The sequence below is a fragment of the Hermetia illucens genome, chromosome 3 (genome assembly GCF_905115235.1).
Source record: "Hermetia illucens chromosome 3, iHerIll2.2.curated.20191125, whole genome shotgun sequence".
NCBI classification, from domain to species: domain Eukaryota; kingdom Metazoa; phylum Arthropoda; class Insecta; order Diptera; family Stratiomyidae; genus Hermetia; species Hermetia illucens.
The window spans coordinates 94308275-94380363 of record NC_051851.1 but is presented as its reverse complement, the minus strand read 5'-3'; the positions used below and the strand labels follow the sequence as shown (position 1 = coordinate 94380363).

At 40.9% G+C, this 72089-nt stretch overlaps 2 protein-coding genes across 4 annotated transcripts; one reads left to right on the top strand and one right to left on the bottom strand.

Moving 5' to 3' along the window:
* Positions 1-13941: 13941 nt before the first annotated feature.
* LOC119651597 lies at positions 13942-51442 on the bottom strand. Of its 3 annotated transcripts, none has more exons than XM_038055246.1 (5): positions 50791-51442; positions 50412-50527; positions 50251-50347; positions 50036-50172; positions 13942-14223 (listed from the first exon to the last, which is right to left on the bottom strand). In XM_038055246.1, exons 1-5 carry the CDS (start codon positions 51286-51288, stop codon positions 14070-14072), a joined length of 1002 nt encoding a protein of 333 aa, XP_037911174.1. In that variant the 5' UTR covers positions 51289-51442; the 3' UTR covers positions 13942-14069. The 3 variants fall into 3 exon arrangements, with proteins under 3 accessions (XP_037911174.1, XP_037911173.1, XP_037911175.1); XM_038055245.1 differs by having other exon boundaries at positions 50251-50358; positions 50420-50527; XM_038055247.1 differs by lacking the exon at positions 50412-50527 and having other exon boundaries at positions 50251-50358.
* Positions 51443-51473: 31 nt separating this feature from the next.
* On the top strand, positions 51474-67100 carry LOC119651596. Its single transcript, XM_038055244.1, has 5 exons — positions 51474-51760; positions 51822-51984; positions 65056-65129; positions 66368-66671; positions 66731-67100. The coding sequence occupies exons 1-5, from the start codon at positions 51581-51583 to the stop codon at positions 67042-67044; spliced, it is 1035 nt and encodes a 344-aa protein (XP_037911172.1). The 5' UTR covers positions 51474-51580; the 3' UTR covers positions 67045-67100.
* Positions 67101-72089: the final 4989 nt, after the last annotated feature.

The window sequence follows — 72089 nt, the reverse complement described above, 5'->3', positions numbered from 1 at the left end:
GAAGAGCTCATATCCATACATGTATGAGACGATACGATAAAAAAAACCAAAACATTCATTAACAAGGTTAAGTTCAAATTTCAGCAATGAAGTCGCGTCCCATAACTGGTGTCCTTTGTGATCGACGTATCGACGAACGTGTCAAATCTAAGATTCACCGCAATGTTGTCCGCCCGGTCGCCTTCTATGGTGTTGGCGTGACACGCTTTGATCACATTCCCAAAGAGGATATCCGCGATCCTGGAAAAATTATAAGAGGCCTCTTCGATGGTATGATCACGTAATTCCCACTAACGAGAATTCACTAACCAAGTTTGGTGTGAACATCGAAATCGATAATAAGCGACCAAACCAAACCAAATGGCGAAACCGGTCACGACGAACCGACCCCCTTTATGGACGGGACAAAGGCTGAGGAAAAAGAAGTAGTTCAAAATTCATCAATCACCCCATGCGTACGAGTTTGCTTCAGCATCTGATTTCCGTTGCTTAATATATAGTGAAATCACGCCAAATTGATAAGTTTGAACTGCCATAAATTTGATACTGGTGGCCAAATTTTCACCAAAGTTTGTAGTATGATGCGCGACATTATCCCCTGTTGTACTCCTGAGATGAACCTAAGGAGTTTTTTCATCAATTTCAAAAAGAATATACGATTACTTGGTTAATAGCATTGACCCGAGATATTTAAAGATCTCAGTTCTGGGCAGGTTACTGCCATTGGCAGAACTGAGCGATTTAAATATCTCCAGTCAATGCCATCAGTCAATGGAGAACTGCGTTATGCTCCTCACATAGGGAAACACAAAACCTTTTATACCCGAAGCTTCCGGTTTCCCGACTTGTATTATAATTTATATTGATGCCATTGAACTTCTAGGATGAACCTACGGGGGATTTTCGCTTGAATTTCTATAATCTGGTAATATGGTATTATTATCTTTATTTGCGCCGATATTGACATGGGATGTATTTTAAGGTTTAGATTTCATATAGACCTGTTTCACTTTTTTTGAGGCGCACTTTTTAATTGCTCGTTTCCCTGTGATTGACTCAGTATCGGAAATAATTGAATCCTTTCATTTGATACCCCACAGACCATATTCTGTGTAAAAAAATTACCCTTCCGTCGGATATATGGGTTGGCCCACTTAATCCCATTCCAAAATTATACCACTCGTTTCCGAGGGAAAGGCCAAAGGCCAAGAGGGCTGGAGAGAAGTAGCTTCTTCATATATGGGACTTTAATATTTCACTCGAATGTCAATTATCCTGGCTAATGATGACGTCAGCATCTTGTTTGCATGGCTGAAGATGCAATAAATTCGCGCGAAATTGATTCTCACGAAGTATTGGATGCGCGATATTGTCCTGTATACTTCTACAGAATTTAGTAAACCTGGGACCAACTTAAGGGTTTACTCACCTTTAGGTATGAAAGGTTCTGTTGACTTTTTATGTAAGAATATTTGCGTACACGATGGTTCTATTTATATATAGCTCTTAGTGATATCTATATGTATGTACGCTGAGTATACCTGCTATTTAATTCGCCGTGGTACTGACATTTTATCTCGTGGAGAGTAGTATTATAATTTGATGCGAAAGGGGTAGCTTTGACCTACTACAACTTTGTTAATAATGGGAACTTAAAGAATTTGCAGTAAATTTTCAAAATATAACAAAATGCTATTATTAAGTTTATTTGAGCAGATATCTTAACGGGAGTATTTCCAGGTCTAGATACCATGCGCGCGGATCACCATGACTTTTTCAGATTTTTAGGTTGGGTGGTTTCTGCGATGATTTTGGTTTCGCATTCCTCCCCTTTGCAACTAATGTCAAAACTAATATCTGTTTCAAACAGTCCAAATCGAAACCTTTCATTCGATAAACCTCTTGACTATATTTGGTAAAAAAAATTACACGCCCCTTAAATTCAAAGTTGAATGATGTTACTCACTGAATAAAATGGCATTCACAGCTCCCATTTTCCCATCAAATTTCGTATCAACAGGAGAAACCGTTTCTGTGGAAATTGGTGTGAAAGACAGACGGACGGATAGACAGACGGTAAATTGATTTTAATTAGGTTTTGCTTTCAACAAAATCTTAATTATGAGAGAAAGTCGATGATCTCTGAAAAGACCAAAAGAAAAGTGGTAAAGTGTAAACGATCCACAACTATGAAATGCGAATCTGTTTTCAAAAGGTCTTCATTTTCGAAAGATTCTAAAAGAAGGTTCATTATTAGTTACACATTTGCTCCATCGTTCGCAAAATTTGTGGATACCACAATAGGGAGAACCCTCCCCTTCGCTTCGAACCATTCACATTTAGTCAACCAAAGCGCTGTTCAACGAGTGCGACCCATCGATGCATTCAAGTGTTAATCGGAAGGAGCCAAGGCTTGCCAGTAAGTGGCAAGGGGTGGAACTTCTCTGCTGGATGTTTCCAACTTGTCATGAACCGGCTTTGCCGCATTTGATGGATTATTGTCATGAACGAAAATGACCTTACGCTGCCTCTTTTGGTACAGTGGTCATTTTTCAAAAAGTGAACACGTTGAATCACGTTGAATTGTTTTTGGTAGCGTTTAGTATTAACCGTTGCACTGAGCTTTAACAGACCACGATCTGTCAGTGTTCTTTGGTTATGTAAAATGCAGTTTAGTTGATGTCTTTGAAATGGATTCTTCATTGAATTGAAGATGAACATTTTCATTATTATGAAAATACTGCTCATTATAAACGGTGCAATAACAGGCCTGCAGGTCTAGGCCTGCCTTAATAAGGAACTCCAGACACCCCGGTTTTGCGCCGAGGTCCACCAATTCGATATGAAAATACTTCTGGAGTACAGAAAGTGGAGATAATGCTTGACCATATACAGTTTTATATTTTCAGTTTCTGGAGATTTTTCGGGTTCATTATCGCCCTCAGTTATTTCGATCTTGTATTCCATCACTTCTACCACAATTTCCTCATGTGTAACCTCTCCATAACACAGAGAATCGACAAACCCTGCCTTTTTGAAACAGTTTTGTATTGTCGGGGAAGCAATTAATCACCCAGTTTTGCAGCTCCTAGGATGGAAACAGTTTTTGCAAAATTTTCCAACAATTTTTCGCTCTCCAACGCTGAAAGCTGATTTCGTACAAAATGTGACTGAAACACTTCATTATTCCTTGATGGATCAAGCTGCATCAAGCTGGTTGCATTTGGAGGTAAAAAAAATATTCTAATTGATAAATGTTTCGCCTATTTTGTGGCAGTTTCGTTGTCCAGTATAAGCAGTTGAATTATAATATGGTACTGGGACTGCCGATCATAGAAATATGCTTATTATTAGACCCATCGGAATCGCGCATAAGAACCAACGTTAGTCTCGGCATACATATTTTTATCCAAAACATTTGCCGTCACGATACGCTATTGTACCTCCAGGAAGTGCTTCATAGTATAGGACTGTTTGATTCGCGTTATAATTGCACTTTCGTATCTTTTAAACTCAAATACGAACCAACCAATTATTCAGCTTGACGATCAACATTAGCTACTACACCGCCCCACTTATGAAATGAAACATTCACAGATTTGATAACTATGAAGCCACCCAGAAGTGGCCTTTCTTTGTTTTTTAAATATGGGGCCATTAAAAATACTAATCACACTATCTAAACACATGCCCTTTATCTCGTTCACAATTGGGGTCCGCTGATCGTGATCCGTTGCGCCATTTTGTTTTACCAAAAGCCTGATCTGGATGCAATCGTGAAGCTTTTAGATCCCCATCCAAGGTATCAAGCCACCGTTGTTTCGCGTGCCTATTGGTCGCTTACCATAGATTTCGTTGCTTAGAGCAATCCTGGCGGTGGTGAATTCTCGTTATTGCGAATTATGTGATCATACCATCGAAGACGCTTCCTCCATAATGTTCTCAGGATAGATGCAAGCCTATATTGATCGCAGATATTCTCATTTGGGATGTGATCAAAGCGTGTCACGCCACTAGTCCAACGTAACAACGTAAGACAGCGTTCATTCTCTTTTATAGTCGGAATCATAGAGGGCGACAGGGCGAACGACATTGCGGTAACTCTGTACCGCCTCTTCATCCAGGTTGCACTAGAGCAATTTCATAACGCTGTTCTCCATTGATTGATAGCATTGACGAGTGAGATATTTAAATCGTTTAGTTCTTGACAGGTCACTACCACTGACAGTAATAGTGTCTGTTTCATTGGGATCGGTAATCAAAAATTCAGCTTTACTTAGATTCGATATGAGACCGTCTTGCATGAACTGATCATTCCATTTCGAACAATTTGCTCGAAATCAGCTTTGCTATGAGGGCGATGCTTCTCACGGTGTTTCTCCACGAGTAACCGCACAGCATGTGTTGCGTTTGTAGTTCTGCAATTGTTGACAAATCCGGTTTGATTCACGATTATTTCAACGATTTCACGAATACGGTTGTAAAGAATGCGTTTAAAATTAAATTGTATGGGAAAATAACCAGGTAATCTAAACATTCTGCTGGACTACTTACCTTTTTCCATATTCTGTTTTCTCCAATTTCATTCGTTTAATTGCTTCCTCGACTTCACTTGTGTTGACATGTGGAATTGTTCCGACAATGCTTGTGGAAGTCGAGGATGAACAAATTCTTCAGTTGAAATTTGCTCGAAATACTTGTCATTAACGCAACAGAACTCTTCGATATTTAGTGTGCAAACCTCTCAGATTTTGGCAAGTCGATCTTTTTTGACTTGATTTATCGTTATGCACATTCCCTCGACACTTTGTGTGATTTCACACGCAGTTGTTGTTTGTAATTCAAGCGAATTGCGATGGGTCATGGAGAACCACTGACCCGAACGGAAAAAGTTAAAATTGCGACCCCTTAAAACTACATGAACATATCAAACCGAATTGCAAAGGAAATTAATCGGAGTGAAAAAGTTGTTCGAAATTTTCTGGAAAATCCTGAAAATTACGGCAAAAATTACGTGACAAGCCGGCCATCGACGATATCTACAACACAAAAACGGCATTTGATACGATCTGTAACCAACAGCAACAAGTCTGCTCGTGATATCAAGTTGAAAATAATTTACCCATCGGTGTTCGATGTACATAAAGGATTTTAAGTGATTGCAGCTACTTGAAATACAAAAAAAAAATGATGCCCAAGCCTATGTTAACTTCAAACAATATTCAAGGCCGTAAGAAGTTCGCCCTGGATCACATTCATTGGACAAAAGAATGGAAGAATATTATTTTTTCAGATGAAAAAAAGTTGAATTTGGATGGCCCAGATGGTTTTGCCTATTATTGGCACGATTTACGTATTGAAGAAAAAAATTTCAGTAAGCGTCAATCCGGCGGTGGCTCAGTAATGGTGTGGGGTGCCAAAACACGCCTGTCATTCATTTCGACCAGAATGAACGCTGCGCATTATCAGCAGATGATTTGCCTTCATTTCCCAGCGTATGGCTTCGAATGTGCTGCTCTGAACTGGCAATTTCAGCAAGACAATGCACCAATACATGTGGCCAGATCAACTTTGGCTTATTTTGAGCAACGTGGCATACGGCGTTTTAACAATTGGCCGTCACCAGATATGAACATTATCGAGAACGTATGGTCTATTTTGGCACGAAAAGTTTATGAAAATGGCCGGCAATACAGCAATAAAGATAAACTCAAAGAAGCTATCAGAGTGGCCTGGGCAAACATCCCTTATGACAAATTCCGATCACTGTGTGACAATTTTCCGCGCCGAATCATCGCTTTACATGATGCCAGAGGCAAATGGACCAAGTATTGATTGAAAACCAATACGAAAATTAATTTTTTTCATCCGAAACAGTAAGTGCGGCTAACCTTAGTTCGCACTTGTAGTATGTAAAAAATCGAAAAACTTGCAAAAAATCAACGCCTAGAATTTTGTTTAACAAATCTTTTTGTAATATGAATTCAAATAGTCTCTAAGAAAAATAATAAAAAGGGAAAACATAAAAATCTTTTGTTTTTTGCTCAAAATCTTGGAAAATGTAAGTGCGGCTAACCTTAGTTCGTGCACTGTACAAACTTGTATTCCCGCCCAATCACGCAATTTGTGCTAACGAGAATTCACTTGCCAAGATTGGTCTGAACCACAGTTAGATACTAGACAGCTACCTCACTCCCCCTTGCCCCTCAAGGGGGGGAAATCAGTGCGAGTACACACGATTTCAAATTGTTTTGCCCTTGAGCATGAGCGAGATGTACCGAAAACCCGATCAGCTGTGTTTGACATACCGCCCGGACTTGCCAATGTATTGGTGAGATTGGCAAGTTTTTGCTTATGTATAAGTGAATACGTGAAACAACTTTTTGCTAGATGGGTGAGCACGCCGTAGTACCAGAATAGCAAAAGCTCACCAATCTCTCTCTTACCAATACGATTTGACGAAGATTATGCCTTTTCCTTGTTTAGCGTCTCTGATGTGTACAGATAAGCTTCTGCAAGCACATTTGCAAGTGGGGTCATTTTTGTAAGGGTACTGCCTATAGTAGATCTACTGTGGTCTGAACATCGAAGTCGATGGCAAACGACTAAAAGGCAGACCTAAACAACGGTGGCTTGATACGCTGGATGGGGATTTGAAAGCCTCGAGCACAGTAGATCTACTATAGGCAGTACCCTTACAAAAATGACCCCACTTGCAAATGTGCTTGCAGAAGCTTATCTGTACACATCAGAGACGCTAAACAAGGAAAATGCATAATCTTCGTCAAATCGTATTGGTAAGAGAGATCGAGATCGAGAGATCGGTGAGCTTTTGCTATTCTGGTACTATGACGTGCTCACGCATATAGCAAAAAGCTGTTTCACGTATTCACTTATACATAAGCAAAAACTTGCCAATCTCACCAATACATTGGCAAGTCCGGGCGGTATGTCAAACACAGCTGATCGGGTTTTCGGTACATCTCGCTCATGCTCAAGGGCAAAACAATTTCAAATCGTATGTACTCGCACTGATTTCCCCCTTGAGGGGCAAGGGGGAGTGAGGTAGCTATCTAGTATCTAACTGTGGCCTCGAGATTGCAGATCTGTCATTCGATGGAGCCAAATGGCGAAACCGATCACGACGAGCCGACTCCGCTTGTAAACGGGACAAAGGCTGAAGAAAAAGAAGAAGAAAAAGAAGATTCTTTTATACCATAATCTCCATATTTGCTCCATATCGTCCGCAAAGGGTGGAAGTTTTGGAGTTTTTCTAGTCTGGCTATGTCGATTATGAAGCTCGCTTGATCCTCCTTGAGAAATAGAACTAGATTGGGCCTACTGTGATAAACTCTGTGGTCGTTGACAATACAGTGCTGCAGTAGTTTAACCGGATCGGTTTCCAAGATTTTCTGTTAACTATATTTACAATGGTGGATGGTAGTTTGACACTGAGTCATACTTCAAAGTCAAATCTTGATGGAGAATCTTGCATGAGAATTTAAGGTGATTGGTGTACTTTATACTGCTGACAGCATAACTTACAACTGAAGTTGGTAATCGAGGAGTTACGAAAAAATAGCAAAGCGCCCTCAATGCTCTTGTTTCTTAAAAGAATGCACCACTGGTCAACCAATTGTTGGAAAGTTCGATGTTAAAATTGGTAACAAGGGATTTTTGTTATTTTTTCTGTGAATGGGTTTCTTTTTTATATGTCGATCTTCAACTGTTCAATGGAGACAACTATCTGCTATGACATTAGCCTGGTGTAATTGGTTAGAGGTTTGTTTTTCATTGAAAAATTGACAAATGTATTTGATTGTAGTGGGCTATTTCCCAAATAAGCATTCTCTTCCTTCTTCATTCCTTATAGTCCTCTAGTATACCATCGCAATTAGGACAATTCGGAAAATCACCCAACCCAAAGTGGTGCAGGGAATGCCTGTAGCAGCCAACATGCTTTATGGATATGTTATTTGGCCCCTTTGGTCAATTGATCTAGTTCTGCTTCTTAAGGAAGAATAAGTATGGTTCATACTCGGTGTAATTTTGCCGTTTGACCCAAACACAAAAATTAGAACCATTACCCTTGGCAAATGATTTTGATGGAAGCTTTAAATTCGATTTGTTTTGCCTAATTTTACATTAATCGTCTGCTTTTATGAGAAAATTAGGCTTCTCGAAAAAAAGTTTTTCTATTCTGCACACCTGTCGAAATATGCGGAACCTGAAATATGCAAATATTTTTTAAAGCACTAAAATGGGGAATTTGCGAAAAAAAAATTCCAAAATCGTTGCATTTTTGTTAAAATTGTTTAAAAAAATATTGATTTTTAGAAAATTAAATATTTCGAGGATGAAGATCGTAGGGGTATGTAGAATAAGGGATTCCCATTTCAATTAAATTGGCTAAGCCGTTTTTTGTGAGTGCTCTCTCCGAAACTTTGAAACCGTAACAAAACGTGCTAACGAGATGTTCCAAAATTATTTTTCGTATACTACTTTGATTGCTTATTTTCTAATAGTATATATTTTTACAAAATGCTTAGGCCTTAGTCAGCTGAGTATAACAATATAGGATCGGGGATATTTTGGGGAAATGACGATTGGAGTAGTGTTGTCGGCTAATTTCTGCTTCCATATCCATTGTGGTCCGCTACTTTTTTAAGGTTTTGTGTAAAACAAAACCTTATTAAAATCGATTCAATGTCTGTCTGTCTGTCTGTCTGTCAAACGCACTTTTCTCCAAAACGGCTGAACCGATCCGCACGAAATTTGGTGGACAGATGGGAGCTATGAAGTCTCACGCATACAGCGAGTGGCATAAATTTAGGTGGAGTTTAAAGGGGGGCTCCCCATACATGCAAAGGGGGGATTCAACATTTTTTTCACCGGATATAGTTTTGTAGGGTATCAAATGAAAGGTCTCGATTTGTACTTTCCGAAACTGACATTAGTTTTGGCATAAATTGCAAAGTGCGTGAGTAAAGAGTCAAAATGTACGCACTTGAAGTGAGACAGGACTCATTTTCGGAAACTACCTAACCTAAAAATCCGAAAAAAAACAGGGTGGTGCGTCTAGATGAAATAGAGGACAATATTTCGTATATATGTGCTAAATTTCATGGGAATCTGGCAATTAACGCCAAAGTTATAGCAGTTCAAACTGAGCAATTTCGTGCGAATTTACTGCTTCCAAAGCCATGCAAATCAGATGCTGACGTCATAATTACCCGGAATAATTGACATTCGCGCGAAATATCAAAGTCGCATTTATGAAGAATCTATTTATCTGCAGCCGTTTTTAAGATTTTGTGTAAACACTTATGTGAAATCTAATCTTCGAGAGATGTCCCATTCCGGTACCTGCTCAAATAAATTTACTAATAGTATATTATCAACTTTTAGAAATTGACTAAAAAACTCTTAAGTTCATCCTAGGTGAACTAAATTTTGCACCGGCATAGAGGACAGTCTCGTTCATACACATGCCAAGTTCCATGAAAATCCAGCTATTAGTGTCAAACTTATCAATTTCGTGCTAATTAACAGCATCCTAAGCCATACTAAGCCTAAGCCATTTTATAATTCCATTCAAAAAGAATCTAATTCTCCCTAGCCCTTTTTAAGGTTTTGTGTGAAACAAAACCTTATTAGAATCGAGACGGTGTCTGTCTGTCCGTCTGTCTGTCTGTCTGTCTGTCTGTCTGTCTGTCACACCCGATTTATTCGGAAACGGCTAGACCGATTGTCACGAAAATTGGTGAGAGTATGTAATCTGGTGATCCCTTTACATGCAGTAAATGGCGCCATCTTGCGTTAAGTTTAAGGGGGGGCTCCCCGTACATGTGAATGGAGGGTGCAAATTTTTTTTTCACAGAATGTAGCCAAGTAGGGTATCAAATGAAAGGTCTCAATTAGTACTTTTAGAATCTGGTTCAATATTTGATATTAGATGAAACATAGGGGAGTAAGGGTTGAAAATATGACCCACAAAAAGTGTAACAAGTCTCGTTCTCAGAACCTATCCAACCGAAAAATCTGAAAAAAATCACAGTAGTGCATCTCTACGAAATCTAGGCCTCAAAATATATCCGGTTCCGATATCTGCACAAATAAAGTTAATAATAGTATATTTCCATATTTTAGAAATTTACCCGGCACCCCCCTTATGTTCATCCCAGAAGTACAAAATTTGCCATGCCATGTAATGAAGAACATAATGTACAGTTTAGTCAAGTTTGAACAAAATCCACCTATTATTAACAAAGTTATAGGGGGTGAAACTTCACAATTTTTTGTGAATTTCGTGCACTCTATAACCTGCATGACGTCATCATCACATATCAATTCGTCAATACCACAACGAAATGAGTTCTTATGAATTGGGTCGCAGAGAATTATTTTGTTTTAGTTTTTTATAATAGTTATCTGTCAACCAGACATGTGTGTATGTAGGTATATAATATATGCGTGCTAATGAACTTTGCGGGTAGTGCCTAATTCAGATAGATATAAGAAGTAAATCGGAAATATGGGTACGATAAATTTATACACTTGCATATATGTGTAGTGTTCGGAAATAGGCAGTTTGTTTGTTTAGGGTGAGTGTAATATCTATGGTTGTAATATGTACGTATGTCTCGTAGTTTGGAAAAATATGAAGGATTATGTTGGATTTGTAGCTATATACGGATAGAAAAATGTGCCTTGAAATTTCTTACATAAGATGAACACAAAACCTTTATACCCGAAGCGCGAGCTTCCGGTATTCCGACTTGTTTATATTTGATGTTGGTTAAATTGTTGGCATTTGCTAATAATATTAAACTCAGGGTGTGAGGCGTATGAGGTTGACCATTATCAACACAGGGCTTTCCATCAAATGATTTATTTAAATCGCTTTCTAGAAAATAGAGGGCAATGGAATTTTTAGCTATATTACACGGAGCTGTCGTGCACTCGTCGCTCCTCACATCTTTTTCTTTTTGTTCAGCCATCAGTTCACAAGCGGGGTCGGCTCTTGGTGATCGGGTTCGTCATTTTATTTTATCAACTGCCCGATCAGGATATAATCTTGAGACCTTTAAATCCCCATCCAACATATCAAGCCACCATTGTTTTGGCCGGCTTTTTGGTTGGTTACCATTGCTTTCGATGTTCTGACCAATACTGGATGTTGAATTCTCGTTAGTGTGAATTACGTGACCACACCATCGAAAACGCCTCTCTTGCAGTTTTTCCACGATCGGTGCAAACCCGTTCGATCGCGGCATTTCAGACGTAATCAAAACGTGTCACGCCACCAGTGCATTACCGCAAGACGCCGTTCATTGACCTTTATAGTCGACCAATACTCAGAACTATAGAGAGCGGCAGACGGACGACATTCTAGTAAATTTTAGATTTGCTACGTCGATCACAAAGAAAACCAGTTGGGAAATGCCATTTCATCCAGGTTGTGTTAATGTGTGAAATAATTTCATTACGCAGTTCTCCATTGGCAGATAGCATTGACTCGACATATTTAAATCGCTGAGTTTTGGCAATGTCGGTAACCTGCCCTTCGAGATATTTAAATCGCTCAGTTCTGGCAATGGCAGTAACCTGCCCAGAACTGAGCGATTTCAATATCTCGGGTCAATGCTATAAGTCAATACGACATGCTCTTCACATAGAAAACACAAAATCTTTTATACCTGAAGCGTCAAGCTTCCGGTTTCCCGACTTGTTTGAAGTATTTTGAATTTCAATCTGAGATTTTGTCTGTACATACTTACGAAATATATAAAGGGAGAAAATCGGTTTCTAATTATCGTTACAAAGTACTACTACTTTAAAGCAATATCGTTTCATATTCGGATTATAAAGTCTTGCTTGGTGCAAAGAGGGGATCAAACGAATTTTGATGGTTACATGCATTGGTGGAGCTAGTGGCGAGAGGGATCTCAATGATGGAAATTCACCAATCTTGCACAAAGGATAGCTCACCCTCCCAAGTTTTCAACAGTCACCACGGATGATCTTATTACCTCCCCCCTCCCTCCCCATATCAACCTTTGCATTCTCTGATGTCATTGTAGAGATTGCAGACGTCGAAATTCATGGCATTTATTTACTTTTGGTCGTTTCTAGACTTCATTGAAAAGTCGCAGCTCTTGCGCAAATGAGCTGCATCATATACATACGATATCAGCGGAATTGATGAAGAAAGATTAAAAATGAACCATTCTACTATGTTTCCTGTCGTTGTAATTACATTATTGAGAGGAAATATTCTAGCCCGTTGTAGCAGGAACTTCGAAAGTTATAGGATTTGTGTTCTGTTCTATGTTACGTGGCTAAAAAGCGCCGCTTTTGGGATGCTGAATTTACTAACAAGAAATGTCTGCCTGTGTTGTATTCTTTCATTTTTGCCGCCATTTGCGCCAAGGGATTTTTCTGTGTGGAATATTCCTTAGATTTACATTATTAGCAAATCAGGAACTACCATAAGTGCTAAGAGGGTATACTATGAAATACATATCCTTTTTCCAATATGCTAGAGGAATTCCTCCTTCTTAAGATAAGACGCTAGTAATCCCCGAATTGCCTTGGGTTAAATTTGTACAGACAGGAAAGATTCGCTAAGCATCCATTCTGGGGCTTGCATCGTTCGTAGCGTAATCCTCCGCTTTTTGCTCTTCTGAATCTGGGGCGCACTGTGGCCGCTTCTTGCCATATTTGCTCCGCTATCTCACCCATCTACGAATCGGAAAAGTATTTCAAGTATGCCGTTCCCACATGGTATACATAGTCGCCTCAAAGTCCATTCATAGTTTTGCGTTGCCACAGAGATGACTCACGCGTTTGTTTATCTTCAACCATTGATTAGATACATCACATCGGGAAGTTTTAATTTAATTTGCATAAGAGCGTGCTCGGCAACTTCAAACAAAGGTCGCGTAAGAACGTCCGAACATTAAGACTCGGTAATTCACATGTAATTATCGAGGGGTCTGAACCAAACGTCGGACAGATGGATATGAGTTTCCGCGTGATGATCTATTTGAAGCGACCACTGCGCAGTTTGAGTGTCGGGAAGGCGGGAAGGAGGATGACGCTAGCTTGGGCGGATTCATGTGGGCCTTGGAAGTTGTGACAAACACTTGACGAATTGAATTTGCTTCCGGTAACCCCAGACCCTTCCGCTGGAGATGTTTAGTTTTTGAATCATTCACGGGGTCGGATATTGTAAATCTTATTTTCCAGCCATGTGCACACATGGATGGTACGTCAGGCGGAATTTTTGGGAAGGTCGGCCGGTACACATATGGTTAGGATTGGTTGCTCTGATTGCGTAGTACTTGTTAGTATTTATTGACAAATATGGGCTTTCTGCTGTTTCATCTCTTTTCCAATAAAAAGCTTAAGATTACCTGAAAGAATTTAAATACCAACGCCAGTGCAAGGAGAGATCGGAAAACCTAAATGGTTCATACTTTCTTTGTTATCTGAAGACGTCTGCAAGGCTATATGGAATTAGCACTCATTTGGGCTACACATGTTCCCAAAACCTATCTCAGGATTCATTTCGATACTATGGCGTTTTGTGCCACTAGACAATCGAATTATTCAACTTGAAAGTACGCCGTTTTGCCCCTCAGAATTCAAACAGTCCTAATTTGAATTTAACACGAATAAGGATGACTTTATTCGATGTAATGTGTAAGTGTGAATAACAGCGCGACTCATCATTCTTCTTAGATGGTTACGCACGCATTGTTAATCGGAATTATAGTTTACGCATCACACCGCTGGTATAATCATCTCTAAGTAGCTCATGATTGCATTCCTGCTAAATATAAATATGGATCAATTTAACAGTTCAATTTCTCCTGACTAAAATCCAGTTTTTAAGGAGAAGCTTTCTTGTTTCAATTGATTACTAAATTATTATAGGGATAAATATATTTAGGACGCCGAATTCTAAACAAAATAATTTTTCCCAATACTTGGATAAATAATACAGAAGGCCAAAAAATACACTAAACAATCCGAAATGCTAATTGTACATAGTTGTTTGTTCACTACTGACGATCCTCTGAAGGGTGGTCGGACGTGGGAAGACTGTCATGGCTGCCACTTGCTTCGAATTCAGGCTGTTCGCGTGACGCTTCTTCTATGGAAAGATATTTGTCAACGATGCGATCCACCCAGCCATGTTCTTGCTCCGTTAGGTCACTGAAAATGATCGATATTTTTATGAGTAACAAAGTATTACTAATACCAATTAGAATGTAGTTATCACTTTCTGAGTTGGTGACTCAACGATAATTTCAAAATACAGGAAAGCCTTTGGTTTAGCATGCCTATTTTCGGTGGCAGTAATTAAAGAAAGATGGGAAGCGGGGCATGGTAAAAACTTCTCTTGGTGAATTCCCAACGCCCTTCCTTTCATTTCAGTGTTCTTCAGCAAAAATACCAGCTGTAAAAGAGTTCTACTATATGTAAAAGGGTCAATCTGGTTGGTTGGTTTCATTGGTCATAGTAAGAATATAATAACCACCCCAACTTGATGTATTAATTCTCAACTGTCAATTGGGCCTTCCTATTAATTCGAGCCTATGGGCAACATAATTTTTTATTTCATTTCCAGGCAAAATACTTCTTCATCCGTTCATAGTCAAGAGTTCGCAACAATTTAAAGCACGCGAATGACAATTATGGCCTTTTTTCAGTATACTTGCCTTTTCAAACTTTAGACAGGATGCTAAAGATGACTCAGAGACAACATTATTTGGGTCGTAAGTTGTTCATGCCCTTGACAATGAAATTTAGAACGACATTAGTCTTGTGGGTTCTTGTCTTCAGTACTACCACCCTGCTTGTCACCTTTCCATATAGGGAGAAATACAGCAAAGATAGATAGCTCGAAATCGAGGTGGTTGGAAGTTTGACATCGCGAATAAATTTCTGCATTATCTTGTACTGAATTTGACATAATAATGAAGAAAACTACTTTTTATTACGAATATTTCTTCTTTATTAGACTTTTAGATTTAATTAACAAGAATGAATCTTTTTTAGGTTGAATAAGTTACGTTGCATAAGAAACTTCTTCAACCCTTTCAATTTAACAATGCCCATGTCATCAACAAAATTGCAGTTCCACAGCTTCTTAAGGATTGGTAATATTTTGTTATGGGCTACGAGCTTGGAGCGACTATACGAAGCAGCTTTGCTCTCTATTCTAATACGTATAGATCTTCGACATTAAATTGGAAGCCAGTGCGTTGACGATATTAAAATCACGTTGGCATTAATGTCCTCCAGAAACACAATCGGGAGGAATTACTCAAAACTATATGAATTTTCAAGAAGCACTTGTAGATTCGATATAACACTGCAAAGCAGAACCAGAAATACTTCACTGGAAATGGAAACGTCATCACTTAAGCATTGGACTTAAAAGAGGAAGCTTCTACAGAATTATCTTGAATATAACTTACATGCTGAGTTTGCAGAAAAAAACTTTTGGAGTTGAGGAGACGATTAGGATGCACAAAGGGTTGAATTGGTGGAAACCTACAATCATGAAAATCAGATGGAGTTAGACGGATTAAGGTCCCATAGTTCGATGATACTTATTCAGCCTGGATTTAATTCAGGGACCTTTTCAAGTTTCTTGCCTGCAGTATCTTGGTACATCCGTAAAGGAAAAGGCTGTTCAACAAAGTAGGTATCTTAACATTGCGAATGCTTACCACTACCCAGCTTGAGGTCTCTTGTTGAAGAGATATGTTAACAAGCGCATCATTGCTCTCTTACTTTTGGCCTAGTTTTGGAATACGGAAAACGATATGGTGGAGTTCATTACAAACTCATAAGACCTGAATGTCAAGTCATTCTGCAGAGTAAATTCAATTCGGATTTGAGAGCAGCATGAACACGAAAATTGGTGCCATGGTGGTTTTCGTTCAGGGTCACCACCACGCAATATTTGCTTTTACTGCTCCTTCTGCGGATTGCATCTTCGGTCAAGCCAGCTCTACTATTTTTTCACCAAGCTGTATGAAGAGTAGTTCCTCTGGATCAGGGGTCTGCCCTCCATAAGTTCTAATCGGATTACTTTCAAATAGGCCTTCACACTTGGCATTCATTTGCCTTCCCTTCGTTCCATCTTTTATGATGTTTAGGATTGGCGGAGAAGTTGACGAACTTCTTTTGAATGGGTTCTTTTCCTGGGCCTGGAGTACCTCCTGCTTTCGCTCCTCTTGAATATGTGCGGTCGGGATTGTTGCCTTTTTTGTCGTCCAGTGAAAAATATTGCAAAAATAAAAGCTGGGCAGCACAACACCTTACAAACGCCTAAAACACCTAAGTGTACCTAAGTGGGTGGGTGAAGATTGCATATTTTAGCAGGTTAGAATTTCCATATATGTCACTAAGACCTTAATTTTATGGTTTAAAAAATACCAAATACCAGTTTTATAGTTGCCAGTGCGCAATCCGGATGTGAATTTCATGGAATGAGCGGATTTACGTGCAAGGCAAAATTACCTTTTGCATACTTTAACCCGACTGAGACTGAACATTATGGAAATATAGGATCCAACAGCTTTCAGTTTTCTCCAACCTTTAGCGACATCTGTATCAGAGCAAATGTTTGAAGTTATCTGAAACAAGTCGGGAAACCGGAAGCTGGACGCTTCAGGTACGAAAGGTTTTGTGTATTTGTTAGCACGTAGCACATAATATATCCATATATTATGTGAGAGTATCCACTTTCGGGTGCTATTGACATTCATAGTCTTTGATTTTCAAAGAAGCAACAATTTTGACGTATTATAACTTTGTTAGTAATAGTGCGATTTCCACCAAACTTGGTAAGATCATGCTCCACATTATAGCCTACATCAGAGAAATTTCGTGTTGCTAGGATGAATTTAAGGGCGGGGGTTTACATCCAATTACAAAAAATTATAGTAATATACTATTATTAACTTTATTTGAACAGATATCGATATGGAAGATATTTCGGAGTCCAGGTACCATATAGCGGCAGCCTCCTAATTTTTTTTAGATTTGTCGGTTAGGTAGTTTCTGAGAATGGCCCCTTTAAAAAAATTATCACTTTCAACGCCTCGCACTCCCAACCTTTCTAACAAATGTCAAAACTAAGCTTCGAAAAGTACTAAACAAAACCTTTAATTTGGTACCCCACATGACTATATTTGATGAAACAATATTTTACAACCCCGTTTTGTATGTATGGGGACCGCCTAAGATACGAGTCGTTCTCAATTCAGCAAAGATCACATCAGGAAAATCCTTGAATGACTTGTTGATGATCTGACCAACAATGAATGGTTCGATTATCGAGCTTCCCTTGCGATCGTTCCCCATTGTATTTCGTCATGCTGAAATATCGACAAGACCAGGGGCAGACTTCCAACGAATTGTATGGCGACCAAAAGAAGCGGATGTAATTCGTCATTACCGGTTGAAGATAATTACTTTTGGGACACTAAATGCTCTTTTAAAACTTTTGTGTAAAACAAAACCCTATTAAAATCGTCCGTTTGTCTGTCTTCTCGTCACACCTTTTATCTCTGAAACGGTTACTCCTATTGAAATAAAATTCGAAATTTGGTAGAAAGGTGGGAACTAAGAATCCCATTGTATGTAGTGAGTAACATAGTCCCACATTGAGTTTGAGGGGGGTCCCCATATATGCAAAAGAGGGGTGTAAATTTTTTTCACCAAGTAGTAGTGTGCGGTATCAAATGAAAGGTCTTGGTTGGTAGTTTCCGAAACCTTTTTGTCCTTGGTCGCAAAGGGGCGAATGGTTAGTTACTTCAAGGATCCGTTTTCAGGAACTACTATCTTTGCTTGAAGGTCCCCTATCGATACCTGTTTAAATAAAGTTAATAAAAGTATATGCGGTAACATTTATTATAAGCATATTTTCTAGAAATTGACTGAGAATCAAACCCATGCATCGCCCAATTACGTCCATTCGTTGACTCCTACAGTATACTACGCTGACGATCTCAACAAGCATCCCGTAAGTCGTTCTATACAGTAAATGTAATGTTCCTGAGATCATTGTGGAGCATATTTATCAACATGGAACTTCACAGCTGATGTTATCGATTCTACAGCAAGAATACTGGATTTTGAACGCGCAACAAATGGGGTTGGACTTTGCAGAGCCAATAGGGATTAATTGGTCAAACGGTGGAGGAGAGAAGATTACCAAACGGTACAAAGACTATATACCTGAGGTTAGTTTGCGATTGACATCAGCAGTATGCATTGCAGCAGTAAAGAGATTTTGATGTTGAAGGGGAAAATGAAAAACCATTTACAGCGATTACGGAATAAACTTCATAAGAGGTAGAGGAAAAATCCAAAGGATTTTCACAACAATGGCGAACGAATCACAACTATGGATGGTCAATAGCCACATCATGTGACATCATATTCCACCAAGTAGTCCCCATTCCCGTGGACTATGGGAAGTCGGGAGTCAAATCGGTAAAACGGCACCTCGTGGAAACCTTCGGAGAATCCCTACATCGCCTTTACTTAAATCGAATCATACTTAAACAGCAGGCCACAGGCTACTAGCATACTTAAGCAGCAGGTTACTAACCCCATTAAGTAACAAGTGAACGACAGAGATGCGCGCACTTCCATATGTCAGAGAATTATGTAGATGGCAACGGATACAGAAACTGTCCAAAGGATTCTGGAACTTACGGCATCAGGAAAGCCCGAAATGGTCAAAACTACTCTCGAATCTACAACCGGCATGATATTGGTAAAAGTGAGAACACTATCCCAAAAATTAGCTACTGGCACGGATAATTGATGTACCCAAGAACAGGACAGATTGTAAAGAGTCGACGGGGAGTGATCAACCATTCTATTACGCTCGCATGCATACCGCTTTACACCTCTAATGTAACGGCAATTGTGAGCGTTGAGTTGGGATTTTTGTTTAGAGAAATTAAGAAATGCGATAATAAATAGGGGAACATTCCAATTTAACATCCTTGAAGTGACATTGAAATAGACAATCTCAAGGAATTGATCCAAAATATGACGAGGTTGTATGAATATATTAGACAGATGAGCGGTGACATAAGTTGCAGGGTACTTAAACCCCACTTAGACCTGCTCAATTTCTGAGATCACACTAAGGGAAAGAGATCCTGGGAAAACTACGCCATCATCGGAGTCAACGATGAAGTCTACCTGGAGATACAATGAGTTCGAAATCCGGACACCGTTGTAAGAAATACAAAGGTGTTTAGAAAGTTGACCTCCAGTTATATGTATTTAGTTTTCTTTTTGCAAGAGCGTAACATACAGCCTGGATGGATACAATGCAAAGAAAATTAACGAAAAAACATTAAAATAAATCCCTTACTGCGAGCGAATTACAAAAAAAACAGTATTTTCGTAGGCAAAGTTGATGCCTGGATCGTTATGACGTCAAAACCTTCAAAAATGATTAATTAATACTTTCTATGAAGATCTTTAGCTTCATATACAGTTTCCATTTTTCGTGGCATATATTCGATCAGACGCAACATTGCAACATGGGGATTACGGAAGGGTTTCATTCGGATAATTGAACAATAACTAAATGCGTGTTTTCCACGAATGAATTGAATGCATTGAAAAACGTGCACAAAAAGGTCCCCACATCAAATGAATACAAAAACATTACACCCGTCTTATCCAGCTTCCGGCATCCGGACTAGCTTGTATAATGAAATTCCTCCGTGGTCTCACCGCTGGCAGTACGCATTGTTAAATAAGAAAAGAACACAGAATCCGTAATGACTGACCAGGTCTATGTGCGCCGGTGTAAATGCCATCAACAAAAAAATCAGAACCAAACTTCAGTATTTCAACATTCACGTTCCTAATATCAGACTTTATGCGGGCAATTACCGTCGTATGTCGAATGCACTGGGAGTTGAATTGCCTATATACACATAGTCTTCTTGGAGTGGTATGATGCCCTGGAGAAGAATAATATCCATTTCTTGGACACATTGCAGGCAGCAGGTGCCCGAAATACAGGGGAACTTTCAACGCAAATAGCACAAGAGGCCGTTGTAAATCAATAGAATTGTAGAGGAAAATATAAGCTATGCAATTGCAAAAATGCAGACTGGTGGAAGCAAGGAGGAGGAGACTTCAAAAGTTGGGAAGCACGAGTGTCTAAAGGCAAACCAACCGCACGAAGTAATACGTAAATGGTGGTCCTCCAGAGTTTTTTTTATAGTAAAGTAGGTGAATGAGTTACGCACTAGGTGTTGGACTCCCGCAACAATACGCTGTCGGACTACCAACTAAATACCTCTTTGTCATCAGAGAAATAGCCTGGAACCGTTTGACACATTACTTCGGGCTAGCCCTCCCGCTTTCCCGGCTTTGCGAGCCATCTAGTCAGGGTGTCCTTTTCACCGCCGGAAGGGCGGAGGAAGGGGGTTGTTAGTTCAGGGAATCCCTTGCCATCCGGTCCCTCCACTCGGTAAGTGTGCGTTAACGTTCTTCACGGGCAACCACCTCTCTTAAATTTTCGATCTCACGGCGGTAAGTAGCTTTATGCTCCTTGGCAAGGATGGCAACGGGGATCACCCCTGCGATCACCATCTCGGCCAGTTCTAAGACATTGCGGTAAACAGACGCCACTCGCAAAGCTACCCGCCTCTACACTTGAGCAAGGCGCTTACGATGCACCTTCTGGTCAAGGGCATCAGCCCATACCTCCGTGGCATAGAGCAGAACAGACTGCGTTGCTCTCATAAGAAGGCGTCTCCTAGTAGATATAGAGCCCCCAAAATTCGTCATTAGCTGACTTGGAGCCGAGACTCCAGCTGCTGCTTTGAGTTGCTCGAAGAAGCTCATGTTTGAGTCAAGTATTAACCGCTGGTTTTGACTCTATTGTCAAACAACAACTTCTGGAATACATCGGATTTTTCCAGCGCAAGGCATGAGCAGTCATCCATCCGTTTACCCGTCATATCAATATGCCAAGTCCGCTTTGCGCCTGTTCAAAATTGCGTTCGGTAACAAGTGCGCAAAGTTTTCTGTATAACCGACCAGGCGCGACTCTTCGGGCATATCTCGATGATATTTAGCAGACTATCGTAGGAAGCATTCCAGAGCTCCGGCCCTAGGATGGATCCATGTGCTACTCCCGACGTGATGTGGCCCTCTAGCGTCTCATAGAGCAGGGCGCGGTCTTTCAGATAATCCTCCGCAAGAGATAGCTTAGCACGTGGAATGAGTTTTTCAATGTGCCTATTATATCTATCTGTCTTATAGAATTGATGGCATTCCTGACATCAAGTGTTATGAGGAGCACTATCAGTCGAGATTGGCGGCTGTGTGCCTCGGCTCGATGAACCGCATCCACGACCTCCATAACAGCATCCACTGTGGATTTCCCTGTCCTGAATCCGAACTGCCTTGGAGATAAGTCCCCGGCAACGCGGATCGCTTCAGCGACTCTACTCCTGATGACCTTCTCAAGCACCTTCTCGGCCATTTCAAGCATACACAACGGTCTATATGCAGAAGGGAGCTCTGGGTCTCCGTTTCCCTTGTTGATTAGCGCGAGTCTGGCCACCTTCCAGCGACAAGCAAAAATGCCCTCCTTCAAGCAAACGTTGAACGCCCCAAACAGCAAGTTTGGCCGTTGTCGGAACACGATTATACATCAGGAACTGACACCTTCTTGTTTTTCATGGTGAGAACCGCTTTATCGAGCTCTCTCATTGTGGAAAGGGGGCAATCCTCAAAGCTTTCCGCGCGGCTCTGGTTGCTGCAAGAGCTTCAATGAACTTTCCGATGCTCACGCTCGCAACATACCACCGCGGCCATTTCCAGAATCCGTTTCCCTCTGGAGTCTGGCTGGAGAATGTACCATTCAACCTAACTAGCAGGATTTACCCCTCTGTGCCCGAAACGGCGTCCTCCGGAGGACCAAACCGGCGCCGAAAGTCCGGCATCGTCTCATTCGGCGTCAAGTAAACGCTAAACAAGTCAGAATACCGGAAGCTATGTGCTTCGGGTATAAAGACTATGTGTTCATGTTATGTAACAAACTTCAAGGCACGTTTTTCTATCCGTATATAGCTACAAATCCAACATATTCCTTCATTATTCATTCATTAATTCATTCATTCTTTTCCAAACAACATAGATATTAGCCTGCCTACTATGCACGTATATAAATTGATCGTACCCATATTTCCGATTTACTTCGTGCAGAAAAGCATACATGTATGTACATATATAGTATGCGTATTAAATACGGCTGGTTTAATGTACAAATATATCTGAATTAGACACTACCCGCAAATTTCATTGGCGCGCATATACTATATTCCTGTCTGTTTGGAGTAATTGATATTCATAAACAAATGTCTAAAAAACTAAAACAAAATAATTCTTTCCGAGGTCCCAGATGACGCAGCGTGGAAGAAATGAGGAACCTAGAGGAAACTCTAGGTGAAGTGCTATCATCGGAAAATTTTGTCAGGAGAATGGTAGCTTGCCAGGAAGACTGGGATGCGATAAATTCCATGATCGCAGTAATCCAGGATAAACTGCGAAAAGCAGGAGGGGGGGCACGGTGGGGATGGATTTGGGGTGGTTTTAGTGGGTAAAAATCCTACATTCTGGTGTGCCCCGGCTAGAGTTTTTTGAAGATTTTCACCTTCTTAAAAAAAGGACAGGCAGACAGACAGGCATCGACTCGATTCTAATAAGGTTTTGTTTCACACACTTCCTGAACATCGAATCCAGGCAAACCCATTTCTTCGGCCTTGGGTAGGAACACGAAGTCGAACATCGTTCCGAACCCAGATGGCAGCGGTACCCGATAAGTTGAGATGCCATGAAGCCGGGTCCCTGGGTTGGTATTGCTCGCTGATTAGCACTAGATCAGCCTTTATCTCCGAATTGGTGAGCGGTTGCACTCCGGTGCATGTTAATTTGTAAAATGTGGATCATGTCATTCGCGCTATAGCCCTTTCCAGTTCTGCCCTAAAAGTTGCATACCGTCCCGAGCCCGCAAAATGTGTGACACTCTCACCAGACGCACCACGATCCCAGGCAGTTGAGACTTCGAATTTCTCGAGAGCGCATGGGCTCTAGGCTAGAAACAAGAGCCTTTTTCCTCCGCAGAATGTACTCTTGCTAGTCGTCTTCGGGCCCATTTCGACGAGGATTCCGCCACCTTTCGTCTTTCGTATGGAAGACACCTCTGCTCCGTTGTCTTTAGGTTTCAGATTAATAAGTAGAGCCGACGGTCTAGTCCTTCTTCGTTTCCTTGTCTTTTCTGCTACTGGCTTTAGGTTTACAACCTCCCTGTCTTTGGATAGACGGGTCTCTGGCGGCGCAGTCGGTTGTTTCCTTTTATCCTTTTTCGTCTTTCTTTTTTCCGCTTTTTATCCAGTTCGCTTTGCAGTGAGCTATCTGCGATCCGTTTGGTGCTAGCAATCCCCGCTGAGTGCGACTCTTTCTGCTTTCCAATCATCTTCCGTTGTTCTCTCCGTTCACCTGTAGGAGGAGATGCGGTCCAATAGTTCTTCCAGTTCAATGAGCTGGTTTTTGACGACTTTGCTGACGTTCCTCTAGAAGAACGTTGCCGACCGCATACGCTTCACTACTACCGCGCAATTCCGGATGAGCCTTTCTTCTTCGGATCTAGCTAGGACAGTCGACTGAGCTTCTACTCGGTTCGTGTTTGAATCCACCTGTTCATGACCAGAGATTGTGACTGGGCTTTTTTCGGAACAGGGGCACACTATAGGGTATTGGAGTTGCCATCCCTGCACCGTTAGCCGCACCACTTGCTAAGGCTTCCTCTTTATGTGGGCCTCCCGGCGCAAGAACGCGTATGTCAGCCTCGCTGCCTCTTTCCCTGATCGCTGCGGCGAACGACACATTTTGTGCTGCGCCCAAATGCACTCAGCTCTTCCTACTTCCCATCTATTTCGTCGATTATTTTGTTGGTTTAGATTTATTCTCCATGGAAAATTTACCAGCGGATTGTGTGCAAGAGAGCGGGTCGCAATAATCAGGAACGGGTACCCTGGGGAACACAATCCCTACCCCAGATTCCTGAGGCATGACCTACGCCTAGCTGATCCTGTAATTTACGGACAGCTCAGTGCTCGCTCCATCGCTCCATCCAAAAGGGAACTCCCAGTTTTTCTCGTTGTGTAACGGCTAACAGGCTTTCTCAAGGCTACTACCTAGGACGCAGGTATACTGTCAAGGGGGGGGGGGGAGGGGTCAGAAATCAGACACTTCGAGGACGTCACACCCTGTATCGTAAGCGACTAGTTTAAGGTCGCTGAAGACCCCCGAGGAGATCCCGCAGGTCTGGGGCGGTGATTTTTAGTGGATGAGAATTCCACGCATCCGCTCTAGCTCAGACGCTTGGCGCAAAAGGCCGGGCGCAAGACGTAGTATGACGCGGAGTGCGCAGGGCGACGCAGGAAAACAACGAGCAGGTAGAGCGAAAGTTCAGGCGTAGCTTTATCGCCGTTGTCTCAAATAATGTACGGGATGGCTGCTTACATACAGTTCGTGATTGCTCTTAAGGTTTTGTGTCAAACAAAGCCTTATTAGAATCGATTCGATGTCTGTCATACCCGATTAAGTCGGAAACGGCTAGACCGATTGTCACGAAAATTGGTGAGAGCGTGTGGTCTGTTATTCCCTTTACATGTAGCAAGTGGCGCCATTTTGTGTTGAGGTCCCCATACAGGTGAACGGAAGGTGCAACATTTTTTTCGCAGTATGTGGCCATATGGGGTATTAAATGAAAGGGCTTAATAAACACTTTCCGAAACTGGTCCCACATTTGATATCGGGTGAAACATCGGGGAGCGAGAGCTCAAAATACCATCAAAAAGTGTAATATGCCTTGTTCTTAGAACCTATTCAACCGAAAAATAAAAAAAAAATCATAGTGGTGTAGGAAATCTAGACCTCAAAATACCTCCCGTTCCGATATCTGCACAGATATCCATTCCAGAAGGATGGAATGGGTGTAAGGGATAGCATAATACGCAATTTGGTCAAGTTTGAAGAAAGTCCAGCTATTACTAACAAAGTTATAGGGGGTGAAGTTTTGTCATTTTTTGTGAATTTCGTGCATTCTACAACGTCTATGACGTCATCATCACATATCAATTCGTCAATACCACAATGAAGTGAGTTCATATGAATGGAGTCGCAAAGAATTATTTTGTTTTAGTGTTTTAGTCATTTGTATATGAATATCAATTATTCCAAACAGACATGTGTGTATATAGATAAAAAAGACGGAATATCGGAAATCGGACGCTTTGGGTATGAAGGGTTTATGTTCATCTTCTGGGAGAAATGTCCTATGCATTCCATTCCTACATAGCTAAAAATTCTAAATATCCTTGGATATCAATGATCATGACCTTATACACGTCTTAGATTGTGATAAATTCACGTGAAATGCAGAATTTGACCTTTCCTAACTTTGTTTGATTTTTTTTCAAACTTACAAAATTGTGTATTATATTATTACCCATGATGCTACCAAACTTTGTACTTCTAGGATGAACTTGAAGGGGTTTCAGGTAAATTTGTAAAATATGGTAATATGTCATTATTAACTTCATTGGAGTAGGATATCGGAATGGGTTGTTCTATGTTATTTTGTTTGCAAAACAAAACCTTATTAAAATCGGTCCAATGTCTGTCTGACTGTCTGTCACGAGCACTTTTCCCAGAAACGGCTATACCGATTTATACGAAATTTGGTGAGAAGGTGGGACCTGTGGACCCCCAGACATGCAGTGAGTGATATCCTTCTTCTAGGTTGAATTTAGGGTGGGTTTCCAATACATGTAAAAGGGGGTGTAAACATTTTTTTCACTGAATGTAGTCATTTGGGGTAGCAAATGTCTCGATTATTACTTTTCAAAGCCGGTCTTAATTTTGGAATTTGTTAAAAAAGCGGGTAGTGGGAGGGGTGGAAATTGATGATTTCTTTAACGGACCCATTCTCAGAAACTACCCAACCGAAAAATCTGAAAAAATTCACAAAGCTGTCTCTATATAGTGCCCAGGCCTCAAAATACTCCCCATATTTATATCTATTCAAATTCAGTTAATAATAGTATATTACCATGCTTTTTGGGGAAATTGAGTAAAACCCCCCTTAAGTTTATCGCAGAATTATAAAACTTGGTAGTAGTATAAAATATAATATGAAGCATATTATCTCCAAGTTTGATCAAAATCATACTATTACTGACAAAGTTACAGTAGCTCAAAATTGACTCTCCCCTGTAAATTTACTGTAACTAAATATCAATATCACATTGAAGTGGGCAGTCAGACATGCTATATGCAAATACATAACGGGCTACGTATAAATACAATAGTTCTACACTGAAATATACTCACAGAAGAAGCAAACAAAACATTTCATACCTGAAGCGCCCAGCTTCCGGTTTCCCGACTTGTTTTTGGTTGGATTCGTTCTGACAACGAGACCTGTTACACTTTTCGGTGCATATATTTTGAGCTCTCACTTCCTATTTTTCACCCTAATCGAGGGCTTTCATTTGATTCCAGACCTGACCATATTTTGCAAAAAAAATTTTCACATCCCCCTTTCACATGTATGGGGAGACCAACTTGAACTAACCAGAAAATGGCACCACTTTTTGTATCTAAACGGATTCACTGACCATATGTTCTCACCAAATTTCCTGATAATAGCCTTAGCCATTTCGGAATGAATCGGATGTGGCAGACAGCCAAATAGATAGAATATGAATGGATTTTAATAAGGTTGTGTTTTAGAAGAGGGAGCCTAATATGTACACCCCGATCCTTATGCTACCGGGGGAAAGAGAGAAATATGATTCCCGACCGTATGCACATATTGGATTCGTGGGTTGAATATTTGGATGAATTGCTCAACAACTGATGCTTAAGGTATGAAACAACTAATGAGTGACTTTAAAGCCGCCTATGATAGTATGCCCAGGGTAAAACTATACACGGCCATGATAGAATTCGGTATCCCGACGAAATTGATAAGACTGACTAGGCTGACCCTGACCAATGTGCGAGGCCAGATAAAAGCAGCAGGATCACTCTCAAGACCATTCGACATCAACAACGGTCTACGACAAGGGGATGCGCTATCACGCGTCCTCTTTAACCTGGCCGCTCGAGAAAGTGATCCGTGATGCTGAGGTGAATGCAAGAGGTACGATCCTCTTCAAGTCTACCCAACTACTGGCCTATGCTGACGATATCGACATCATGGGAGGAACCACCCGAGACGTACAAATTGCCTTCATTCAGATCAAGCAGGCGGCGCGAGATCTCGGGCTGCACATCAATGAAGGCAAGACAAAATATATGGTGGCAACGTCAGCACCGAAGACGAATCAACCAACAACATCAAACCGCACTGGTCAAACGCGAAGAAGAATAAAGATAGGAGAATACAATTTTGAGACCGTTGACAATTTCTCTTATCTAGGGTCGAAAATCACAACCGATAACAACTACGATGATGAAATCTGCGTACGGTTGTTGGCAGCCAACAGAGCAGAACCTATTTCAGCCAATACACAATGACGAAATCTATGAGCAATACCATGACCGTCCGGTTGTGGATAAAATCCGGCTCAACAGGTTACGGTGGGCGGGTCACTTAATCCGTATGGATGAGGATGATCCCACCCGGAAAGTCTATAAGGGCAATATCTATGGTAGAAAAAGAAGACGAGGCAGACCCTGCTTAAGATGGAGCCTTGGCGTAGGCCAGGACGTCAAACAGTTTTTAGGGATATGGAATTGGTGGACCTCGGCGCAAAACCGGGATGTCTGGAGTTGCTTATTAAGAAAGGCCTAGACCGGATACCGGTTGTTGCGCCGTTGATGATGATGAATGAGTGATGATGCCAAGAGACATAATCTGTCCCATACATAAAAAGGCAGAAAACCCAAAAAAAAAAACTAAATTGTCCTTTAAATGCCGAATAAGAATTTTTATTTCTAATGTACCAGTATTTCGAGGACCAGTTGTTCCCTTCCTCAGTGAGTTCTAGTTTAAGACTAAACAAGTCTAAGAAAAAACAAACAGTCACTCCTAAAAATCTGGTGAAACACTGAAAACGAAGGCTTTTTGAACTAACATCCTCCTACATAACTCAGTAGGTTGTGATATCGTCCCGTCAAACAAAAAGTTCCCTAGTTGCATTAGTTTCTAGGAGCTAAGGGGTTGACAAAATATATCCAAAGATCAGTGCGAAATTAAGAAGCGTTAGATTTGCGTAATGGCATACTTTATTATGCTTTTTACTAAAAAACGAAGATTCAGACATGATTGGATTGTAACATTTACACCCCAGAAATACGGCTTCGTGTTTACTGAAACCATGCATTATTTCGAAGTATTACACTTACTGATAATCAGTGTGTGCGTCTTGAAATCATAAAGGTGTCAATCATTCTTTATCAATATCGCTATAGGTGGTAAATCCAATGCAACAAATTAAAGACGCGAGCAAGATAATAAATGGGCTTATAAATTTCGCAAACCATAATGTGATTCGTTTACTTATCGCTGACGATTTTTGATAAGATACTTACTTTTGATGTTCATTTGGATGAAATTGTCTCTAAATTAACTTGTTTTATTTGCTATTGAATAAAAGGGTAGTGTTGGCTACCATGGTGTATAATTTAAATAACTTCATACAATTTTGAATGTAATGCCTCTCAACGAAGCCAAACAAAATGCAATTTTTCCCTATTTTCGGTTTCATTTGTGTGGTACTTAAAAGATCAGGTTTCGGTCTTCTTTTCGAAAGAGAAGACTTGGCTCTTTCTCGGGTACAATTTTAATACTAAATCAGATACAAATTTCTTCTTAGGTTTACACTTACGTTTCTAATACACATTTTTATCTTTTGTGGGATTTTCCCCATCCCATCTTTACCTTAACCCTAATTACCTACGGATTTCGTATTTCAACGTATTTATTATCTTACACCCTAATTTCCTATGGATTTTGCATGTGTTAATGACCGTCGTGTATTTTTCCGACGAACACCCTAATTATGTTTTACAACCCATTTGCTAGGTATTGATGACGCATTATGATATTGTGGTGCGTCATTGAGTTGTATTGATGACGTAACTTGGTATTATAGGGAAATTTGTTTTTCTTCAAAGGTGAATTTTTTGTTAGCAGGCACACTTGCGATGATAACTGAAAAGGGGCATGGTTATTATTATCCATCGTTTATCCCTGTAAGATCGTGATTAAGAAGCACATCATCAATATATCATTGCTTGTAGTCTGTGGGTTCCAAAAGCTACGTATAATGCAAATTTTTTGTCTACAAAAGCTTTCTTGGAAAAAACTTGTGTGAGAGAAAATAACTAAATGCATTACATGCTAATGTTAAAAACCGTTTGATAGTTTCGGAGGCTGGTTTCTCATCTGCGACTACCACCGCCCCTGGTCGCCTAGTCCTTTCACACTTTCGTTAAGTTCGACGGTTCTTCTGCGCAATCATTGTTTGACCTATTTTGCAATTCCTATCCCTCCGCATATAACTCCGCTTCTTCTTCTCTGTCTCCTCTGAATAGAGTTTAACTTGTATGTGCTACTGCACCCCTTTCCTTGCCTCCTTCTGAAGGTTTTGTATAGAACAAAACCTTACTAAAATCGGATTACTATATGTCTGTCTGTTTGTTTGTGACACGCACTTTTCACAGAAATAATTGCATCGATTGACACGAACTGTGGTGGAAGGACGGGAAATTTGAACGCCCACGCATGCAGTGTATTACAGTGTTCTATGTGGTACTTCAGGAGGGGGGGGGGGGGGGGGTCTCCATGCATGTAAAAGGCGGGGGTACAATTTTTTTCACCAGGGTGTGAGGTGAGGTTTCAAATGAAAGGTCTCGATTAGTACTGTTAGCTGGGAGAGCGGAGACTGAAACTGGTCATTTATTTTACTAACCCATTCTTAGAACCCAACCGAAAAATCTGAAAAAAATCACGAAGCCTAGGCGCCGAAACACCCTCCATACTGATATCTGCTCAAATAAAGTTAAGATAGTGTATTACTATTATTTTTATTAATTGGCTGCAAAACCCCCTCTTCCGGTTTATCCTAAAATGATGAAATTGCAATGATGTAGATTATAATAAAAAACATAATGTCACCAAATTTGGTGGAAATCGCCCTATTACTAACAAAGTTATAATAGGTCAAAGTTGTCGCTTCAGTGCAAATTCTAAGACTTTCATGTAGAACGCGAAAGTGAATATTCTGACATAATATGCGCATATACATATATTTCTTTCTAAGTACTAATGGGACACATGCCCAGTTCAATGTTTTTATGTAGGAAACATAGAAAGCCTTCCGTAGCTTTCATCCAGCTTCTGGCTTCCCGACTTGTTTTGAAAACTACTTCATTTAGTCTTGATTCCTACATTGCCCCGGTTCCCGAAAACCAAGAATTAGTCGATACATTTATCTAGCTCTCTGCATAATTTTTAACAAGAGCGCTCCTGATGTTGTTTTTTTGCTTGCCTGTCGAAAGATATGTCATCGACTGGCTGACGTCTTGCTTTGGCTACCTCATAGCTAACGACCAAAATTACTCTGGGAAACGTCGGTGCACTGTTACAATTCTGTTACACTTTACGTTATGTATACTCATTTCTCTATGGCCTTCCGCTCACACGTTAACTCTGACTCTATCTAGGTTTTTTGTGGTTGTATATTACTTTTCTTGTTCCCTTCCTGTGGTGTACCACAACAATTTATTCCTACCATTTTTAATGTTCAACAACGATTTTCAGTGGCTTCTCACTTGCTAATTAAGAACCTTTGATTATATTATATAAAGAGGGCCTGTATATATCCAAACAGGGGTGTATATTTTTTCTTAGTGAATATAGACGTGTAGGATATTGAATCGTTAGTATTTTCCGAACGACTTTCTATCCTGGCGAGTAGATGTGAGGGTAATGGGTAAGCGAATGCAAACGCCCATCAAGTGATGATTTTGATCGAGGCCAATGTGAGCGCATCCCTTTTTGCGCATATCCAGAGCACGGTCCCTAATTCTACTACTGATAGTGAAGTCGTCGATCTGACATTATGGCAGGCGTTGACTCGAACAATATGTAGCTAATCACGAGGCGGTGGAAACTGCTGAAACCTACGAACCTCACACTATTGTGTTTACGGTCTCTAAAATTGTGTTTTTCCATCACATCGTCTAAGAAGATAAAGTCTACTTTGGCAATGAGATCCATCACGATTACAAAGCCATCTTTAAGAGCTTCTTCTGGACCGCATTGACTCCCTTCTCCTCAGTAGGCTTTTTCTCCTATGTATCTGAAACCCTCGTTGGTGCAAGCGCTGTACTATTTGTATATTCCTCATTCTGCACTGAAATCTGGCAGTTAATATTTTACCTGATTGTGGAGTGGAATGCTTTCCAACCATTTTATCTCGTTTAGCACCAGAATATACAGTGAGATTTTGCCTGAATTTGGGGAGCAAACGAGCAACAATGTCGTTAAGAAACTTTCGTACACTTCAGAATGCAATCATAAGCCGGCAAAGAAAGTAAATAGCCGTAGTCGAACAATTAGCCCCCCTTCAACACATTGTAACAGTCTCCGGTGCACGAATCAGATTTATGATTTGTAGATTACTAGCCCACAAATTAAATCAAATCGAATCAAATCAAAAAGGCAAATAAAAGCAGGGAATACTTCGAGCGAATTCGCGCCGCTCACATCTCATACCACTTCAGCGGTGCATTAACTGTGGAAAACCCTCAAAATCTATGGTTCGAACAAGACGGAGGCACAGCATCAAGAGAGCCTATGGATCTGTTTTTGCAAGGTCAAGTACGCTTATCGTCAACACCCTCATGCTTTCGAAGAGGCATTTTTTACCACAAGTTACATGGGATGTAGCATCATCAGCTTTACTAAATCAGCGTAAGATAGAAAACACATTTGGTCCTTGTTCTCTGTCGACCTTGTTCGAATCATACAAGGAGTGCTTGAACCATCAGCGATTTGGCGAGACTCAATAAGATTCTGGCCAAAAAACCTTTGTGGATAAAAGTTATTTCCTCCACCAGCACAAGGGCTATTAAAATGACGCGTTCCACTTTTGATATAATATATGTATATTCTCTATATTCTACAAAAGGAGCTTTCTAATAAGTTGATGTTCGGAGCGGTTCTCAGTGCCCATCGTGTGTCCGTTCGCTTAGTTCATGGGAGAAGTCGTTCTCGACGACCGTCCCAGTTTATTAATCGTCCAAGAACTCCTTCTCGATGGCCGTCCTCGTTCATTGTTCGTTCAAGAAGAAGGACGGAAGGAAGTGTGGGCCACATTAAGTCAAAGGACGCGTCGAGGGTTGTCCGGTGGTGGTGAAAGTATGAAGAGTGAAAAGTGTGGCGCGAAATCCAGTTGTGCTATCAGATGGCGCAGATATGCCCCAAACCTTATGAGCTCAGCAGCTAATTAGGATATACTTTCGCACCAACGAGGAGAACTGCGGGTTAGAACCCTGCCTAGAAGCTATCTAGCCCTAGTTGTTTGAGAATATCGAATTGACTCGCAATCATCGAGGATAAAATTACCTGGGCTGTAAACGGCTTCTTTATATATGAATCTCCAGGCCCAGACGCCTGATGCTGGTGAGGTTTCAGAAAGAGAAAAAAAATTATCGGATTTGTACTTCATTTCACAGTTACAATTCTGCCTTCTCCACCTGGTCAGAATCCGTGAGTCCGAACATAGGGCAGCGAAATCCCACATCAGCAGCATCCTAGACGAAGAAACACGGGAACTCTGGGCATTCACAACGCCACACGCAGGCTGAGGTTCAGAAGGAATTTCGCTGTGGACATTCCAACCAGGACACAGTGGAAGACCGGCAATTTGTTGCAAGGTTATGGCACTGTATTCTCTACCGACAGATCAAAGGTAGTGTGTGCTTTTGGAATGAAAGTATTCTCGGATATGCACAATGTAGCCGAATCGTGCGGTCTTCCACGATATTACAAGCGGGAGTATTGCTAACAACCGGTCACGACACTTTTTGGGCCATATGTGCGCAATGCGTGTAGGATTACGGCGGTTTGCACGGGCACTGGCTTCTAGAGTATCATCTCGCAGGTTCGGCATACCCTACATACCTTGCAAAACGCATTGTCAATGTTGCAGAGAGAAGTGAGGAACCCTTAGGTCAGGCTAGGGAGAAATAATTATTTGGAATCCTCAAGGAAACCTCTGGTTCTAGCGTAGGGGAATTACTATCCTTTGTAAATATTGCGGCTAGATTCTGTTCTCTTTTTCCTTGTCACAGCAGTCAAGTTCGTAGGAGTTTGTGGCATCAGAACGCCGCACTACAGCGCTAATTGGTCTCCTCAGGGCCGCTTGCCCGTATCCAGATTCGAAAGATTTGTTAAGGTTGTAGTACAGTGTGATGCTCCAAATTTCATTGTTATTTCACAATTTTTTGAATAAGAAAATAATACACCATTGTTCTGAAATTTTAATATGATTTTGATGGATGCTTAAAATATACAACAAAATTTTCTATAACTTAGTTTCCCATTAATTAATGTTTGTGTTTTATTGTAAAAAATAGACTCCTTGAAAAAAAGATGGTCCCACTCGGAGAAATAAAAAATCGATTTTTTAAAATTTATTTTTAAAATCATCTATTACCACCTTAAATTCCAACTATCGGAGAACCGAAGCCAGAATTCGAATTAGTTGAAAAAGATATTTGAAGTACATTTATTTATTTATTTGGCTCTGTGAAGATTTTAAATTTTTCAGGATATACAAGTTATTCGGTTCCAAGCCATTATTGAGAGCTGATTTGGATTTGCTAATTATTACAGTTTAAGGATTTGTACTATAAATTGATGAGTTTTACCCCCTACTACTCCTGGCAGAAGGAAAATTTAGCCTGTCTTTAGTGAGGCGCCATCTATGGACTCATAGCTTTGGAAATAATAGTAAGATTTACACCTATGTACTCGTAGTAACTTAAAATTTTATGCTCAGAGTGAATCTAATTATTATAACACTGTCATCTTATGATTTTAGATTTGATATAGGGGCACAGCTGTTTCGGTTGAATACATTCTGAGAAAGATACTTATTACATTTTAGGGCGCATGTATTTTGCCATCTCATTCCTTTATGTTTGAGCCTGACTAGTTTTATCCCGCACGACTATATTACAAACAGATCATATACATCGATTTGCCAAAACTACTATGTTTTATATATAGTGCGTTGGTTCCATGTTCAGATAAAGGAGAAGAGTGTGGGGCAACGTATTTTGTGCTATCCTCTTGGTGACAGGTCCCGCGACAGGCCGATCATGGGAATAGATATATTAACCCAATGCCGAAAAGGAGACTTCTGGCAACTTATAACTGAGCGATTTAAATATCTAAGATCAATGTTATCAGCCAATGAAGAATTGCGTTGTGAAATTGCTTCACGCATATCTTGGTCTTCGTGGTGGACGTATCAACCAACGTCCCAAATCCAAAATTTACCTCAATGTCGTTTTGTTTGTTCTGCCGCTCTCTATGGGTCGTGCTTATGGAGACGAAGATCTTGTGTTGCACCAGTGGCGTAACACGCCATGATCACATCCGAAATAAGGATGCGTCTTCGGTGGTATCGTCAAGGAATTCGTGCTAACAAGAATTCAGTTGCTAAGATTAGCTGGACATCGAAGTCGGTGGAAATGAGAAAAGGCTCGGCTGAAATATCGGGGGATCGCTGGATAGTGATTTGAAATCCTGCATCTAGATGAGACCTTTGAGAGGGCAAAATAGCGGAACCAATCATTGACCCCGCTTCTCAACGAGACAAAGGTTGACGAAGAAGGAAGATGTTCTTAGATTTCCCACTATCATGTTACTCGCTGCATGCAAAGATTTTCGCAGAACTCTACCAGAGCAAACTTTCTGACACTAAAGGTAGTTGTTTTCTAGTAAATTGCGCAATGCAAAAAAGCAGACAGTCAGTTCTTTTTATCAAGTTAGAAGTACAGTGTAACGATTTGAAAAAATCGATTTCAAAAGGAAAACATATTGAAAATGTACTGTCAAATTTCAGATCGAATTTCAAAATTTTTTTAAAATTATAGTAAAAGAAATGGAGCGGGTCCTAGTTAGTACAGAAATGGAAATTTGCCGAAAACAGCTGCTTCAATCGTCCCTTCTAGATAATATCCTCGATTTTATATTGTTATACTCACTTGACTAAGGACTAGGTAACATGTAAAACTATATAAAAACACATACTATTAGAAGATAAGAATCGAGATTTAAAAAAATTTAATTTCCTAATAATAAATACTTTTTTAATAATTTAGAGTTTCTTTTTCACAAATTCTTAAAAAATGTTAGTATCTTTGAGGCTTTGCATATTGCGACAAGCCTAAAGAATAGAAAATTTTTTTGTTTTTAATTCACACCATCAGAGAAGACTGTGCCTTTCCTTGAGTAACCCCATCTTTTTTTCAAGGAGACATAATCAATAAAAAACATTTATTGATTAATGCAAAAAGATATGAAAATTTTGTTATATATTTTAAGTTACCATCAAAATCATATTAAAATTTTAGACCATTCGAAAGAAATAATGAAATGACGATCAAATTTGGAGCGTCTGACAATGTACTATTATGTGCCTGAAGGTCACACAAATAAGTAAGGTTCAACACATTATATCGGAAATTATATTAGACATCTTGAATCCGATAGCAATTATAGAAGTGGCAGAAATGTTGAAACAATTGAGGAAAACTAATTTACATTATTATTCAGTCATTAGCAGGATCGAATACAATTTCAAAATATTTAGCAGATCGTATTGATTTTTTATAATGTACTGAAATTGTTTGCCCCAATACTTTTGAAGTATGATTTGATATTTACTTACTGTTCAAGTAACGTAACATATTTGTACATATATCTGCATCTTTTAAGCACTAGCTCAAAGATCCTTTTGCAGCGTCAAAACTCCCTCCGAACCCCAACATAAGCACTTTCCTAATGTGAACCTCGATCCAAGATAATCTCACTTCGGCTACTCATCTAACGCAAGTGACTACTACAGTCGTAAATTAAATAGGTTTCCCGGTGAGCTGTTGGTGCGACTCCTTCAGGAATTCCCTGATCCTTAGTGCATCTCATCTGATGCGGTGAAACAATGCCAACAAAATGTTTGTACATCATCGCACGTGGCGTCACTGCCACCACTATCACCACCAGCCATCGTCTTCGGTGGTCAGACAAATTTTTACAGGTGATTCATGTAAATTCACACGTGACTTCGCACGATGGAATTTTTACAAGTGGCCACGAAATAGTTCCAGTATCAGTACCCGTGTCCGCGTTTTTACGAGGCCAATTGCTACCCGATAAAGCGCGCCCCTGTTCCAAATGAGTTGTTCGATTGCGTGACGTGTCGTCGCCGTGGAGTGGCGGCCGTCGTGATAAGAAACAATTTGACCAGCGTCTCTTACTGGCGGCTTCATTATTGACTATTGTGATAATTTCGAAAGGTGTGCGCTACTATCAATCGTGTGACTCACAGCGAACCGCATCATACGCCTGCATAGCTGAGCGAAGTGGAACTTCGCCACATATCACATATCACATTTCGGCACTCGCCACTGACTATCACTGCAGACCAGGAGCATACCGCACAGCTCGCCAGATATTCTTGGCATTGTCACAAGAAGAAAGATACAAAGCTTACAATGCATCATGCCGTAGACATGATTAGGGCCCAGTGATCTTAATTAGGGGCTACTTAACGGAACAAAGAATCTTATTAGTCATAGCCAATAGTGTGATGAAGGCTGTTATCTTTATGACGAAAGAATAACACGAAAATCGTAACCAAACCTTTGTTCGATGATTATGAAATGGCTCGATGAGGTCATGATGAGAACTAGTGAGATATGAGAAGTCTTATTCATCGAAAATGCATCCTAAAAAGCTTGTCGGGGCCGCTGAATCATGAAATTACGGAGCAATTTGCATTTCATTGCCGTACATCTGATACCTTAAAAAGCAACTGGCCGCTGTAATCATTCTGACTGTAGTGCTTGGTGCAGATAATTTTGCCTTTTGATTTATCTGGCCGTGAGTCGTGCCTCGGAACTGCCTTTTCAATAAACGCCAGATTTGTAGCCGTGCTTGGGGTAATACAAACTCCGTGAACTGGACGCAGAATAAATGAATTTAGATCGCATCTATAAATCTTACTTTCCAAGCAAATATATCCATAAAACAAGAAGGAGCAGATTCATATAACTAAATGTATCTGGATTTATGGAGGAACATTCATATACACGTACGATGCCACTGTAACCAGCATTCGGACAGTTACGGTTTTTTAGCGAGTTGGAATGTTTAACTTTGTTCTGTGGGGCATTATCGTAGCTTTTACTGCTAATCAGTTTTAATACGAGCTCCTTATCCCTTCCGTTGTGTTATAAGATTTTACGTTGTCCAGGACCTTTACAAGGCTCCTTTTCTCCTATATAAAACTATGTAGAACAATGAAATTTTGTCAGGGCATCATAGAGGCTTTTATACCCAGGAACAATATATATATGTATAGTAAATATGTATGTACCTATATTCTAGAATCGCAGGGTTCCTTAGGGAGTTGCATCCTACATTCTCTGAAGGGGGAGAGAAGCGGGCGGCGGATTCCTCCCGGGCCTGAAATTTGCTCGGAGGCCTGGAATTGAAATTTCAATGAAAAAAGGGATAATAGGGGGCAGACAATGTTCGGTCTAGACCCGAATAATTTTCACCCCAGGCCCTGTTTTCCCGAATACTTTCATGTTATAAAATTACTTCGTATATCAGTGTAACCTGTATGAAGGCATGTTGAAAAGTGGGGGTTAGGTTAAGCCAAAATACCTGATCATAATTCTGCTCACTACTACTTAGCATCAGTTGTCCTCCCTCACTGCTCACTCTCCTTAGGATCATCTTTACAAAGGTTTAAAGGAGACACCCATTGTCCAAAGTAAGTTCCTACGTTTCGTTGAGAATAACCGAGTGTTTGGAATTATGAAGATGACATTGGTTTCTTCTTCAGGAAACTCCTTTGAGGAGATATGTTTAGCCTCCTTCATTTGGTAAACCCTATACAGGTAGTGTTATAGACTATTTAGCTCGCAAGACATTCAATATCCTAACTCCGAATACTAGCGTTCCTCAAGCTACTATTAATCCGAACTAGCGTTCTATCTATGTTTGAAAAACAAAATTGTTAGTAGTAGTCTAGGAGGATTTCTACCATAGCCTGGACGATGAGTATCAGTCGACTCACTTGTGACTGGGTGCCTGAGTCATTGAAGTAATAATCCCGGGCAAGCGCAGAACAGATCACACCGGCTCCAAGGGACTTCGAAATGAAGTACTCTAACACACTTCAAGACAATAGGCATTTAGATAATTGCAGGAATTGCCGTTTGTAGGATAACACCTTAAAAGGCTTCCCAAGCGACTATTGTCGACTTGCGTAAACTGATGACACGATATGCAAAACCGAAACTTTGGGTCCGGAAGGCAAACTTATTAAGGTCTTGGTAAAGACAAGGTCGGATACATTTGCTGAGTTGTCCGAAGCATGCATTGCAGAGAACATCTTCGTTGCAGTATGGGACTGGATGTAACTTCTTTTGGTACCCAAACTTTGTAAACCTCCAGGCGGGCATTGTCTTATTGACCCATATACATATAAAGATAGTTCTGGGTTGCTGATGGCCAAGAAAATTCTGAGATTGGCAATCTACGTAAATCGATCTGACTTTTGAAATCATAAAATCGGTTAGTGGCCTGGCTGAAACTATGTCGATTTGAGGAATGCATTAATTTTGGCCAACTATCATACATAGAATCAAACTGTGTGTTCCCTAATGACAGTTGATGTTTCCTTCTCCTGTTGGTTTCTTCGACCGCCACCCAGAAACACAGCTTTGGTACGGCACTGATGATGAGTTCAAAGAGCATTACCTGCACTGGTACCTCTCTGTTGTGGAAAGTCATGTACGAGCAATAAGGTAGTTTTATGAGGACTTGCGGTGTAGTATACTCACACGTAGATTTCCCAGGGGGAGGAAAGAAAGTGATTACCCTACGATCTCGAATTGAGATACATAAAGAAGTAACTAATGCTAAAAGGATAATTTTCATCTCGGGCCTGGACTTTCCCTCCACGGCCATGATTGTCACGAAATTTGCTAAGAACGTGCGGTCTGTAAATACTTTCACACGCTATAAGTGGTATCACTTTTCCTTATGTTTAACAGGAGCCTTTATGTGAAAGGATGGTGTATTTTTTTTTGAAAATTGCCATGCGAGGAATCAAATGAAAGGGCTCAATTAGTGATTTTTGGAATAACTTTTTGGGATATATCAATTGGGTGTGATGAGGAAGTGACGACCCAAAATCTGGGCTCCATGAACTGTAACAGACCTGGTTCTCAGAATCTATGTAAAACCTAGTGTTCAAAATATATCCCATTCCAATATCTCCCCAAACGAAAATTAATAATTGTATATTACAACAGTTTATAAATTTTTCAAAAAGACCCGTTCGTTCTAGAAATAGTAAATTTGTGGTGAGCAACACTAGATAGGAGAAATTTTCAACGGTCTCAAAGTTGTAGTCTCCTAGGTAAACTGTACATCTCGGGTTGTTTTTCCCATGATGTCAATATCGTCAGCGTAGACCAGTAGTTGGGTGGATTGGAAGAGGGTGGTGCCTTTCGCATTTATTTACATCGGCATTGCGAATCACTTTCTCCAGGACCAAGTTGAAGAGGGCACATGATAGGGCATCCCCTTGTCTTAGATCGTTGTTGATGTTGAATGGTCTTGAGAGTGATCCTGCTGCTTTTATCTGCGATACCGAATTCTCTCATGGCTGTGTACAGTTTTACCTCGGCTATGCTGTCGTAGGCGGCTCTAAAGTCGATGAAGAGGTGGTGTAACTGGTGTCCATATTCGAACAGTTTCTCCATCGCTTGCCGCAGAAAGAAAATCTGATCTGTTGCCGATTTGCCTGGAGCGAAGCCTCTTTGGTGTGGGCCGATGATCTTCTGGCCGTATGGGACTATCCGGCCTAGCACGATAGCGGGGAATATTTTATAGATAGTACTCAGCAACGTGATACCCCTATAATTGCTTCACTATATGATATCTCCTTTTTAAGGTTTTGTTCGCAAAACAAAACCTTATTAAAGTCGGTTCAATGTCTGTCTGTCTGTCCGTCACAAGCACTTTTCTCACAAACGGTTATACTGATTGACAGGAAATTTGGTGAGAAAGTGGGAACTGTGGACCCCCAGACATGCAGTGAGTGATATCCTTCTACGTTCTGAGTGAAATTGTGCGGTGTTTCCAACGATTAATTAATTGAAATAATAAAAACTTGTTGTTTCTTTTTTCGTTGGTGTGGATATTTATTCTTGCAAAAACCGATATTTCGGGAATCACTTGTTCCCTTCATCAGTGCTAACAACTTCTTACGAAAACGAAAAAGAAACAACAAGTTTTTATTATTTTAACTTCTACGTTCAGATTTAGAGGGGGTCCCCATACATGTAAAAGGGGGGTGTAAAAATTTTTTTCACCAAATATAGTCATGTGGGGTATCAAATGAAAGGTCTTAATTAGTACTTTGAGTTTTGAGATGTGTTAAAAAGGCGGGGAGTGGGAGTGATGGAAAGTGATGATTTCTTTAACGGACCCATTCTCAGAAACTACCCAACCGAAAAATCTGCAAAGAATCATGAAGCTGCCTCTATATGGTGCTCAGGCCTCAAAATATCGATCTGTTCAAATTAAGTTAATAATAGTATTATGTATTACGATATTTTTGGGAAAATTGAGTAAAACCCCCCTTAAGTTTATCTCAGAGTTATAAAGTTATGGTAGTTATGGTAGTAGTATAAAATATAATATGAAGCATATTATCTCCAAGTTTGATCTAAATCATACTATTAGTAACAAAGTTATAGTAGTTCAAAGTTGTCTTTACCGTGTAAATTTACAACCTGAAGTACTAAATCCCAGACAGCTTTTAAGGATATCGAATTGGTGGACTTCGGCGCAGAACCGGGATGTGTGGAGTTCCTTATTAAGGCAGGCCTAGACCGGATACCGGTTGTTGCGCCGTTGATGATGATGAACTACTAAATCCGACATGCTAATTGCATATTCTTAACGGGCTACGTACAAATGGGATAGTTCTACACTCAAATATACTCATGCAAGAAGCAAACAAAACTTTTGATACCTGAAGCGTCCAGCTTCCGGTTTCCCGACTTATTTATATTGAAATCAGTGAGAACATTTAATTGCTCTTGAAAAGAGGTAAACACGCTCTTAATAGAGCGGGAGCTTTTTCAATTGTATCAATTTTAGAAAAAAAATGGAGTTTTGCTACTTTTAATTGTTCGGTTATTATTTATTTTATTGTATCTATACTTATAGCAACAGTAGTTTTAAGGTTTTTTTTGTGGAATAAAACCTTATTAAAGGCAATTTCGTCAATCGTTCGTCAATCTATCTGTCACACCCGAGTCGAATTTATTGTCATGACATTATTGAAACCGTGTGATCTGTGAACCCCTTTATATATATCAAGTGGATCATTTTCTGTTGAGTATACATGGGAAAGGGGGGTTCGATTTTTTTCAACCGAATATGGCCGTGTAGAGTATCAAATGGAAGGGCTCAATTAGCACTCTTTCAACCTTGTTTTAATTACAATTTTTGATACTGGATGAAACAAAGGAAAATGACGGCTCAAAATGTGAGCATAAAAAGTGAAACAGAACAGAACCGAAAACACTGAAAAAACTCGCAATAGTGCATCTATACCAAATCCTGGCCGTAAAATACATCCCATTCCGATATCTGCACAAACGAACTTAATAAAGGTGTGTTACCAATGTTGTCCCCTCAATTTGCTATTTTTTTCATGACCTCAAGATATAAAATCGTGTACTTGTGACTGGAATCAATTCCATAGTTGCCTGTGAAAGCTCGTTAGTTCCCATTGAAACTCGCGAGGGCTTCCCAAATATTAAGAAGTTTAAATTATAGCATTGCTATTACTTTCAGACACATACCCACAGATTTTTTAGAAGAATCTCAACTCCATCCTTATTCAGTGGTAAAATGTTGGTATTCAACTTTATGGGAAAATATTACAAAAATTCTGAATTGAAAATGTCTGGATTTGAAGTGGGAAGTTCTAAAATTGACTTAAAAAAGTGTGAAGCGAGTTTAGAAAGTTCTGAAATCAGTTTGGAAAATTCTGAATTTGAATAGCGAAACCTATATTCATTTTGGGCGCTTTGAAGCCCGAGTTCAACTGATTCCGGTCTTTAATCTTGACGGTTGAATATATAACGCGAGTTTTAAGTTGCTTATTGGATTGTCGACGAAACCCAAACAGGTTGTATTTACTTTAACCAGACAACAGAACTGAATACTGAAAGATTTTTATAGCACGCTGTCTTCTCGGTTTTGTTTTTGGAGATAAACAATTTTCTTCCTACCGGGCGACTATGAAACTTTGGCACCCAATAATACTTTGCGTATCCTAAAAAGTGAACCTGTCCGTCTGTGAATGTCGCAATATCTTCTTCCAATGTCGTGGTGCTGCTGGACAGACTTTTATGTGAATTGCGAATGAGGTCACGTTGCTATCGAACTGTCAGATTCTGCAGTGGGTCGCCCCACCTTATATTCAACTTATTCAATTATGAAATATTGGACGGCATTCATCGAAATCGCAACTTTACTTTTACGTTTTCACAAGTACTAAGTACTAAGGTACTGAGATGAACTCTTCAAAAGGTGCTAAATATAAAACATTTGGTCTAGAAAGTCAACACTGTGTGGTACCATATTTTAGAAATTTATCTTCTTCATTCTAAAAGGGCAAAAACAGTCTAAGCGTTAATATGGGGCGGCACAATTCTGCGAAGTTTAAAGGAAATGTAACTATTATTAACAAAGTTAAAGAAGGTCAAAGTTTGGTATTTCGAGTAAATTTATTACACTCTAAGACGTGTATGATCTCATCATCATATCTAGTGAGCTGATGAAAAGGGCGGAGTGAATGGGAACATTAATAATTTGCCTTTTTTAACTATTTTAAAGTTTTATTTCAAACAACTATTCAAATCGGTTTACTGTTTCTCTGTCTGTGTGTCGGTCCGTTTGCCTGTCTGTCACATCCACTTTCTCAGAAACGGTTCCTATTGGTACGAAATTTGGTTGAAAGATGACAACTGTCGCTCCCCTTGCAAACTTTCTTTTTATTGAATATGTCATGTGGGGTATAAAATGAAAGGTCTCGAACTATCATATATTGCTACTATAACCGACGGGCAAGCGGCTAATAAGTCACTTAAGTTCGACCAGGTACCAATTCCAAACTATGTCTCCCCCCACGGAGAAGTCTGTGGGAGTCATACTCTTCATTTCAATAGAAAACTTAACTTAGTGTCTGTGGTGTGGTCTGCCAGAAAGGAGAGTACAGCAATTCACATAATGAGGGAAACTGACAGCAATCCATCAGTCAGTGGCACTGTTATTTGATTTTACCAGAAAAGGAAGATGAGAACACAACAGAAGAAAACTTCAGCCACAGTGGAGAGGGGACTACAGACTTAATCTTTCCTGATAGAATCGGAAAAGCGGAAAAAGGGGAAGCTGGTGGTATGAACGCATCTGGTCTGATGTGTGAAATTGGACGAAGGCGAACGTAACTTTGGCGAAAAGTCGGTATAAATTGATGACCCCGGGTGGCTCACACTAGAAGCAGCCAATTCTTCTGTTAGCGGCGGTTTTCCAGAACATATTATACTAAACTTATCTCTACAAATAGTAGTCAATTAGACTTGTAGCATGCCAAAGTCTCTTCCTTTCTATTAGAAATAAGCTGACCAAGTTGCAGGCCAGTTTTTGTGTTACTACTATAAAAGATTCCATCAGTAAAGGGGGCTATTATTTTCCGCGATGAGAGATCCTCAAGATCGCAAGCCTACCTACCAAATTTATTAGAGACAAACATGCTGAGAACATTCTACGGCCCGTTCCTAGTTCCTGCCATCTTACAATACCAGGCTAATTGTATAATGTGTGTCTTTGTTCTCCACTGACTTAAGAACTAAGGGATCTGGTAGCATGTGCGGGGGTATGTGGTCTTGAACTGTTCATGCAATCGTAGGGAAGAGAAGCTATTTGATTTATCACTAAAGCTAGTCTGATAATAGTATTTCGAAAATGCTGCGAGTTGATTAGAGAGTGCCGGGCACTAGATGAAGTTTCACTGTCAGAATGCCGTTACTTAGAATTTAGTATGACTATTGCGAGCGAGCAAAAAGTAATTCGAAAACCGAAGTCAAGGAAAACAAACCGGAGTGGAGGTCCCTAACCGACTAAGGACTAAGAACGAAGGCTAGTTAAACTTCAGAAACTTACAGCGTGAATATAGGAAGCTCGTAAGAAGGAGATCTGGAACGCGAAAAAGAGACGTTAAGGCTGCGTAGAGTACCCATACGGGATGATTGGAACAAGTTGGCCTCTCTTAGAAAACCGAATAGAACTTTCGAGTTGAATCAATACATGCTCTCTTGGAAGCATACCATCCCGGAGAAGAGGCAACAAATGTGGCTGAAAGAATTGGCTGTTTATGCAAACCTTTCAACAAGAAGTGTTCCAGGGGGAATTGGAACACTGAGAGAGTAGTAAAAAGCGCGATTTGCTATACTGCCTTTTGGAGCCCTTTAAAGTACTTGGCATCAATGTAATCTTTCCAGCTATGCTAAAGGAGTGTGTTGAACTTTTAGAGCGACTTCCAGGGAATATTTCCCTAGAGTGTCTTGCCCTCGGTTACGTGCCCACCTCTTAGTGATAGGTTAAGTTAGCCATCATACCGAAGCCTTCGGAAGATAATTATTCAAACCCAAAGAGTTTCAGACAGATATGCTTCATTCTCCCTGAAATGACTGGAGAGACTGGTTAACCACCACTTTCGCATGCTAACCTAAGTGGAAACTCGTATGAATCTGCTTATCACTCCTTGGTTTTAACATAGAGGACGCAAATCTGAAAGCCGAGGACAATAAAAGGGCCTTTTTCTGTGCATCATTTTCAAACACTTTGTGATGCCGCCATAGAGTCAAGTGTCGATAGCTATCTGACGGAAGGCTGCCCCTAAGGAGATGTGCTATTGCCATCTCTGTGGAGTATAATGATCGATTTCCTGCTATGTGAACTGCAAAATCTGCCAATATGCCTCTCTCCTCTTATGCTTTTGACGTAGCTGTGTTGGCTTTTGGTCAAGGTCTGGAAATGGTGTGCAGAAATAATCAAGGCACCGTTGATTCGATTGATAGTTGGTGCTTCAGACATGGACGTTTAGTAAACCAGTATTTTATATTTACAAAAAGGGGAAAACTGAATGGCCTTTGCCTACTAGATATGAGGGTTACAACTCTTTGCCTCCCCGAAGAAGTGAAATATTTGTGAATTATTCTAGATAAAAAGCTTTTTTTGAACAAAAATTTAGAGGTCCTTACTCCACACGGGGACTCATATAGTAATTTGGGTATGCATCCATAGCGTGGTGGGTTAAGATGAAACAAAAGAGGACAACTTACAGCCTCACTGCAACGAAATGTATGTCTGGGTATTACCGATACCATGAACACAATATCCGGCCCAGCTCTAAGTGCATTACTTAATTTGCAGTCCTCGAATATTACGAGTAATATCCAAAGCATTGCAATTCGAGTAGCTCATAGACTATTTTGTTTCGCTAAGTGTAATCTCGCGGTATTTCTCGCGTTAAATGTTTGAGATTATTAAGACTTGCCTTTTCTATTCGCTAGAAATATTTATTAAGATTGAAAATACCTATATTTCGGGAACCACTTGTTCCCTTCATCAGTGCTAACAAGTCCCAAGGTTTGTTAATTATTTAGATTTATGTCTAAAAACAGAATAGGGTTCTGGAGCAAGAGTCTACCTTTCGAATAAAAAATACACTTTTCCCTTCGGACAATATGCAACGATCTTCCAGGCTGAAGTGTAAGTAGCATTCGCTAATGCTTTTTTTCAAAACTGGGAACCAGTTTCCCATAAGGAGATGTATTTTCTGCTTAGCTGGTATCTATTATTTTGATTGCTACTTGTTTCCTAATTTGCGGCTGCGTTGAAGCCTATTTCCAAGTAGTGTGCGCAGTGTAGTTATGCTGTGATTGACTTTATGTAGACCTCTTATTGCGGACTTCGGCAATCAAGTTAGGGTTAATTCCATTTTCATGGTTTCGGAGCTCGCACTTGTAATCCCATCGATATCCTTGCATTCGATGATGATCTACTGACTTCTAAGCTTTATTTCCGTGTCCTGCCCTATAGATTTATCTATTTGACATAAAAACTTGTCTGCGGATATGTTTTTGACTTTTCAAACTGTTTTGTTTAATATTTCATTTTCAAAGAGACTGTGCTCCGGTTTTATTATCATTGCACGTAATGCTGTGCAAGTAAATAGCTGACAGTAATGGAGCCGCAATAAGTCAAACATGAACGTAGATTAACAATGAACAATCAGCTCCACCATCGTTCCGTATTTGAAGATAATGATTATTTTCGTTCCTTTTTGGAATAAATTTTGCAATTCCTTGGATTTAGTGTTGGACGCTAAAGGCCACAGCCCTAAAATTATTGCCTCCGATTTCAATCCGTGGGTCTTGGACTGAGGAAGCCGATTGGCCAACACCCACTTAAAACTTTCGCGGAGCTGGATATTGAGCTAGCGAATGTTGGATGCGAGGTAAATGATTAGGCTCGCACATCGATCTGATTTACATCAGTATCTTCGGATGAAAGAATGGTCTGGCGAGAGAGTAAGTACTACACGGTAACCAGATTCTGTGATAGGACAAGAGAAAAATAAGAACATCGGAAGCTGCAAAAAGGATGTCGATATCTTTGCAGTAGCATTAAGAAAGCAAAGGCGAGGGTAAGCGGCATTACTATGAGTAGCTGTACCTTAGGGCAAATAGGAATCTATGGGATGCTGCCTACAAGGTTGTAATGAACACGATTCGTTGGGCAAAAATCACCCCAAATCACGTGCCCGCGACTCTTGTTCAGAATAAATATAATTCTTTTTCGGTAACACGAAGAAAATGGACCTCACCCAACGGTTCAACAAGACGTCCTCTCGATTCTCGGGGAGTTCCCAAGAAAATAACGCTCAAGGTTTGGTTGGGATTTTAAACAAAGCCCTGAAGTTTCAAAGCTTACCTAGCTCATAAGCATATTTGAATCGTGCTTGGTGGAAGAAGTTTTTGCTACCCAGTAGAAAAGGCACAGGTTTGTTATGCTACCGAAACAACAATACAAAAACCACCTGTACTATTTCATATCGCCGTCTCTGTCTTTTAAGAAGATGTTGGGGAGGTTGCTTCCCTTTATCGAACTGGTAGTATGGGTTTCGGCGAGCCAGAATTATAGTTCATGTTCCGGACACGTAGGCCGTTGTTAAATGCTGCGCGATTGTGACTAATAGATGTTAGGAATACTTTTAATTCGGCAAAGGGGGTTGAATGAAGGGCGCCTTGCATCGATTTACATTAGACGGGTCCTCTCGACTGTTCCGAGTGTGCCGCTACACCCGAGCACCTGAAGCATGTAAGGTTCCATTGTGAAATTCGCGGATGAAAAATTTATTGATCCAAGAACTGGATCGAGGCCAGAAAGCGCGATGGACACGTGATTTACTGGTCTAGACCAGAACCCTCTCCGTGAAGTAATAATTCAAGGTGGTCCAGTAAGGATATGGACGGATAGGTGCGGGTGGCCTTAGTGGGTAGTAATCCCACGCAGTGCTGCAACCTGGTGCATCAGCACCTTTCCGTCTTCATCCACTAAACAAGTCGGGAAACCGGAAGCTGGACGCTTCAGGTATGAAAAGTTGTGTGTATTTCTTTTATAGAGTGTGAATTTATCCCATTTGTACGTTAGACGTAATATACGTATATATTATGTGAGAATATCCACTTTCGGGTGGTATGGCATTCAAAATCTTAAATTTCCAAAAAAGTGACAATTTTGACCTACTATAACTTTGTTAATAATAATGATGCGATTTTCATCAAACTTGGTAGGATCAAGCTCTATATTATATTATACATTGCTGCACTTCGGGGTGCTAGGATGAACTTAAGGGGGGTTCTGCAGCCAATTACTGAAAATTATAGTAATATACTATTATTAACTTTATTTGAAGGGATATTGGTGTGGAAGGTATTTCGGAGCCTAGCCACTATATAGTGGCAGCCTCTTGATTTTTTCAGATTTTTCGGTTTGGCAGTTTCTGAGATTGGCCCCGTTAAATAAATGATCAATTTCTACCCCCTAAACTCTCCAGCTTTTTAACAAATGTCAAAACTAAGATCAGCTTTGGAAAGTACTCACCGAGACCTTTCATTTGATATGACTATATTTGGTCAAAAAAAATTGTACACCCCCCTTTTGCATGTAAGGGGACCTCCACTTAAATTTGACGTAACAGGAGGTAACTCACTGTATGCGTGAGTGTTTACAGTTCCCACCTTTCCACCAAATTTGAGGTCAATCGCTGCTACAGTTTCCGAGAAAGATGCGTGTGACAGACAATTAATAAGGTTTTGTTTTACACAAGACTTTAAAAAGAATTGTGGCTGTAGAGTGGAAGCATCTTAGAAAATTGGAGCTGAAACACACTGCTATTAACCGACAGCGATGGCGCGTGGGTGTTTGACGCGTACACCCCACATACGAGTTTCCGGCAATTTCACTCGGTTATAGGCCTGATCTGGATGAACTCGCAAGGCACTCAAATTATCGCATAGCGTATTTAAAAATCGTTGTTTCGGTCGGTCTTTTGGTCGTTCCCCAACGACTACGATGTTTTGATCAAACTTGATGAGTTTTCGTTAGCGCGAACTATTAATTTTTCCATAATCGGCGCAACCACATGTCGATGGCAGATGTGCTCATTTCGGATATGATCATGGTGCGTTATGCTACTGGTGTAACGCAATATCTTCGTCCCCACCCATCGCGAGGCTAGCGCCAACAACCATAGATTTACCTGTCATTTGAAAGCTAACATAATGAGGTAACTTTTGTCAACTTTGCAGATTTTTAAGTTTAAAGTACCATTACAACAACATATTGAAATTTAAATAAAAATCGGTTTTGAAATTTCTTTACAATTTGAACAGTTATATCTTCGAAGTGATGATGACCGTTGAAATTGAAAAAAATATCCATTTATAAGAAATTTCATGCAGTTCCCGATCTGGGATTAATTGAGGGAGTGGGAAATAGTTCTTTTGGGAAGGTCAAACCTTTTCACACTATTCACGAAAAACGCTATAACTCTGTAACGGTAAAAGAGAGTGTCCATTCCTGGACCAATTTTTCTCAAACAAGTGGTATTATCCACCATTAAAATATGTATCATCATAAAGAGGACACTCTGTGTATTTTCTATAATAAGTTTATAACTAATGATCCTAGAAAGGTAGTAAACTAGGAGGAATTTTGACATTTAATGTAGGAAAACCAGACAGTTGTATACGTCCGATTAAGTGATATGGGAAGAAACTAGGAATTGGGGGTGAAGGGAGTAAGTAAAATATTATAAACTAGAAAGACAAGGAAAAATATATTTTTCCGATGATACCGAGGCCGACAGTTGGAATGGCGCGGATCTGGCCATAAAGGAAGTGAGTACAGGAACTGCTATCTTAAGCAGCTATTTGGTACAAATGCTCGAACTAGAAAGGGCAAATAATAAAAACTCACCCCAGCTCATCCCTTGCACACAATTTTGCAATTATCTTTTGCAGAGCGTTTGCCCAGTTATGGTTTTGTTTATTTTTTCGATGTAAGTCTTGCAATTGTGATCGATATTTGCAGTTCAACGCTGTCAGGTGAATAATCTAAGCAATCGAAAATGAAATTTATTGAATATGAATGAGTGCAATCAGATCATAATTTTCTGGAAAGCAACCTATTACCTCGGCTTTTTCGAATCGATTCTCATATTCACGCTCTCGTTCCGAAATTGTGTCCTTAAGCGCTTTGAACTTCTCCTCGAGTTCCAATAACTCGCTTCTGTTAATGAGCTAAAAGTTGTAGAGAAAAAAGTATTTTTTATAAGAAAGCAAACCGGACATACTTAGTTACACAAAATGAATCTTCGCGTCTAGATGATACATAATGTTGAAAATCGGGACTTTGAATGACATCCAAAGTTTTAACGCAAGTGTCACATATAATGCTGCTCGCCCAGGTCTGTGAAATATGGTGGTAGCATGATTTTAAATGGAGAAATAGAAAAGTCTTGCAAGAATTTAGAATATTTCTAAGCCATTGATTCACTATGAGACGGGGTTATCAAAAAACCTGGCATAAGCTGTTATTTAGGCGAGGCACTTTGAGATAGTATTTTCCAACAAATTATCAACCAGAAGAGCACTCGCGAACGCTTTTTGGCGCTTTATTCCACTATACACTGCTGTACAATGAATTTGAAAATAATGCAGCGCATGACTTACCTGTTGACTTTTGTTTCTCGTGTCTACTATTTTCCCTTCTCGAATTTTATCCTCCTTGAGACGCTCATACTCCTCCTTCAAGCGAATAAAGTCCTCGAAATGTTTTTCCATATATTTATAACGTGGTCCCAAAGCGTTCAATTCCAATTCTCTTTTCTCCAAGTCCTTCTTCAACGCCTCATTCTCTTTCACTACCCTTGTGTATCGATCAATCAAGGTTGAATTCTGATCACAGGAGTTGATGAGATCTTTGGCGGTGTCACTATCGGATTCCTTTAATATACGCCGAACATCATCTGCACTTTCCGAGGTGAATTGCCTGAGTGAATCCCCGTAATCCATGTCAGGATGAATGAGGCTTTTCGAGTTGATGACAGTTTTCGCAGATTTCACCAGTTTCGCATCGCGCGGGGTGCCCCGCTGGAGGTATTCTTCAATTTTCTTCTCCACCTCGCTAGGCTCGATCTTTTGTGCAATCGACACGTAGTTGGGGTCCATGGTAAATAAATGTTCTCAAAAATAAAATGAAGGAATTCTACAAGCGTTCAAAATTTGGCGAATTATATGCACCAGACGAAAATTTCGAATAAAAAAGGGTCTGCGATAATTTTCTTTGTACTAGGATCTTTATTCATCAACTGACAAGGGGACTATATTTCAAAACAACTGAATTTTGAAAGGCTGCTGCTATCATCTTTTTGCATGAAGTTTGTCAAACGCAGTCATCATTTTATTGACAAAGGCGGAAGGAAGCACATTTTTACTAGTTTACCTAAAGACACTCTTTATTATGGACTCTATAACGTCCGTTGAATTCTCGATGGAATTTGATAACAATGAGTTTGCTTCAGTTTCCCATGAATTTCCCCAGAAAAATGGTCCCGAGCAGAAAGTCGTCAATGAATTGTATGAGGCTCTTTTGCCATTAATTATTGAATCCTGGGTGGAGGAAACACCTTCCAAGAAAACGGTAAACTTGTGATTGTTTTATTAATTCTTTCATATTGTATTTTCAATTTATATCCCTTTAGAGATTCAAAACTGCTTCTTCTGCTGTGTCAGTTGACGATCCTGATCCTCTTTATAATTTTGATATCAAGTTTACGAATGGCAATAGATATAATGGTGAGATTAAGGATAAAAGATTGCATGGAGAAGGTGTTTACCGATGGGCAGACGGGGCTTACTATAAAGGTGAATTACATGTTGTTATAATGAAGGAGGGTGCAATAGGTAACGATTCCTTACAGCAGTACATACTATATAAAACTGCCCTTTTAATCTGACAATGGCGGTGGACAAACATGAGTTATCATTTACAAGACACTAATTTTTGAAGATTTATCTATCTACTTTGACTTAGATCCGATCACTATGACCCTTTATGGTTAGATTTCTGTTTTTGGGTGTTAGTTTTTTTGGGGTAGGGTAGGTGAATGCATTTACGCACACAGTGTTGGACTCCCGATTCGGTACGTCGTCGGACTACCAACTAAACACCTCCCCATCGTCAGAGAGCTAGCCTGGAACCGTTTGTCACATTACTTCGGGCTAGTCCCCGAACTCTCCCGCCTTGCGGAGCCTTCAAATTAGGGAATTCCTTTCACCAACGGGAGGGGAGAGGAGGAAGGGAACTGTCAGTTCAAGGAGCCCCCTGCCATCCGGCTCCTCCACCGGTCGAGTTCTATCTTCTTAGCAACGAGAAGGGCCCGAATGTAATGGGCAACACGGTTCCACCTGTCAGCAGTCCTCAGCATCTCTTCCACAATGTTGTCTGGAGAGAGATCCCCTGTGTTTAAATAGAGCTGCTGACGAACCCCATCCCACCTTCCACAAGAAAAAAAAGTGTGGTGGGCATCGTCCATAGCTCCATTGCAAAATACACAATCCGGAGAACGCGCCTTTCCAATCTTGTGCAGGTAAAACTGAAAACTTCCATGCCCACTTAAAAATTGGGTAAGGAAATAGTCAGTCTCACCATGCTTCCGATTCAGCCACGCACCTAAGTTGCCGATGAGCCGCGCAGTCCATCTGCCTCTAGTTTCATTTTGCCAAGAGAGCTGCCACTCGTCTAGAGTGTATGCCGAGTCTGCTTTGCGATTGAGCTACACCTGACGTGACCTCCATCCACCTTTGACCCTCTACTGTTTCATAGAGCAGGGAGCGGTTCCTCACATAGTCCCTCAAAATCCGCAAGAGATAGTTCCATCTTACGGAATTGAAGGCATTTCTGACGTCAAGCATTACGAGGAGCACCACCCGTCGAGTTCGGCGGCTATGTGCCTCTGCTCGTCGAACGGCGTCCACGACCTGCATGACAGCATCAATTGCCCTAAAACCAAACTGCCGGGGAGATAAATCTCCGGCAGCGCGTATCGCTTCAACGAGTCTACTTCTGATGAGCTTTTCGAGCACTTTCCCAGCAGTGTCAAGCATACATAGTGGGCGGTATGAAGACGGCAATTCGGGATCACCTTTCCCTTTAGGGATCAGCGCAAGCCTCGCAACTTTCCAACGAGCAGGGAAAATGCCCTCTTTCAGGCAAGCGTTGAATGCGCCGAGCAGTAGGTTTGGTCGGTTTGGGTGTTGGTTTGAGGTCTTTGAACTGATAACTATTGTATATATGGGAATAATATCATCTCTTCTGACAATACCTTTGACTTAATAGGAATTTACTCATAACTAAAATCTTTTCTGACCTGCAATATGATATGTTGCAATGAAAAGAACTAAAACTTTCAGAGTGGACGAGTAAGTTGAAGCATAATCTTAGAATGACAATTTTAGGCTGGAAATTATTGGGCACTGGCGCCTGATTGATAGTGGGATGGTGTCAAAGAGCAGTGAAGTCTTTGTAAGGTTTCATATAAAACAAAACTTTATTAAAATGGATTTGCAGTCTGTCTGCCTGCATGTCACACCCGATTTACTCGTATGTGACTGAACTATCACGAAATTTGGTGAGAATCTATAAACCGATGAACGCGGGGCGTATTTAAGTTTTCCTTTTTTGGCTTTTTTTAGTTATTTGTATATCAGTATCAATTACTCGAGACAGACATATGCATATATATATGTTAATAAAGTTTCTGGGTAGTGTCCCATCCAGATGGATATATATCTACGTTCGTACCAGTTTACCGCGATCCAATTTGACTCTGACTTTAACATTTCTTTCACGAGACGACGCACATCCGGTTCTTTAGCGTGCTATAATTTCTGCAGCCTAATAGAGCCCATACACCCTCAAACAAAATGTGTAATGAGGCGATGATTTCATGTTTCTGGAATGAATTCAAGGAGGGTTTCGCAGTTAATTATTAAAAATTATAATAATATACTACTATTAACTTTGTTTGAACATTGCCTTTTTGGATTTAGAGAAAGCGTTTGACCGTGTGCCACACGAACTTATCTGGTATGCTTTACGACAACACTTAGTACCAGAAGAACTCGTGCGCTGGGTTCAATTGCTCTACGACGATCCGAAGAGTAAAGTTCGAAGTATGGCAGGTGTATCAAAACCGCTTCGTGTCCCTGTTGGTGTTCATCAAGGAAGCGCTCTCTCACCACTCCTCTTTGTTCTTGTTATGGACACCTTCACACGGGAGTTCCAACGTCCAGCGCCCTACACACTGCTTTATGCAGATGATGTTTTCCTAGCATCTGATAGCAAAAATAATCTCGAGCAGCTTGTCCAAAAATGGAATGATCGCGTCATGCAACACGGTCCCAGATTGAATTTAAACAAAACTGAATGTTTGACGACCGATCCCCATGAAACAGGCACAATCACTGTCAGCGGTAGTGATCTGCCTACAGCTGAGCGATTTAAATACCCCGGGTCAACGCCATCAGCCAATGGATAACTGCGTTATGAAATTGCTTCACGCATTAACGCAATCTGGCAGTGGCACAACTGATGTACTTTGTGATCGACGTATCAACGAACGTCCCAAATCTAAAATTTACTGTAATGTCGTCCGTCCTGTCGCTCTCTATGGTTCTGAGTGTTGGCCAACTATAAATGATTTTGAAGCCTAGATTACGTATAGGCATAGTAGATCTACTATAGGCAGTACCCTTACAAAAATGACCCCACTTGCAAATGTGCTTGCAGAAGCTTATCTGTACATATCAGAGACGCTAAACAAGGAAAAGGTATAATCTTCGTCAAATCGTATTGGTAAGAGAGAGATCGGTGAGCTTTTGCTATTCTGGTACTACGGCGTGCTCACCCATATAACAAAAGTTGTTTCACGTATTCACTTATACATAAGCAAAAACTTGCCAATCTCACCAATACATTGGCAAGTCCGGGCGGTATGTCAAACACAGCTGATCGGGTTTTCGGTACATTTCGCTCATGCTCAAGGGCAAAACAATTTGAAATCGTGTGTACTCGCACTGATTTCCCCCCTTGAGGGGCAAGGGGGAGTGAGGTAGCTGTCTAGTATCTAACTGTGGTATAGGTGCATCATTGTGGTAAAGATGCGGTATAAATTTGCATAATCAATAAAACAGTTTTTGAGGCATCATGGCAGCAGTTTGAATAAATCGTGTTTTGATAAGTTGTTATATATTATATGTACGTATAAAGGTTTGCAGTCATAACTTTGCAACGGTCTTAAATTTTGAAAAATCCTTTCACCTACGTCTTCTCTACATGTTTCCGACGTGATTTATGGAAAATATTTTTCCATAAAAGGGTAGTATAGGTTCCAGGGTAAGACGTGGATTGGTACCCACGATGAAGTATAAAACCTTGGAAACGCCTGCTGAACATAGGGGACTTCTTTCTTAATGAAAAACTGCAGGCGGAGAAAATGAAGGCCAGTCTCCCGTGCCTAAAAACGGGACAAATTGTACCAATTGGCCCTCCAGGTTGGGGTTTGGGTAGGGCTGATACGCCTACATGAAAAATAAACCGTTACGAAGCCATAAAGGAGCCTTGGACTGGATTGAGTATACATCGACGAACTTGGCAACGAAAACGGCATAACGATTTGCGCATTTTCTCATGGAATGTGCGCTCTCTGTACAGAGATGGAGCAGCTAGCCGATACCCTGCTCCACTATAGGGCTGATGTAACAGCATTGCAAGAAATGCGTTGGACAGGGACCGATTTCCTAGAGAAGTGCCACGATACCATATATTATAGCGCCCATCCAGTAAACCATACCCCGGTTACTTAGTAAGCCAAAAAATGTTATCGGCTCTGCAAGCATAAGTGAAAGGAAATGTACTCTGCATTTGTGAGGCAAATTTAGAAGTATAAGCCTCATTAATGTTTAGGCCCCTACGAAAGAGACTACAGAGTCGGAGAAGGATACCTTCTACAAGCCAGTTGAGCGGACACTCGAAGCCTGTCTCAAGTATGATATCAAAATCATGCTTGGAAATTTTAACAGTGAAGTGGTACACAGTGGTGTACAGTCTACCTTCATCCAGATCGAGCAGGCGTCGCGACATCTCGGGCTACACATTAATGAAGGTAACACGAAGTACATTGTGGCAACCTGAGAAACAAAACCAAAAGAACGAACAACATCGAATCGCACTAGTCAAACGAAAACAATAAAAATAGAAGACTACAACTTTGAGACCGTTGATAATTTCTCTTATCTAGGGTGGAAATTACAACCGATGACAGCTATGACGATAAAATCCGCACACGGTTGTTGGCAGCCAGTAGAGCCTATTTCAGCTTACAAAAACTGTTTCGCTCGAAACGTCTTACCACAGGGACAAAGCTCTTACTGTACAAGACTATGATTTGCTAGTCCTTATGTATTCCTTGGAAACCAGGGTTGTTAGCAAGAAAAAGTTGCGAACTCTTGGCTGCGTTCGAGAGAAGAATCCTCAGATGAATTTTTGGCCCCCTCCATGAGGATGGACGATTCTGTAGTCTGCATAACGGCGAAATCTATGAGCGATACCATGACCGCCAGGTTGTGGATAAAATCCGGCTCAAGAGGTTATGGTGGGCGGGCCACTTAATCCGTATGGATGAGTAAATATCGAATTGGTGGACCCCAGCTCAAAACCGGAGTGTCTGGATTTCCTTATTAAAGTAGGCCAAGACCAGTTGTTGCGCCGTTGATGATGAAAGAGAGGTTTGAAAAAGAAAAGTCATACGTTGTGGATATAGTATAGTCAGTAGAAAAGGATTTCGGCCAACTCTAATCCTTAACTTAATGAGGAAAATGCAAAATACAAAGGAGCGGAATCGCTTAACAACTTTGTTCGAACGAGAAAGGATGAAGATGGACACTCAACGAGCCAGTCGCGCGGCTTATTGTAGAACATCACGATAAAATCAAGAGGGTGAAGAGGGTCTCTTTTGTACAGGTTTAATTGCATGGTAACCACAATTTTGGTAAGGAGACCATACTAGGGAAGCATATTCAAGAATATTACGGACATAGCAATTATAAATGATGACTGAGGAATGGCTCCCCTTGAAATGATAGGAGGAGCGAAGGATAAAGCCAGTCATTTTCCAAGCGCGGCTGAGTACATCGACATAATGAAAATTAAAGTTTGTTGTTGAAGTTCACACCTAGATTCTTCTAAGAGGCAATCACAGTTAAGGGTTGACCATTGAAATAAGAAATGGATGTCGTGGGAGGGGCTTTTAATGTAAAGAGTAGCATTTCTTCACATTTAGTGGCTGCTTGTTCCAAATGCACCACCGACATAAGTGTCAAGGTTTGACGAAAAGTTGCACCGATCAGTAGACGAATCGACAACACAGGAAAATTAAATCGTCCGCATATAAAAGGCTAGGACAGGTAAATAAGTGAGCTCATTCACAAAAATGGAAACAGAAATGAGCCGAGGATGGTGCTTTGGCGTACTTTCGATGAGAGGAACAATGGGGACGAAATGCGACCATTGACGAAGACACAATTTACTCTAGCATATGAGTAAGACCAGTAACCAGCAGAGAATAGTTGCTGGATATCCATGCGATTGGAGTTTGTATTTAGATACTTTGCACCAACGTTGGTGCATCAGGACCATTCAATTTATCAAACAGAAATGCTTTTGAAAACAGGTTTTTGCTCTTGCTGCAGCCCACAATTCTTCATTTCACAAGCTTTTTATTTAGTCATGCCAGGGGTATCTGCCATTATGTCCTATGATATCATGTATTGCAAAGTTTAACATCAAAGTGCCGTATTAATTCCTGATGTCGGTTACCCATCGAAAGTAGTGTCCAATCTCTCACAGAACTAGCGTTCAATTACATCTTCCTTGTTCTCCATGGGAGCATGGCAACTGATGTACATATATATGTATAGGTTATTAAATATCTTCATATTGATGAAGATTAAGCAGACTCGGAACAATATCGAATAACACTGGTCAACTGAAAGATAGGAGACTAAAATTCTACAATGAAATTGCACTCAATAACTCGTCATGACCGGTTATAGGTATGATTTGGATGAAATCGAGAGGCTCTGAAATCATTATCTAGCGTATCAAGCTACTGCTGCTTCGACCGACCCTTTGGTTGTTTCCCATGGACTTCTATCTGCATCTATCTGCATATTATGGTAAGTGAATTGAAGACACCTTTCAAACACGATCGTTGCAAAACCGTGCCGATCACGGATGTCCTTATTTTGAAAGTGATCATGGCATGTCATGGCACTGATCTAACCCAACATCTTCGTCTCCATTACCGCGGTTTACCTGTTCCACTTCGAAGTTTACTCTTCGAATGGCACTAGGTGATGCCGTAGAGCAGACCAGATGAGTGTGTGCGGCACATGGTCAAAGGCTTCTCTAGATCTTGAAATCCGGGGTGATGCTTCTCACGGTGTTTCTTCATGGGTAACCGTACATTATGTCTTGCGTCATTAGTCCCGTAGTTCTTGACAAATCCTTCTTGGTTCGCAGTTATTTAAAAGGTTCCGCGTATACGTCAGGTCAATGTCAGGTCCTCTTGCTTTGCGATTTCATTCTTTTTATTACTTTCTCGATCTCCGCGACGATGACAGGTAGAAATGTTCCAAATGTCGGCAGTGCTTGTGAATACGAAGGATGAGTTAATTCTTCCGTTTGAATCTTTTCGAAATATTTTCGTCATCCGTAGAAGCGTTTCTTCTCAGAGAGCGTCTCTTCTTATGGACCTCCATCGTCATTCTAGAGCCAAGAATCTTGGTTGAAGAACCATTTACCAGGCTGACCTCAAGCATGAGCTGAATGAGCCAATTTTTGGGATCTTGTGTTTAGCTTGATTCTAGGATTTTCCGATGTCCGTAATGGTTAATCGCGTAAGTGAGACCACTTCTTCTAGTTTTTCAGGAAATCGTTACCATTTTAGTTTGTGCAGTCGTTCCTTATGTTATTTTATCGGTGGCGTAATTCGCAAGGCAGCACTCAACTCTATATGTTGGGATGTGATGGTCTTATAGGGAAGGCTTTGCAGTCAGTGACAGTGATAAAATGCTGACGTCTTATGAGGATATAGTCGGTTTGCGTTTCACTGTTTTTTCTATAAAATGTAGGAAGATGAGACAATCGTTTAGTAAATCATATATTGGTAATTACAAGATGGGGATATACTATAAGCTCGCCACCCTAATTGCGTGCTCAAAAAGTTTTCCTCCATGCCATATGACTGGATTTTCACCCACATGACAATTAAGGTCACCCGCAATGACGATATATGTAGTCATCAGCAGTCACGTTACAAGTCTTCATGTCAAGTAGATAGCATTTTTCTCGGAATTGGGTCGACCGATCTGTGGTGCGTATGTGGTAAAGAAATAAAACTTGCGATCATCTGCTATAACAGTGCGCTTCATTAGGCGGTCATCAAATAGTTCGACTTCTTTAATGATATCAAGAAAACGCTGGGAGGTTGTATACCGACATTATATTGAGTACACAGGTTACCACAACAGAGAAATTTATCATCATCATCATCAACGGCGCAACAACCGGTATCCGGTCTAGGCCTGCCTTAATAAGGAACTCCAGACTTCCCGGTTTTGCGCCGAGGTCCACCAATTCGATATCCCTAAAAGCTGTCTGGCGTCCTGGCCCACGCCATCGCTCCATCTTAGGCAGGATCTGCCTCGTCTTCTTTTCCTACCATAGATATTGCCCTTACAGACTTTCCGGGTGGGATCATCTTCATCCATACGGATTAAGTGACCCGCCCACCGTAACCTATTGAGCCGGATTTTATCCACAACCGGACGGTCATGGTATCGTTCATAGATTTCGTCATTGTGTAGGCTACGGAATCGTCCATCCTCATGTAGGGGGCCCAAAATTCTTCGGAGGATTCTTCTCTCGAACGCTGCCAAGAGTTCGCAATTTTTCTTGCTAACAACCCAAGTTTCCGAGGAATACATGAGGACTGGCAAGATCATAGTCTTGTGCAGTAAGAGCTTCGACCCTATGGTGAGACGTTTCGAGCGGAACAGTCTTTGTAAGCTGAAATAGGCTCTGTTGGCTGACAACAACCGTGCGCGGATTTCATCATCGTAGTTGTTATCGGTTGCGATTTTCGACCCTACATAGGAGAAATTGTCAACGGTCTCAAAGTTGTATTCCCCTATCCTTATTCTTGTTCGTGTTTGTGTTTGACCAGTGCGGTTTGATGTTGTTGGCTGATTCGTCTTCGGTGCTGACGTTGCCACCATATATTTTGTCTTGCCTTCATTGATTTGCAGCCCAAGATCTCGCGCCGCCTGCTCGATCTGGATGAAGGCAGTTTCTACGTCTCGGGTGGTTCTTCCCATGATGTCGATATCGTCAGCATAGACCAGTAGTTGGGTGGACTTGAAGAGGATCGTACCTCTTGCATTCACCTCAGCATCACGGATCACTTTCTCGAGGGCCAGGTTAAAGAGGACGCATGATAGCGCATCCCCTTGTCGTAGACCGTTGTTGATGTCGAATGGTCTTGAGAGTGATCCTGCTGCTTTTATCTGGCCTCGCACATTGGTCAGGGTCAGCTTAGTCAGTCTTATTAATTTCGTCGGGATACCGAATTCTCTCATGGCCGTGTACAGTTTTACCCTGGCTATGCTATCATAGGCGGCTTTAAAGTCGATGAACAGATGGTGCAACTGTTGTCCATATTCCAACAGTTTTTCCATCGCCTGCCGCAGAGAGAAAATCTGATCTGTTGCTGAGTTGCCTGGAGTGAAGCCTCTTTGGTATGGGCCAATGATGTTCTGGGCGTATGGGGCTATCCGGCCTAGCAAGATAGTGGAGAATATCTTATAGATCGTACTCAGCAACGTGATACCTCTCTAATTGCTGCACTGTGTAATATCTCCCTTTTTATGTATGAGACAGATAATGCCTCGTTGCCAGTCGTCAGGCATTCGCTGTCCGACACCTTGAGCACAAGTGGATGAACCACTTGGTGTAATTGGTCGCCTCCATAATTGACCGATTCGGCTGTAATTTCATCGGCGCCAGCTTCATCTATGTACAGGGAGCGCACGTTCCATGAGAAAATGCGCAAATCGTTGTTCCTTTGTCGTTGCCGGGTCCGTCGTTTTAAAATCCGTCCTATCCGAGGCTCCTGTTGTGGCTTCGTAACTTGTTGTTTTCCGTGTAGGGTTGTCAGCCCTACCCAACCCCCAACCTGGAGGACCAGTTGGTACAATTTGTCCCGTTATATATAATTACTTTTATCACGATTGCCGTCAATGTTGCAGCTTTTGGCAGTGCAATATAGAGTTTCTTATTGAGCGAAGATAGCGATACCCTTCTTCTGAAGAGCTCTTGTGAATTTCACAGTTTTTCCAACGAGGGAACCAATATTTAGCCTGTAGGCACGTGTTTTTTGGCTCTGACTAATTCACTTACGGCTTATTTATCTTCTTCCCAGATCTCAGGATTTTATTTTATTTTACTGAAGATAATACGAAGCACATTGGTTCAAACCCTCCTCTTTTGTCTGGGTTTGAGACTAGCATGTTATGAAAATGATATGGCGGAGTAACTACCGATACCATGTATGACGGTGCAATCCGCGTGTGATTATTGGTAGCCCACAGAGTCCATTAAAGCTCATAAAACTGTAATGCTTTCAAAAAGACTTACGACTCTGTGTTCCTTCAAGGCAATGCAGATTCTTCCTCCAGACTAAGGAACTAATATGTTGTCTTCTCCCCCGCTTTACTAATTCAGCATCTTTCAGGTGTCCTTTAATCCAATTACTAATTAAGTGTTTTCTTTGCCCTTTGTAGGTGCATAGGCAATCTCACAAGGCATCCTGCAACTGTCACTTCACGTTCTGTTTCTTAAGACCAGTTTTGATATTTCTCAATATGCATATCTACCCTGGGCTTTGCCCTTCATAGCCCGCTTGATTTTAATTTGGATCTCTCGTGTTCGTCTTTCTGAACGTGGAATTCCATATCAAGGAAAAAACTTTCTTAATTTAAGTGCCGTCTGGATCTCTAAATGACCTGCTTCTTATTACCGTTTCTTTTCATCATCGTCATTAACGGCGAAACAACAACAATAAAATAAACGGTACCCATCTAGGCCTGCATTAGTAGGGAACTCGTAACATCCCGGTTTTGCTCCAAGGCTGACTAATTCGATATCCCTAAAAGCTGTCTAGCGACATACGCCACCGCTCCATCTCAGGCAGGGCCTGCCTCGTCTTCTTTTTCGACCATAGATATTGTCTTTATAGACTTTGAGGGCAGGATCGTCCTCACTCATACTGATTGGGTGAACCACCATCGCAACCTGTTGAGTCGATTTTCATCCACAACAAGACGGTCATGGTATCGCTCATAGATTTCATTGTTATAGAGGCTGTGGAATCGTCCATCCTTATGTAGGGGGCCAAAAATTCTTCGAGGGATTCTTCTCTCCAATGCGATCAAGAGTTCGCAATTTTCCTTGTTAAGAACCCAGGACTCCGAGGAATATATGAGGACTGGCAAGATCATTGTTTTGTACAGTAAGAGCTTTGACCCGGTAGTGGGGAGTTTCGAGAGAGACAGTTTTGTAGGCTGAAATAAGCTCTGTTGGCACCTACCAATCGTGCGCGGATTTTATCGTCATAGTTGTTATCGGTAGTGATTTTCGACACTAGATAGGAGAAATTTTCAACGGTCTCAAAGTTGTAGTCTTCTATTTGTACTGTTTTCGTTGGACCTGTGCGATTCGATGTTGTTCGTTCTTCAGTTTTTGGCGCTGACGTTGCCACCATGTACTTTGTCTTGCCTTCATTAATGTGCAGCCCAAGATATCCCGCCGCCTGCTTGATCTGAATGAAGGTAGACTGTACATCTCGGGTTGTCCTTTCCATAATGTCAACATCGTCAGGGTAGGCCAGTAATTGAGTGGATTTAAAGAGGATGGGGCCTCTCGCATTAGCATCTGTATAGCGGATCACCTTTCCCAGGGCCAGGTTGAAGAGGACGCATGATAGGGCATTCCCTAGTCTTAGATCTTTGTTGATGTTGAATGATCTCGCGAGTGATTCTGCTGCTTTTATCTGGTTTTAACCTGCAAATGATGTCCAGATTCCAACGCTTTTTCCATTGCTTACCGAACAGAGAAAATCTGATCTGTTGCTGACTCGCCTGGAGTGAAGCTTTTCGGTATGGGCCGATGATGTTCTGTGCCCATGGGGCTATCTGGTCTAGCAAGATAGCGGAGAATATCTTATGATGGTACTAAGTAACGGGATACCTTTATAATTGCTGCACTGCGGGATAATAATAATAATCATTGGCGCAACAATCGATAATGGATCAGGGCCTTGAAGTTTGTTAGAGCATTTCATTCACTGCCACCAGTGAGATTCGAACCGCGACCTTTCATACGTCGGCCTTTTGCAGCTATTCAGTACTGCATGATATCTTTCTTTTTATGTATGGGGCAGATATGTTCTGACATTCATCAAAACTCAAAGGTGGCAGCGTTCAATCAACGCATGGTCAATTTGGTTGAATGTGGTCCCGTCTGGAAAGGTCCATGTATGTTTGTGGACCAAACCAATTCCAACAACCATTTCGTGTAATACTGCTAACTGAATAATTCGCCGTCCGTTATCATTTCTATCCCTATGTAAGCTATGGGAGCTGACGTATCGTCTGAATACGAACTCCGTCCCCACTTCAGCATGATTTTGATATCTTACTTGGGACAGGCTTTGAGGGTCCGCTTAACTGGCTGACTAAGAAAACTGCTCTGAGCACATGGTTTACAGGATGGTCACTATAATATTGAATATGGTGTAGTGGCTCTTCTCCAGGAAACCGGTCCCTGCCCAGCGCTTCTCTTACAACCTTGCCACATCAGTCTTATATTGGAACAGGGAATCGGCTAGCTGCTGAGCAGCATTCGGTCTGTACAGGGCGCGCAAGTTTCATGAGAAAATGCTCAAATCGTTATTCGCTGTCGCTGCCGGGTTCATCGTTGTAAACTCCATCCTGTTCGAGAATCCTTTCGTGGTTTCGCAACGTCGGTTTTCCATGGGCGGGGGGTTTTCGCTTTCATTCTTCTCCGTCTGCAGTTTATCAATAAGAAAGAAATCGCAACGGTCACCACGTGGAGGTGGAGATAGGGTTTGGTAGTAGAGCTGTTGGTGTTGATTCAGTAGGCGTTTCCCAGGTTTTGTCCTCCATCATGGGTACCAATCCAGGTTTTGCGCTGGACTTATAATACCCTTTGACCGCTTCCCTTCCTTTGCTCTTAAGTTTGCTTCGATGTGGCTAAGTACCACTTCCGGGCTAGCCGGTTTCGCCTTTCTTTCTTTTGCAATTTATTTGTAAAAGATCCTTATGGCTCTTACCGGGATTTTTGTGAAGTTGCGCTCACCCATGATAAAGAGCTGAACTGGTTTTGCTCTAAGCGTGTAAGTTATTTCCCTCGGAATGAGTGGTGTTCTCTAGGTGATCGTACGCTGTCCATCAGTTGAATTACAATTGAATTTATGGCAGTTCCTGTCTTTGAACAATGTCCTGCCAATGGTGAGGTGGAGGTCACATATTTGAGCAAAGTGTTGTCAGAGCCCACATTGGCACCTAGATCACTCATCATGATTACAGTGTCACCTTTGGGATTGCATTGAGTTGTTCGTAGAGACCCTAATTTTCCTCTGTGTCGGAAGTATCCGGTGGTAGTTAACACTGTAGTATTGAAATGTTCCTCTGCTTAATTTTCATTTTCTCATATGGCAAAGATAGATACGATCACTGAAAGGTAATGATTATGCGGCTTCAGTTATTCATTACATTCCTTCATTTTCTTTTCAGGGACTTTTATGGACAATAGAATCGAAGGAACGGGAAGCATTTTCTACAATGCAGGTCAGCGTTACAGTGGGCAGGTAAGCTATGGTTACCATCATGGAAGTGGTCTACTCGTTACTGAAAGCATGACATACGGAGGAGAGTTTAATGGAGGAATCTTGCATGGGGAAGGGCATCTTGAGGTGCGGAAGGATAACTTTTTCCTGGGCAATTTTTGAAGCCTGTTGTGTGCTCAAAGTTTCTGTGATGCTAGGCTTTCTCTTAATTATTCCGAATGTTTTGGTATTTCCAGTCGAAAATAGGAACTTTCGATGGAGTATTTGTTGATGATAGGATTTTCGAGGGCACAAGAGTTTATGAAGATGGTGTGTTTACTGGTAGATTCGACTTAAACGGCGAACGACTGTATGGTCGCTTTGTATTAAATAATGGCGACGTTTATATAGGCAACTGGCAGCAAGACCACTATTGTGACTTCGGAATATATCGGTGGAACGTGTATGATGCATTGAATAGAAAACCGAATAAATTTATAGTTCCGAGAGAAAACTGCTTCATGGGGCACTGGGTTGATAGTTACCGGTTTGGGTCCGGAGTTTTATACTTCGACGAAAGGGTTATCCTGAGCTTATGGAAATTTGACTTTAAGGTCGGCGCGGGAGTAATTATTGCCGCAAATGGGGACATATTTGTCTCGGAAAATATGTATGCGAACTCTGAATATCGTGAGGGCTTCAAAGTGAGGAATAACCACCAAGCAGATGAAAGTATTAGATTGTTGAAGAAGTTTATAAAAATGAATGATATGTGGGATCTAGTTAACTTTACTTCAAGCAACTTCAAATTTGCAGATGCGGTGGAATGGATTAAACCTCTCCAATTTGAGCCGACACTTTTGAATGAAGTTAAATTTCTGATGCAATTTTCAGAATTATCAGACCAACCTCCTTTATTTTTGCCGAAGTACATGGTTAATACAAAGGACACGCTGATTGTGGATTTTATGGAAGAGTTCTTCCCGGATGTTGAACGCGAAACCTTGGAGGAAGTTGAGATCAAATCACTGAATCAAGTCATAACTTCGAATTATAAACTCTTGGAGAACATGTATGACAAATTTTCCCGGTATGGACGTAAAGTAGATGCACCAACACCGATGTTTTTGATAAGAGTGGGTCTTTGGAGATTCTTGAAAATGATAAATTTCTTTAATTCATCTTTCAAAACGTTTGAATTTCTCTACAATACTGAACACACATTTCACTTATTGTCGGAGGATCTGACCGATCCATATGAAAAAATTTACTTTTGGCAGTTTTTGAAATACATCCTCGCATTGACTTTGTGGCTGAATCAGGATCGAACGGTTGCTGACGAAGCGATGAAAGAACGACTTCCTTATTTCGGACTATTCGGAACAATGCTTATGATCTTCTTGCGGGAGTACCCTGCGCTGGATTCGATGCCGGTTGATAATTTACCGCAGATGCTCACGACTGATCTAGCGGTTGTAGAACACGTTTTCGACAGTATCATGCAGTATCCCCCACAGTGCATCTTGCGAAAGTCTTACAGCATATTTCAAGATTTGTGCGTGAAGCTGAATCCAAACAGGAAATGTAAGTGCCCTTTAAGAATGATGGTACCTGCATCATTGATTTGTTGATGTACTTTTTAGCACCTGGCTACCTGGCATTCGAAGATTTTGTTCAATGCGTAGCTGAAGAATGTCCAAGTGTTGTCCGTGATGGCCTTCTGGTTCATATAGACGAGGTTTTAACGACGCTTGAGTTGTTTGAATTGTTCATTCTATTCGTCTCGAAAGCAATCCGGAATGAAAAATATTTGATCGAAAAGCAGAAATTTCTCAACACGTTTTACGAGGAAATTCAGAAGCAAAAGGAACTAGAAGAACTTGAAAGACTTCTCGAGTTAGTTGAAAATCCTCCACAAGAAGAAACTAAGAAAAAGAAACGCAAATCTAAGAAGTAGCATGTGATTCCTTTGGGTATACCCTGATGGTTGTTGATAAAAATCTTAAAATGGTGTTTGTGCTTTCTTTTTTATTAAGGTTTTGTTTGCAAAACAACATTTTTTCCCCGAATATAGTCATGTGGGGTATAAAATGAAAGGCCTCGATTAGTATTTTTCGAAGCTGGTATTAGTTTTGAGATTTGTTAGAAGGGTGGGGGGTGGAAAGTGATGATTTCTTTAACGGACTCATTCTCATAAACCACCCAACCGAAAAATCTGAAAAAAATCACGAAGCTGCTTCTGTATGGTGCCCAGGCCTCAAAATACTCTTCATATTTTTCATATTTTTGGGGAAATTGAGTACCTCAGAGTTATAAAAGTTGGTAGTAGTATAAAATATAATATGGAGCATATTACTCTTAAGTTTGATAAAAGTCATACCATTAGTAACAAAATTACAGTAGCTCAAAGTTGATTTTACCGTGTAAATTTGCTGCAACTAAATATCAATATCACACTATAATGGGTAGTCAGACATCTTAAATGCATATACATAACGGGCTACGTACAAATGTTCTGCACTCAAATATACTCATAGAAGAAGCAAACAAAACCTTTCATACCTGAAGCGCCCAGCTTCCGCTTTCCCGACTTGTTAGTGCTTGCTTTCATTGTATTGTTTTCAGATTAAATATGAGTGCGCAATTTTTATTTCCGCATTATCGCATTCCTTCTAAGACTCTTTTGATGTGCGTCTTCACTTTACTTGGATCTTATAGTCGGTCAGTTGCATCTTTGTTGTTGCAAAGAACCTTTCGTATGCTATATTTTTTCGCAAATCAAAGCCGGTGTAAAAAGAGTAAAGAATGAGCATTACTTAAAAATTTGAATGTAGGTGGTCGGTTGTTTGACATTTTAGTATCAGTATTTTGGATACACCAATCGCTGGGTGGGAAATATAAGGTCTACCAACAAGGGCTTTGTTTTTAAGATGCAAATCAATACTTTATTCAAATCGTTTCAAAGTCTGTCTGTCCGTTGTTTTGTGTGAAACGAAGCCCTATTAAAATCGGTTCAATATCCGACGCAGACAGATATTGACAAAGGCTTGCAGCTTTTGAGTATCAGTGGAGTTCCAGGTGCTACTCCCCCATAGCAATACAGAAAGGATACCAGCACAGAACAGTCTCAACTTGATCTTGGTATTGAGATAACTGCATTTCTAGGTTTTAGGCAAAGCAATGAAAGCGCACTGTTAATGTGTCGGGCAACATCCAGTTCTTTGCCATCATCGGTAGAAACTGCTCTTCCAAGTTATACAAATTGATCGACGTCTTCGATGCTCTGTCCATTAATGCAGATAGGGAGAATGACCCCCAGACTGAGAATAATGGTTTTGTTGATGTTTATCTTCAGTCCAACTTTACTTGCCTCTCTTTCCAAATCCAGAGCGATTTGGCCAGCGTAGTCAAGGTGTTTGAGGAAAGATGTAATCGTCCATTGAATTCCTCCATGTCCTCTGGATAAGACAGCATGAAGAACGTCACCGATAACAAGAAGAAATAATATCGGTTTCAGGATGGAGCCCTGGCGAATTGTTTGGGATATGAGGGATCCAAATCCACTTGATGTTGGACCGGACCAAATGGAAAGAAAATTACTTCTACGTTTTTTGGCTGACGAACTCCATGTTTGGGGTAGAGCACTTTAACATTCGAAAACAGGGACTAACGGTTTTGTCCAGAGCATAGGCAACTCATCAGACGCTGCCTCACCTCTGCCTTGGGAGCAACGTGACCGAAAGTGGCGACAAGTGGAAAACGCTCCTTTATATAATCGCAACAATACGACAAGGGTGTGAATTATATCCAAGTTTAAACCGCCAATAGTTTGAGCCTAGCCCTGGCGGACTTCACTTTGGACATCAAAATCTTCTGAGATTTTACCTCAGTACTGCACGTGACATTGTGCGCCATCATATGTACGATAGTAGCACTCACACACACAGGTACACCCATTGTTCACGCTATCGAAAGCTTTTTCGAAATCGATGAAGAGCAAACGACACGAAGATGTAAATTCCTCCCACTGTTCCAAAACGACAACGCAAGGCGGTGATGTGGTCAATTTAGGATGATCTGAAGCGGAAATCAGCCTCTTCTCTATTGGATGCGTTCAAGGATTATTTTAGTTATTATCTTTGCGGCGACGGTGAATGATACTCAGATCGAGTGCTTTTCTTTGGAATCTTAACGATAATCCCCTTCCTCCCCTCTTTGGAATGAGTCTTGGGTTTCCAAGATTTCCGTTCGAGTGGAAGTAGCAGATTTGCGATAACTGCTGGTGTAGCGATAAACAACTTTGCGGGAAGACCGTCAAGCTCAGTGGTTTTACTTCGTTTGGGTGTATTGATCACCGAATTGATTTCTTTTCTGGAGCAGTATGTATCCGCATTTTACGCTGACTAACCATTTCATCCAGAGGAGTCCAACATTATCGGCTGTGATACGGTTAAAAACGCAACCAAATGCAAGCTCTTTCGTGATGCAGAATACACTTCTGAAATTATTGCGTTTTGTGGCATCTTCCGTTTCCGTTCCCTCCAGCGTAATAGCAAATTTTCTCTTGTCACGGCGTGAACTTCTCTAAGTTTCCCGAGATTTCGCTCGGTATCGGAGTTCGAGCGCGTCACACCCGCCATCATTCGCAGCGGTCAATAGAGCTTTCAAACCCTTCCGTTTATCGATCTGCTTTCAAGGCTCTGCAGTCAGCCAGATCTGCAATCAGCCAGATGGTAATCCCTGTCGAGGTCGATCCTGAGGCCTCTCTTGTTACGGACATCCAGGAGGACAACTTCTAAATCGACTACTGATTGCGAAGTGGTCGATCTTATTGCTCATATGCTGTCGGAAAGTTGAAACTGACCTGCCATGAGTGTGGCAAGAGTGAGAGTGCTCCCCCTGAATGTCCAGCTTATATCGTTGCAATTGCCACTCAAGTTGGAGATAGCAAGCATTCTGAGGACCCTCGTTACCATTGTCGAGGAGAGTGCACACATTCCCAAAGGAAGGAAACCAAAGGTCATTTCGGTGAGGTCAGTCGCAATCCGAGGAGTTGTTGACGTTTCGGTACCAATAAAGTTTCAGAATTTGCAAATTGCTAGCCTTCAAATGTTTATCCCTTTTAGTCGCCTCTTACGATGAGCAGAGAAGACTTTGAGTGTACTCTTAAGCCTCAACTCACAGGGCATTTTAATATATACGAAAGGGTGGTGCAACATTTTTTTCACAGAATATGACTATCGAATGAAAGGGCTCAATTAGCGCTTTTCAAAAATGATCTTATTTCTAATAGGGGGGGAGTGACAATTCAAAATGTGCGCCCCAAAAAGTCAAACAAGTTTCGTTCTCAGAACCTATCCAATCAAAAAATCTGAAAAAAGTCACAGGCAATCCAACTATTATTGACAAACTTTATAGTAGGTCGAAGTTTTGCATTTCACGTCAATTTATTGCACTCAAAGATATGTAAGACGTTGTTGTCATATAAGATGAACTCTTGTGAACGGCGAACTTGGAGTTTGGAGACATATCAAGAAATATGTTAAATTTTTGACTGTATACGAATAGAAAAATCGGCATAAAAAGTTTTTGACACAAGATAAACACAAAACCTTTATATCCGAAGCCGGTAGTTTGGTTTATTCATAGAGATAGAAGAATTACAAGCCATAATACGGGACTCGAACTAACTAAAACCAATTCCCTTCACCCACCGTGCTCCACGGAACTATCAATAGGCATTTCTTCAGGTAGCGGGTTAGAGGGTCACTATTTGAAGCACCTCCTGAATACAGCTTATGATGTCACTTACTGCATCCCATACTCCCCAGGATTCGTGCATCTGCGGAATAACCCTCTTTACTTGTAGGAGTTTCCTCAAGAGTCGTTTAAGCTGTTCTTTTTCGGTAGCAAATCTCGCGTTCATTATGGCAACATGGTCATGCTCTGATTGCGTGCGTTTTTCCTTCGGTCACCATTCTTCGATATTATAGATACCGTTTAGAGTGCGTAAGTTTTTTTTTTAAATATGTAGTTTCCCCAGTTCGCCACGTTAACCCTTTTGATGTGCCATTTACTATCTACTAGCCCCGCTGGGCTTAGGGTGGAAAACCCCTATTGAAAAAGGCCGCTAAGGTAGCCGTTGTTGAAGACTCAGGCTTGAATTAACTGCAACGTCCTCAATACGGAAGAAGATAAAATTAATTTATGGACAATCTGCTGTTAAAACACTCAAAATGAGTAATTTTTCTATAAATCGCTATTAAAAAAAGGCAATAGTTGTCAATTCGTTTATTTATTTTGTCCACTTGCTTATTATTATTATTCTGTTAAGGTAAAGTCGCACCGCGTCCTTGAAGAACTATTGTGCCCCTTTTACTGGTTATAGTGTACCTATCGATCACAGTATCTCAAGCATCTGGTATTAAATGCTCTCCCAGATGCCTCGACCTACTTTGCACAAGTGCCGCACACTGTCTCAGGACGTGTCTTCACAAAACCTGTAGGCAGTGTCCGTAGATATCCCTGGCTTCCCTAGGTGATAGTTCAGCCGACAATGACCAGTGAGAATTCCCACTATGATTCGGAGGTTCCTTTGGTGAGGTTTAAGCAATCCTTTGTGCGCATGGTTTCGTATCCCCCAATAACCACCCTGGACTGCTCCATCCCTGGTAGGCCCGCCCAGTAGTGTTCTCTAAACCGTTCCTTTTTATTTCTTAGATTCATAGCCATGAAACCGTTTCCGATTCCACAGAAGGGTTCTGGCCCGTGTAAAGGCGTCCCTGCTCCCTTCTTGGCTAGTTCGTCAGCTGCCTCGTTGCCTTCCAAACCAGCATGGCCTGGAACCCAAAGTATCTAGTCCTTGTTGGACGAGCCGAGTGTATTCAGTCTCTCAAGGCATTCCCATACCAGTTTAGAGTTCACCTGGCTGGACCTAAGTGCCTTGATCGCTGCTTGGCTATCGGAGAGAATAGCTGTTCTGCCACCTGTAGTTCCTTTGCA

Bases quoted from the DNA above. Each gene is read 5' to 3' on its own strand.
- LOC119651596 (XM_038055244.1), top strand. From the start codon at position 51,581: ATGGACTCTATAACGTCCGTTGAATTCTCGATGGAATTTGATAACAAT. The intron at 51,985-65,055 runs GTGAATTACATG...TTTTCTTTTCAG, and splicing joins AGACGGGGCTTACTATAAAG to GGACTTTTATGGACAATAGA. The intron at 65,130-66,367 runs GTAAGCTATGGT...TACTTTTGGCAG, and splicing joins GTCAGCGTTACAGTGGGCAG to TTTTTGAAATACATCCTCGC.
- LOC119651597 (XM_038055245.1), bottom strand. From the start codon at position 51,288: ATGGACCCCAACTACGTGTCGATTGCACAAAAGATCGAGCCTAGCGAG. The intron at 50,528-50,790 runs GTAAGTCATGCG...CATATTTCACAG, and splicing joins CGAGAAACAAAAGTCAACAG to ACCTGGGCGAGCAGCATTAT. The intron at 50,173-50,250 runs GTAATAGGTTGC...TCGATTGCTTAG, and splicing joins ATCGATTCGAAAAAGCCGAG to ATTATTCACCTGACAGCGTT.